General features: G+C 46.4%; 1 protein-coding gene across 10 annotated transcripts; it reads right to left on the bottom strand.

Moving 5' to 3' along the window:
- Positions 1-17,240: 17,240 nt before the first annotated feature.
- On the bottom strand, positions 17,241-67,689 carry SRRT (serrate, RNA effector molecule). 10 transcript variants are annotated; one of them, XM_029580170.1, is made up of 21 exons: positions 67,281-67,689; positions 59,403-59,547; positions 56,580-56,708; positions 55,862-56,008; positions 55,363-55,551; positions 53,072-53,241; positions 52,518-52,687; positions 51,999-52,106; positions 51,748-51,868; positions 42,304-42,443; positions 40,605-40,666; positions 39,709-39,787; positions 38,999-39,193; positions 37,843-37,998; positions 36,694-36,847; positions 32,660-32,853; positions 31,231-31,387; positions 30,497-30,598; positions 29,245-29,341; positions 26,356-26,458; positions 17,241-17,527 (listed from the first exon to the last, which is right to left on the bottom strand). In XM_029580170.1, the coding sequence occupies exons 2-21, from the start codon at positions 59,519-59,521 to the stop codon at positions 17,513-17,515; spliced, it is 2,607 nt and encodes an 868-aa protein (XP_029436030.1). In that variant the 5' UTR covers positions 59,522-59,547; positions 67,281-67,689; the 3' UTR covers positions 17,241-17,512. The 10 variants fall into 10 exon arrangements, with proteins under 10 accessions (XP_029436030.1, XP_029436026.1, XP_029436028.1 ...); XM_029580166.1 differs by having other exon boundaries at positions 37,843-38,013; positions 67,281-67,687; XM_029580168.1 differs by having other exon boundaries at positions 30,497-30,595; positions 37,843-38,013; positions 67,281-67,687.
- Between the last annotated feature and the right edge of the window lie 3,078 nt (positions 67,690-70,767).

Raw genomic sequence — 70,767 nt, 5'->3', positions numbered from 1 at the left:
ACAGACTTTGGGAGGATTATCATTTACTGGATAACGGCCAATCTGGTTTTCGAAAATGCGGTCAGTACAGGGACTTACTCCCTTGGTGTCATTCTTGGATAATTTCCTTAGAGAGCTGGGAGGAGGAGATGTGTTTGGCCTGCCTGCAGCATTTCATCTGGTCGAGCACAAAATGGTGAGGACCAGATTTATATTCCCGGGGATTCAGTGTGTTTTTGTTTGTTTGGGGTTTTTTTACACACAGATTTGTTCAGGTCAGGATGAGTGAAAGCTCCGCCTATTTATTTGTTTTACAAACATTTGATATTCTGCTTATTCCATGTTAGCATCAATCAAAATTATAGAAAAATTACAATAATAGCATCAATGTACAGTTGAAACAAAGCACATTAAGACACAAAGTCGTTAACTTTCAATTGGGCATGTGACCAGATACATAGCATTTTTATATCCTACGTGCACAGACACGCACGTGTTATAAAATAGCCCTGGCGCGTGCATGTCTGCTAATTGTAAACTTGTGCCCGCACAGCAGCTTAAGCCTGCTTTAGGAATTTTATAACAGACGAGCATCCAACAGTAACATTGCAACAAACAAATAATGTACCAGACAACTGTGTTATTATTCCCCATTATGTCCCCAACTCTCCAAACTGACATACACAGAATATCCAATGTGTGAAACCGATATAACTAGCTATCCTGCTGCACTGATAAAGCATCAACTCATGGCAACTACAGTATATAAAATTTAGAATTGTGTATGGCATTAGGTCTGACACTAGGGTTGCCAACTTTCCACTGTGAAAATTCCGAACACTTGGATGCACTAAATAAAATTTTCACCGATGGTGTCGACCACTTCCACGTGACTATTACTGTGTAAGGCGCCACTGGGATCCCTACTAAGGAATGTAGTCTAGTATCTAGGTCATGCAGTATAGAAGGGGTGGCCAACTTTTCACACATTGAGAGCCAAAAAAGCAGAATTCACAGGGATAGGGGACTGCCATTACTTTTACCGGAGGAGGTGGGAGGGAAACGTCTCCATACCTGAAAGAAAAGGCCAAGCTTCTCTCTTCCCCCACAGACCAAAACACTCACAGATACACACACAAATTCACCCTTCTCAAGCACAAAGACTCATCTGTCAGAAAAAATAACCAGACAAAAAAATCAATTTTTTGTATACCCATCGACCAGAAAACTCGAAGAACAAGAAGAAAATCACGAAACAGATAATGGACCACCTTCGACAGAATTTCTAAATTACAAATCACGCAAATAATTTCTAAGTTGAAACCTGCAAATCACCTGCTCAACTCCATCCCAGCTAGCTCCTTAAAATTAATACAGAGTACAATCACTCCAACAATCCCATCTTTCATCAATCAATCTCTCAAAGAATGCCTAGTCCCAGACAAAGCAAAACAAGCAGTGATAAAACCTGTCCTAAAAAATAAAGCCAGTAGTATGGACGACTGGAAAAACTATCAACCTGTATCTAACCTACCCTTTCTATCCAAAATTCTTGAAAAAGCTGTATTATTACAACTTGAAGACTATCTAGATGACCACCACATTTTACATCCAAACCAATGATTCAGAAAAAAATCACTCTACCAAGACTTTACTCATATCCTTAACGGACCCCATATTACGGGGATTCAACAATGACAAATCTTATATCTTGGTGCTAATTGACCTTTTGGCTGCCTTCGACATTGTTGACCATACCCTTCTACGCCACCAGCTAAGAAAAATTGAAATTGACGGTGATGTAATGAAGTGGTTTACCTCTTTCTTATCTAAAGGACAATCCAAGTCAAACTGGGCAATCATATTTCCAACACCTTCCCGATCGACGCTGGTGACATCAGCACTATCTGCAACTCTCTTCAACACTACATGCTCCCACTATGTAAATTACTATCTGATCTTGGAAATCACCTTCTACCTATATGCTGATGACATTCACTTCTACATACCATACACCACTTCCGCTGAAAACTCAGTAAAGACGCTGGCATCATACATGAAGGCTATTCAACATGAACTCTCCAATCTCAAACTCTCTCTAAACAACAACAACAACAACAAAAAAAAAAAGAAATCATTCTGCTAAGAAGAAATCCCCCAATAATGCCTCCACAGTCACTGGACCTGGGTGACTTCAATATTACACCCTCAGACCAAGTGTGGGACGTAGGAGAACAGATGGACGAGAACATAACTATGGAAAAACACGTAAAAAAATCAATCAAATCAGGCTATGCTAAACTACGATTATTCCATAGACTCAAACCATTGCTGATTCAAGTAGACTTCCGTATGGTACTACAAACCCTCATTTTTTCAAACTTAGACTACTACAACTCCCTTCTACGCAGAACACCTAAAGATCTCGTTAAAAAAAACTACAACTACTACAAAATGCTGCAACAAGACTCCTATCAGGATCCAGGAAATTCAATCACATCTCACAATCACTGACAGCTCTGCCCTGGCTACAGTCCACAGCCCTGCAGGGCTTCTTTTCTTCAGGCCAACAGCCTTGTTAGTGCCAGCTCTCTTTTTTTTTTTTTTTGCTTTGTTCCTGTTACGACTGTGACTGCCCGACGTCTCCACTCCACCCTCCTTACCTCTTTGGTGACTCCTCCCGCGGTTGATGGACGTCTGGCTGCTGCAACATCTCCTGCCATCCTCTCCGGCATCCCCGGTCCGGCTTGGGCGCTGCATCCCGCCATGTTGTTCAGCTGCCATAGGGCGCGCGCGCCGTGCGGCCCTGCTTTCTTATTCCTTCTTTGGCGCGAACCTCAGGGGCGTCCCCCTGTGATGACATCACGCATCACGGATACAAAAGCCTACTCTGTTTGCTAGCTATTCGAGTTAGCAAGGGACTCCTTACGGATGGGATTCGCTCTTCTTACCTAGCTACTCTGCCTCTCCTTAATTGGACTTACTCTATCGGGGTACCCGTTCCTCGGGGGCCTCTCTCTTTTCTTTCAGGTCGCTGTCTAGAACCGGTACTCGCTCCTCGAGGGCCCATGTTCCTGGACTCGCTGCCTACACCATCAGTGAGTTACCATCTATATTCTCTCAGAGCTGTTCCCTGGAACCAGGTACTCGTTCCTCGAGGGCCTGCCTCTAGTCCAGCTTCTGTGTTACCTTCCGGGAGAAACCGCTGTGTGAGTGACTTTACCAACGAGGCTCCATACCAGAACCCTGTGTATGCTCCACTGTACTCACTATCTCAGTTTCTCTCCACTACAGCACAGCCATTGTGGGATCACTGTTCCAGTGTCCTGAGGGACTACAAGCCCAGCCGGGCTTCATCTCTACTCACTACTGCCAACTCTGGTGGCTTCTCAACTCTGTTTAATAAAAGACAATTCTGTGTTGTGTGTCCTAAAGCTGAGCCTGACCTGTTTCCCCTCACGGGACTTCCCCCCCCCCCCCCCCCCCCCCGTGGGTGAGGTCATCTGCCACAGTGTCCAAGGGTCCACCCAAAATCTTACAAACAATAACAGCTCCTACAGCACTAAAAGGGCCCTCACCTTTTCCTTTGGCTGATGGTGAGCAGCCAAATGCACCACCAGCCAGAGCAGACCTGCAGCAGAAAAAAGAAACCCTGGGCACCAAAAGCAAAGAGAGCGTGGGAATGAACTACCCTGCCACTCAGTCCCCGTCCCCCCACCAGTCCAGACCTGAAGCTCCCTCTATAGCCGGGGAAGAGCAGACAGCGCCTTCACCACCTCTCCCCATCAACAGGGGGAGGGGAAACCCCCACAGCAGATAAGATTAATAAATCACGGAGGACTAAAATCTGGACCATTTCCAGACATTTTAGCCCTCTTTTAGGCTTCCGGACATGAAAGCAAAAATCCGTACAGTCTGGAAGAAATCCGGACAGTTGGCAACACAATCTTACACCTCTGAGTAACACATTCTGTGTATAGCAGATAATTAATTGTAAATAAGAAGCCATGTCAACTGCATTGTCAAATCCGTGCCCCATTCATCTTCCAGCACATTAATAAGCAGAGTACACAAGGCATGCGCATGTAAATATTTGCAAAGATTAGACTGAGCCCTTATTCTCCTTGTAAAGTCTTATTAAAGCTTTGAAAGCGTGAGTGAATGTGCCTGTGTTCCAGCGGCAGACAGTAATTGGACATGGTGCCTGATTTGGAGGTAAAGAAAAAAAAACCCAAATTATCTGTGCAATAATCAAAAACAGTGCATTTGCAAAGCATTACCAGGCAAAAGAAAAAGTCTGTAACAAATAACACCGTCTAGTACCTAATGTTCGCTATGCAGAAGGCACATCTCCCAACAGGAAATTAATATTCCCAATAAGCAGTAAATAAGAGACTCCAAGAGAGGCAGTCTTTGCCTCAAAGATTTCCATACCACCCTCATGGATCGTATCAACAAGGGTGTGCAGAGTCACACTGGAAGAACCATCTTTTTAGCACGCAGCATCCGGAACCGTTGACAACTGCAAGACATTTGAAGTGCCCTCTCCCGGCTTAAATACTAATGAGGAAAGCTCTGCGCCTCGTCAGTTTTGCCTAATTCAGAAGACCAAGGAGTTAAATCAGTTTCCATACATGTACCAGTTCTTCCTAAAATCCTGCATCTAAAGACCATGCTGAAGGCTCTTCTGAATCACTGAATATTTCCTCATGGTAATGCAACTGAAATCAGCTTTGTCTCAACCAGTTGCTCATTTATGTTCCTCTACATCTGAGGTGGCCTCCATTAAATTTTCACATTTAGAAACAGAGAGTTAGGCATGCGGAGTCTTCCCTTTCGTCTCATTTAGCTCTTTACAATCAAATGCTACTGCTGCGGTGAAGGATAGTCTGAGCTTACATCTTCATCAGGAATGGATTGAAAATAGGATGAGATTTAAAAATCTTCATTTTTTTAAATTCTCCTCAGTTTCTGCTCAGGAGAGGTCCTTAGACATACCTGTGTCATTTGATAGCTCCGATGTGTCCCAGTTTCTTCCGACATCTCAGGATATTACCACATCTTGTGTCACACATTGGTTGTGCTCTTTGTTTTTGATTCTGCCCGTTATTTAGTATTTCCTCGAGTACAAAACTACCTTCATTTGTGGCCTGAAGGGAATGATTTTCCCCAGATACCTGCAGAGAAGGGTGAAATTTCTTTCCTTATAACCACCTGCTCTTTCTGTAGGAGCTTCCTTCTTCCTCAGACATCCCTGCAGATGTGAAGTAATATTTCAGAAGAACAGATGTGCTTTCCTTGGCCCTTTGCACTTAGAGACTCCTGTGTTAGATAAATCTTAGTCAACTTGATGACTGCAGGTGGTTCGCTTATTTTCCTTTTTCCCCCTCATTTATATTTTCTCATTTTATTTGTGTTTCATTTTTATCTGTTCTTTATCGTATCTTCACGTATTGAGAAATTTATAAATAAAATGAATGGAAACATGGACAACGTGCCATCTGCTGTTCAGAGTTCAGGTCGAGCTAAGAACCAATCCCCCAATGGCCTAAGCAATATACTAACTTACAGAACCTAATGCTGGGAAGCTGTAAGCTGATTTCGTTTCTAGCTAACAAATGTTTTCAGAGAAATCTAGGCTCTTTTCCCCTTCCAAAGAAAAATATTGCATAATCTATTTATCTGTTGAATATCTTTCTGAAGCAAAATAATTGGGAATAGCACCACAAAAACCTGCACTAATTAACCCTTTTGGGTATTAATAAATCATAGATGTTTATCCGTTTTGTTATATATTCAAAACCAAAATGGTTCAAAACTTCAAAACTTGCTTGAAACAACGCTTTTCACATTAAGACATAACTCACCAATTAGTTATCAAGGAAAAATTTTTCTTATCAAGGAAACATTTTTAAAGAGTGTAAGTGATGCTTCATAACATTTTTAGGACACCATCCCGGTGTACCTTGTTTAGCTTTTTAATCATGAGCACCACCATCCATCCTAAAATCCTTTTTATTTCTCAAAAATAATTTGTTGTTCATTTTTTGTATTGTTTTTCTAAAATATTATTTCAAAATGCTTCATGAAAAAATGTGAAAAGCAGCACAGAGGATCACAGTTCGCTAAAATGATTCCAAAATCCAAACAGGTAAATCTGAAATCACTTAACTTGAACACGAGTCCCAAAACTTCGTTGTGACCATTGGCACGAATAATTGGGAGCATCTGTAAAATATATACTAGATAAAGACCAGTATCATCTTTATTAAGGCAATTCCCCTCCTAGAGACAAGCGGACAGTTTTCCAACTCTCCAACTTTGCTCAAAAAATTGAAGTTAGCAAACCATAAAGTCGGATTTCTGTGTATACATAAATCCAGCTACTTTATGGTGACCCCCTACCCAATGCAAAGGAAAGTCTCTCCAATGCTATTGTAGGGTACCCAATACATCCATGGCTTCTGATTTATCAAGATGTAATTTAAAGCTATAAAAGCTCCCATTATAGATATCCAGGGCAATGGGAAGGGACTTCTACACATTAGAAAAATATCAGTATATCAAACAGAAAGGTCTTTAAGGTGAGCCAACTCCACTCCTACACCTGTCACCGCGCAATTCATTTCTAATTTGCGTATTAGTGGCTCCAAAGATAAAGTAAAGGCAATAGGGGACATCTTTGTCTAGTCCCCCTAGTTAGTGGAAAAAGCTCAGTTGGACATCCATTGCAGAAATTTGAGCCCTCGGGTTGGAGTAAAGAATGATGACGTACTCAAATTTTGCCACGAAAACCATATCTGGAAAGCACAAATTTCACAAATGACCAAGACATCCTTGTCTAACGTGTTTTCAGCATCAAATCCTACTAATAAGGGATCAGGAACCATACCAAGACGACATTGCTCCAAAGCTATTAGAAACCTGCACACGTTAGCACTGGAGTGCCTACACTATATAAACCCTGCCTGCCCTGGTAACACAAGCTTCGGCAGTATATACCGCAGTATACTGGCCAATAGTTTTTCGGATTGTAGAAAGACTAGGGGGCACTCCATGAAGTTAGCATGGGGCACATTTAAAACTAATCGGAGAAAGTTCATTTTTACTCAACGCACAATTAAACTCTGGAATTTGTTGCCAGAGAATGTGGTTAGTGCAGTTAGTATAGCTGTGTTTAAAAAAGGATTGGATAAGTTCTTGGAGGAGAAGTCCATTACCTGCTATTAAGTTCACTTAGAGAACAGCCACTGCCATTAGCAATGGTAGCATGGAATAGACTTAGTTTTTGGGTACTTGCCAGGTTCTTATGGCCTGGATTGGCCACTGTTGGAAACAGGATGCTGGGCTTGATGGACCCTTGGTCTGACCCAGTATGGCATGTTCTTATGTTCTTATGCTCTCATACATTGTAATGTCCTGATTTAACAGAGATATAGGCCGATGAGTGATTCAAGGGATCCCTGACTGGCATAGTAAGGACGACAATGATAGCCTCTCTCAGAATGTCTGGTATACGATCCTGTTTCAACATGGAAGCATTTCAAAGCTCCAGCGAGATGGTCATTCTCTACTTTATAGAAATTAGCATCTAGTCCATTTAGGGCCAAGCGATTTGAACTTCTGAAGGCTCTTGATTACCAAGCTCATCTCAGCTTCTGTGACTGGAGCACTGAGTATATCCAAGTCAGCCTGAGAAACTGTGGGAAGTACTATTAAGTCTTCCATAACTATCTCTCTCAGAGAAGTATTTTCTGACTCTGCTGTATACAAATGCCCATGAGATTTCCTAAAACCCTCACAGATTTCTGAGGCCGAAGTGAGTGGAATCCCAAAATCATTAAAAATAGCAGAAACAACCTAGGACTTTAATTGCATTTTAACTAAAATCGGCCAGCATTTTATTAGACTTATTTCCACATAGGGAAAAACCGATGTTTTAAGGAGAATACACCTCATTATTAAGACGCTGTCTTTTGCACAGCTTTAATTGTGCAGTCGCATCTAACCTTTTCTTTTTAGCAAATTGTGTAACTACTAATCATACCTCTTAACGCTGCTTCCACAGCTTCTCAGAATGGGATAGGGTCTGTTTTATGTATGCCTCAGTATGCAAACAAATAGATACCAGCCAAGTCAAACATGAAAAGAAAAACCTCCATCACTTTGTCCCTTCAGCAGGCAGGAAGCTGCACTCAATATTCCTTGGCCGCTGAAACAGAGTCCTGCAGTGGCATTTTCCCATCCTTCCAAAGCTTGAGCTTGGCCAGATATTAAATGTGAATTGGATACCACCAGGGGCGGATTGCAGAAAACTATCAGCCTGGGGGATTTTTTCAAAACCAGCCCCCCCCCCGGGGTATCTTTCCCTGCCAACAACTCTCAAAAGCATGCAACCCTTCTTTGGTCCACGCAACAAAGTTTAGGCTGCAAGTTTGCACCTCTACCACCTGCTGGAGACAGAGAAATACTGAGAGACTGCAGGTGGCATTCTGTTATGTAGCAGGGCCTTAAAATTTTGTTCTCTGCCTCCATCTGCTGGCAGGGATGCAAAACCCACTGGTCTGATCTAAGGTACGAACAGGAACGTTAGATTCCAGTCACCCTGAAATTGTCATGGATTAAATCAGGGATAGGAGGTATGCATAAGCTTTCTCCTCTCTCTTATATATACACACTTTCTAACATATGTTCGTTCTCACACAAACTCCCTTATATTCTCTCTCTCACACACACTCATTGGCGTGTTCATTCTCTCACTCATACACATGCTCACTCACTCTCACTCACACACATGCTCTGGAAAACACAGCAAGCCTGGCTATTATGCAGCACAACAGAAAAACAAACATTCCTCATAAAACAAGCAATAAAGTCAAGAAATATAAAACATTCATAATATTAAAACCATACTAATAAAAAATAATAGATATGTCAAGCAAGCAACAGCCAACAAGCATCCAGTAATTAAACTAAATGTTTTCTAATATTTCCCAAATACTTCAAACACCAGACACATGAAATAACACTCCAAAATTTAAAATAAGATTAAAAATCTCCAGCTCCCATACCTGTGATCTTTTGATTTCCAGTCACCCATAGATTGTTGAGGATTGGGGGAGGGGCCTTACAATCTCCTCTCTCTCCCCCTCAACACACATGCTGTCACATACAAAGTCTCTCTCGCTCTCAGATACGCATAGGCTCAGGCTCTCACAGACTCATGCAGGCACTCTCGCTCTGTCATGCATATGCAGTCTCTCACACATACACATGCAGGCTGTCTCATACAGACACACAGTCTCTCTCTCTCTCACACATATACATGCAGTCTCTCTCATACACACAAGCATACATACATACAGCTTTCAGGCCTCCCCCTTTCACCTGGCCATCTCTTTGTCTGCTGAGGGATGGCAGCGTTGCTCCTCAATTCCGGAAGGGAGGTGGAAGGCAACCACTGCTACCTGCAAGGTGTGGAGGAGGGAGGCCTCGCCTTCAGGCCACGACAGGATGGGCCCTGCAGGTTTCTCTTCAAGCAAGGAAGCTGGAAAAAATTTAAAAAAGCAACACATGAACAGGATGCCGCCTGATCCTCTGATAGGCAAATCCGTTCCTGTCAGGAATTCATTGTCTGAGGATGTGGTAAAGGCAGTTAGCTGGGCTTAAAGGTTTGGACAAGTTCCTGGAGGAGAAGTCCATAAACTTATTAACCAGATAGACTTTGGTAAAGCCACTAATTATACATGGGCATTAATGGCATGGGCTCTATCTATTGTGTGCGATCTTGCTAGGTACTTGTGATCTGGATTGGGCACTGTTGGGAGCAGGGTGCTTGGTTTGATGGTCCCTCTTTCTGATCCAGTATGGCAACTTCATAACACAAAGGATTGCTATGTGGCTAAATATACACATTTAACTACCTATTGCAAAAAGACAGCATGTACACACACATTTGAAAATTCATGTTATCCATATATCTCTCAAAAACTTTTATGCAGCCAAACTTATGAACTTAAAAAATGTACTTTTTTTTTTAGGTAGCTGAAAATCCATCTAAGCAGACAACTTGCAACTGTAAGGCCTTTGGAAATGTACGCTCCTTTCATATCTCTGACACTGACCGTGTGCGACTTTGGGGTCACTTTACTCCATCCGCCTTGGTTCTAACCCCCGGCTCCATTACAGATTGCGATTTCAGGGCAAACCACTCTCTCCCCGTGCTTCAGTTTCCCAAACACTCACCTTTCACACTCAAAACGGTCGCCCTGCCTTCTTTTTAGACTTGGCAGTTTCCTCTCCCTGCTTTCTACTTCCAGCTCAGTTGGAACCAGAGCAGGGATCGGATGCCGTGAGCCTTCATTCACAACCACCTGGGAATTTTTCCGAAAATTGTCTGCGCCCTTTCCCTAATCTGCTCATTGCAGCGATGGCCCTGGGTTTCTCCTTTGGAACCCTGCACCCATGGGACCCCAAATCTGACCACTAGGTGTCACCCTTAAGCAACGACCGTTACTCCCACCCACCAGGGGGCAGTGAAGGCTGCAGCATCCCCAGGCAACCTACGAAGCACAAGACCAACTCAGGGAGCAAACCAGGGACCTTCTGCATGACAGTGCAGAGCACAACCATGGAGCCCCTCGGGCTAGCCCCAGCCACCCTCTCGTATTACCTGCTTCTAGAGTTCTCAAGACGCGTCTGAACCCTCCCCGCACCCACTAGTGAAATTCACAGGCTGGAAGCACTGCAGTTAATTAGCAAATGATGGCAAAATCCATTTTACTTCTTCTAGGGAAGTTACCGCACCGTTTGAATGCAATAAACACCAAGCCTGAAGTACCAGCCGAGAAGCATGCACGGAGGAGGTTTGGTTCTATCCTAACTCAAAGGGCCTGGGCTGGGAATGCAAATCACAGGTTGTACGTTTCTCCTGCTTGCATCACAGAACCCTGACTCACCCCAGGGTAAACAGGGAATATAACCAAGGAGACTGAGCTGGCCTGAATGCACTTGGCACTTTAAAAATAAAAAACCTGCACAGTGTGCACTTCCCAGCATTACCTCTGCTTTTTGCTTGGTGTCCCTGGGGCCTGCCAACCCCACCCGTACACTGGGCCGGCATCACAGTGACGAGACGATTGCGCTGTGAAAAAGGTCACGCTGCAGGCAAAGGACTGCCTTTTAACTTGCTCCTTTGTTTGATGGGACCTTCGCCCTCTGTTTTGTTTTTTATCCTTTATTGGTATTGCACTTTGTTTTTGTATTTGTGCTATCATGACTAGTGGGGGAGATTTTATAGGAAAATTGGTTCTTACCTGTTAATTTTCGTTCCTGTAGGACCACGGATCAGTCCAGGATGGCTGGGTTTTGCCTCCCCTCCAGCAGATGGAGACAGAAAAAGATTTCGCGGACTCTGTCCTATACCCCTGAGGTGCCACCTAGTGTCTGCCAGTATTTTTCTGTCTCCAGCAGATGGCGGAGGTGCAAAACCTAGTGTGATAGAGGTGCTGAGTTTAGGGTCGGATTTGGTCTGACTTTAGTCTCTTAGTGCTTGATTTTACAAGGGAAGCTTAGTTTAAGGATCCCTTTCAATAAAAAGAAAAAAAAAGTTTGGTTAGAGCAGTGATTGGACAGTTGCAAGTAGCCTCCCGGGGGGGGGGGGGGGTTGGCAGGTCCTGGTGGGACCATCCCCCCTGGTATTCGAGGCTGGAGAGCAGAGGGTTGGAAACCCCGAAACTGCCGCGGCGAGGGCTGATACCAGGGGTCCCGGCTCACTCACCCTCAGCCAGCCTAAAAATATAAAATTGTGTGTTTGGGGCTCTGCGGCTGTGCATCCACTCCGTTTTCGTTGATTTTCGCTGCTCTCCCGGCCCGGTTTTTGACCGGGAAATCCGTCCGTATTTGTGCTATCATGCCTAGTAGGGGAGATTTTATCCCAATTTCAATAGCTGAGGGTATGGGAACATATGGCTGACATCCACGTAAGGGTTTTTCCAAGATTCTCAGGTGGAAGGTCTAACCCATCTACATTTAATTCCTGTGAAGCTGAGTTATAAGAATATTTTTTTTCTACCTTGCTCTTGGTCTTATAAATTAAGATCTACTCTGTAGGTAGTGGTCGAGCTTTTACTTGCGCTGTGATTATACTTTTAAGTAGATTTGTTATTACTGAGGGAGACATGGCATTCAGAATCTGATATTACGATTCTAAATCAATTGTGCCCAGATGGCTTTTCTTAGTAGCAGCATGCTAGAGTGGGTAGGAAAGATGGGAAGGGTTATAAAACTATATTGTGACAGCTTACCCATTAAGTGCACGCCCTACCATATAGGCCGAGGTGGTGAGAGCCAGGTAGTGTCCTTCGGTACCTGGAATGGCTTATCGTCCGTCCTCCAGGTAGTGAAGGAACTGCCCTAGTTGAGGTTTTAGACTTTCTAATCTTTTTAATGGTAGGCGATTTTAATATTCATGTACATTGCGTCTCTTCTAGGGAATTTCTGCAGCTGGATTGGTGCAATTAGTTATTGCCCCAAGCAACCATGCAGGACACGGACGGGATTTACTGTTATTCCCAGCTGATGTTTTAGATTGTGCTTTTATAGCATTCTAATTTGCATGTTGAAAAGGTTGTATTTAAACATTTTATATAGTCATTTCATGTATAGATCACAATGGTTTAACAAATTGACATTCATAATTCTAAGTCAGACAAACAATGATTGGTTACAAAAAACAAAAGGTACTGAAAATTAAGAGGAAGTGGTAGTTTTTGCATCTTAACCTTTGGGTTGTTTTTATGATTTATGGCGCAATCATTCATTAATTTGTTTTGGTTTTATGGCAGGGAAAGTAAGTCATGTATTGCTAAAACTGAGAAACAGGTTAAGGGAGAGATTGATTTAGCTAGATTTGAGAAAATCTGGAATGTAAGAAAAAATGAGTTCGATTTTGGGTCTTTGTTAACCATCTTATCTAAAATTGATAAGATTCACCCCTTAAGAAGTTGGCTCCAAGAGTAATTAGACCGTGAGTGCCAGGGTTTAATGCTATCAATAGAGAAAGTGTGATGCGCCAGGCAGAGGGAAATGGCGAGATCTCCTAATTTGTTGAATGAGCAGGGCTCCCATGCAGCCAGAATGCTATATAAAGCTGGATTTGAGAAATGTAGGTGGTTTTATTATAGCAATTATTTAAAAAAAAAAGTCCTTTAACAACCTGTGGGCTTTGTTTCAGACTGTTTTTAAAAATAGTTAACTATCCCTCCAAATATTGTTGGAAATCGGGATACCCTAAGCTGTGAAAAGTTGCCCCATACTGTTTTGATAAGATTAGTGAGATCTGTAAAAAAGCATGAATGCCATCGGTCTCCATCTGCTGGAAGGGAGACACAACCCAGCGGTCTGGACTGATCCTGGTGCATACAGGGAAGAGGGTTTTGTTTTTTAAATATTTAACATTTACTGCTAACTAGCAAAATCATAAAACATCAGCAAACAAAGGGAAGTACACACAAGAGGATTAAAGCAAGTATAACGGAAAGCAAGACAGTCTCCCCGTACATAGCTTTTATATCCCCTCTCAGCTGCCACCCCCCCCCCCCCCCCTTTTCAATTCACTTTCTCCAGTAAGGCGACCGCTCCATTGCACACATGCAATGCGCTCCATATTTGCAAAGTCTACAACATGGCTTTTCCAGAACACCAACAAACGGGACATCTTCCAGAAGGATGTAACTGTACATCCAGCAACCACCCCCCCCACCCCCCAAATACCCATCATGCATAGCTGAGAGATCCAGTTAAAGTTCTGCCTCACAATCACCTTTATTTCCTGTTGTACTGAAACCCAAAAAGAATGTACCAGGTAGCAAAGGCTTTGATGAGCATTAAATCCTCATTTAGTCCTCTGGAGAGTTGTCCTTTACGGATTTTATAGAGTCCAAGAGACTCTTTTTTGAAGATATTTACATCCTTGGTTAATTTATCCCTAAGAGGGCAAGGTGTCATAGATGTGCGTCCTTGGAGAGTGGCATGGTTGACGAAGACTGGTAAGCGAACCTACTAGACCAATGCTGACAGCTAGTGGACTCGTCCTTACTGGGACTGGAGCTGGGGCTTCACCTGTACCAGCCCCGTTCCCTTTAACATCTTCTGAAAATCCACCTATTGATTCACCTTTGTCCGCGTTTATTCACCCCATCATAAAAATGAAGATTTGTGAAGCAAGACTTTCCTGTGGTAAATCCATGCTGACTGTGTGCCATCAAACCATGTCTATCTAAATGTTTTGTGATTTTATTCTTTATAACAGTTTCCACAATTTTACTCGGTCTATAGCACCCCTGGAGCACTTCCAATCTTCAGGTACAAAGGATGATTTTAATGATAGGTTACAACTTAATTGAAATAGATCTGAAATTTCATTTTTTAGTTTTTACAACCCTGGGGCACATGCCATCTGGTCCTGGTGATTTACTACTCTTCAGTTTGTCAATCTGGCCTACCACATCTTCCAGGTTCACAGTGATTTGGTTCACAGTCCATCTGAATCTTTACCCATGAAAACCATCTCTTGAACAGGTATCTCCCAACATCATCTTCAGTAAACACCGAAGAAAAGAAATTGTTTAATCTTTCCGCAATGGCCTTATTTTCCCTAAGTGCCCCTTTAACTGCTTGATCATCTAACGGTCCAACAGAATCCCTCACAGGCTTTCTGCTTCTGATGTATTTTAAAAAGTTTTTGTTGTGAACATTTGCCTCTACAGCCAATTTCTTTTCAAATTCTCTTAGCCTCTCTTATCAATGTCTTACATTTAACTTGCCAATGCTTTATCCTATTTTCTTCTGGATCCTTTTTCCAATTTTTGAATAAAGATCTTTTGACTAAAATAGCCTCTTTCACCTCACCTTTTAGCCATACTGGCCATCGTCATACACCGGGACTGTGCTTTTAGGTTTTTTTTTTGTTTTTTGTTTTTTTTTTTAAAAACAAAGTCCACGTCTGTTGTATACATTTTACCTTTGTAGTTGCACCTTTCAATTTTTTTTTAAACTATTTTTCTCATTTTATCAATTTTACTTTTGAAAGTTTAGTGCTAGTGTCGTGGATTTACTAATGGTCCCCCTTCCAGTCATTAATTCAAATTTGATCATATTATGATCACTATTGCCAAGCAGCCTCACCAGTTACCTCTCTCCCCAAATGCTGTACTCCACTGAGAATTAGATCTAAAATTGCTCCCTCTCTCATTGAACATAAGAAATTGCCATGCTGGGTCAGACCAAAGGTCCATGTTGTGAACCAACTGCTTCATAAAACTGTCACTGTTGTTTATTTAATATTTATTCTCATGTTCTGAAACTCCGTTTATTGTAACGCCTCACCGCGATTGTTTTGTTTTATGTAAACCGACCTGATTTGATATTTGTATCGAGAACGTCGGTATATAAAAATGCTAAATAAATAAATAAATTTATTCTATTCAGGAATTTTATCTTTCTAGCATGTCCTAATGTTCCACTTACCCAGTCTATATTGGGGTAATTGAAGTCTCCCATTATTACCGCACTACCAATTTGGTTAGCTTCCATAATTTCTCTTAGCATTTCACTGTCCATCACACCATCTTGGCCAGGTGGACAGTAGTATACCCCTATCACTATAGTCTTCCCCGACACACAAGGGATTTCTACCCATAAAGATTTGATTGTGCATTTAGTCTCATGCAGGATCTTTATCCTGTTGGACTCTATGTAATCCCGGACATAAAGCACCACCCCGCCACCAAGATGCTCCTCTCTGTCATGTCACTGCAATATAATTTGTACCCCGGTATAGCACTGACCCATTGGTTATCCTCTTTCCACCATGTCTCTGAAATGCCAATTAAGTCTATGCCATTATTCACTGCTATACATTCTAATTCTCCCATCTTACTTTTTAGACTTCTGGCATTAACATACAAACATTTCAAAGTGTGTTTTTTGTTTGAATTAACATTCTGCTTTTCGGTTGACAGTGATAAATTGGAATCTTTTAGATCAGGTGAGTTTTTAATTATAGGCACTTGGACTAATTTTCTTAATATTGAAAGCTCTCTGTTGGGATGTCCTAACTCTAATGATTCATTAGTATCCTTTGAAGACACTTCCCTCCGAACCATGCGCTGCTGAGTGACTGTCTGCTTTCCTCTTTGATTTAGTTTAAAAAGCTGCTTGCTCTCTTTTCTACCGTTTCCTATTTCTACAACTGCAGATGTTTTTGCCAATCTCTGATTTAATGTTAATACTTCGATGAAAGACATTTTGGTGAATGTTTCAAAAATGGAGGCAATGTGGCTTGCTCGGCCTTCTCTACCTATCCTTTTTTCTAGGATTTTGTTTGAAAGTACCACAATTCTGAAAAGCGGAATATAAAAAGTCTAAAATAAAATAATTCTTTTTTTCTGAAACAAAGTAATCTGGGGGTTATTTCTCCTTTACTTTATTTCCTCAGATAAAAATGATAAATTGAAAAAGCTACGGAAGTGAGTATATTTTGGATTTTAGGACGATCCAATCTTTAGTATTGTCTGCAGTAGACTATTGTAATGCCCTATAAATTGGATTGTCTGTCAGATGAGAGTTTTGCAATTACTATTGAATGCTGCAGCAAAACTGGTTATAGTTTGCCCTTTGAGAGAGTCACTCCAGTTTTACATTACTTACACTGGCTCCCCATACAACAGATTCATTTTAAAATTTTGACGTTGGTACATCGAACATTTTATGATGGTTTGCTTTATTTGAAAAAACTCATTAAATTGGTACTTACCTTCTCATTTGTTGTGATCAGCAAATTCCCAATTATTGTCTGTACTAAGTATTAAGGGAGAGCACTTAAAGGAAACTTCAGGCTTTCTCCAGAACAGCTCCGGTGTTATGAAACCGTTTTCCTCAGGGTTTGCGTCAATTGCATAAGTATAAAATTTTCCGAAACTATTAAAGGTGCATTTACTCCGGGAAGCTTTTTCACCTTTTTTTGCTGGTAGCATAACATAGCATACAACACCACTTTAATCATGGTTTTATTTATGTGTTGTCCGTTTATGTGATTGTATGTATATTGAAACATGATTGATTTTATAATTTTTTTATGCTTGATTTTTATGTTCTATTTGTATGTTTTTCTCTGTAAGTCACTTAGAACAGAAGTCTGGTAATTAAGCAGAATATAAATTGTCAAAAAAATATTAAACTGTGCACAGCTCAGAGACATCAACCTTTGTAAAGTCGGAAGAACTGTTTATTGGAAATATGGCCAACATGTCTGAACAAGTACAGGCACAAAAAAAAAAAAATTCTGAAGTGTACAAAATCAGGAAAAGAACTCCAATGTTTGACATGTTTTCTGAACAGCAGGGAGGGAAAAAGTCTTGGAGGAGCTCGACATAAAAGTTTAAAAAATCCACCATGTTCCTCAAGCAGTTTCTAAAAGAAGTCAACATCTTCAGGTGCATCTAGGTCTCTGTACTCTATAATCGCTCGGGGGTCACCTCTGATCATCCTACAGAGGGGGAGAGAGAGACTGGTGTTAATAGGAGATCACGCTCAGATAAACAATACAATCTGGGAGGTCACTGGGAGGTCCAAGTAAGGTAGCCACTATCTGCCTATCAGTACCCTCCTATTGTGCTACATAGTAACATAGTAAATTACAGTAGATAAAGACCAAAATGGTCCATCCAATCTGCCCAACAAGTAGTTCAGGGTTATAATGCCATTTTGTGCAGGTTACTCCCCGTGCAGAAATATTACACCAAGAGCTACCATAGGTTATCTCATTTCTAGTTCTTACACGTACTCTTCCTTCAGTCTATTTACAGTTTCCCAAAAGAAAACATCAGTAAGTGGAGTCCCAACGAAGAGCATGAAACGAAAATCTGAAGTGGATGTGAATTTTGTCAGTCACGGATGGAAACTCTGCAAACGTATCTCACTCTCTGTGAAAGACCCACATAGCCACTCTTCACATGTCCACTAAGGTTTAAAAATATTTTGTTGTAATTTAAATTTATTTTGTTACAAGGTAGATAGAGTTCACCTTTAAGTTTCAGAAGTAAAGCAAAGTTGCTTACCACTAACCGGTGTTCTCCTTGGACAGCAGAACAAATAGCCCCACAAGTGGGTGATGTCATCCAACGGTACAAGGTTTGGGATCTTTTTTTCTCATAGCTCAATTTTCCAGAAGCTTTTGGGCATGCGCCTGTCTTCTCGCATTAGCATCACCGTGCACCTCTCCTCAATTAATACCTAACTGATCACAGCTTTCTGGGGAGGAGGAAAGGATCGTGTGGCTGTTTGTTCTGTTGTTCATGGAGAACACCTGTTCTGGGTAAGCAACTTAGCTTTCTCCATGGGCAAGTAGCACAATACAACCATGAAAGTGGGGACTCCCAAGTTGAAGGCTACTGTCAAATTTTAACTGTGTCCAAGTAGCAACCTGTGTTTTCTTATGTGGCAAGCTCAAATCATATTTAATTACATTCTATAATACTGCTTGTCCAAAAATTGTCCTGTAGTGACTCTTGATCCAGACAGTAATACTTGGCAAAACTATGCACTGATGACCATGTTACAGCTCTACAAATGTTCTGAGAGAATGCGCAGTTGCCATGTGCTAAGGTAGCCACTGCCTGTACTTGATGGGCAGAAAGCCATCTTGATAATGTTTGCCTTTTCACTTCAACACCAGATCTATAGATATGACATGACAGAAGCAGCTGTGTTAACTTCTGTGTTGCTTGATTCTGTACAAATAGTAAAAGGGAAGCTCTTCTACAATCCAGCGTAGGCAATGTTTTTTTCCATAACGTTCTAAGTGGCTTCGAACAGAACGACGGCAACATTATTGTCTGGTTAAAGTGAAAGTCCAAAAATACCTTTGGCAGAACTGGTGGATAAGTTCTAAGTATTGCATTACCTTTAAATATTTGAGTGTATGGTGAATAAATTACCAAAGCTTATAGTTTATTTATTCTTCTCGCTGAGGTGATCGCAATGAGAAACAGCACTTTCCATGTGACAAACTGAGCTGTAGCCTTTGGGCTTTGTTAACGGATATAAAACTACATTTAAGTTCCATTGTGACGGTGGTAGGCTTAATAGTACCTTTAAATTATTTAGGTCTTTGATAAATGTTACTACTAACGGATCTCGGCACTGAAAAATGTGTTGCATGCTTGCGGAATGCTGCACTGGTACCTAAGTGCTCTCTGACCAAACTTCCAGAGGGAGTTAGTCTGGTGTAGCAAAAAGGAGATGACTATCCAATTTATTCAGGCATGAGCTTTTGACGGCAAAGTCCACTTTGTCAGATGCAACGTTTTTTTTAAACCTCACCAAACTGGTTTTAAACCTGTATTTGAGAGATGAAGATAGCTCAGCAGGTTTGTGACAGATGAACGGATCTGCATTTTGAGTTTTCACCAGGTTGCAAATCTTTTCCATTCAGCATCATAAGATTTTCTTGTTAGTTTCCTTGATGCTAGTAGAATTTCTTTAAAATTTCTTAGATCGTAGAATCCAGAAGGTCAGAGACCCCGCCTGGTGGTGCTGCTCTGCTCGGCTCCGAAGATGGGTCAGATGGTAAAACTTGGGTTTGTTATTTTGATCACATTTAGTTTCATGTTTCCTTTGATTCCAACTTCATATTAGAAGTTGAAGCAGATGTGTCTGGGTTCTTCTGATTTCTTCTCTTCCTTTTGGAAGTATGATGCTGGTAGCTTAGCTTTAAGCTTCTCTCAGTTGTTCAAATATTGGAATCTGTCTTGGTATTTCTTTGCTTAGCAAACCTTTCATCTAGGATTTAAAGAAATCCACCCAGCGCTTCTGTAGGAATTGGAGAAATTACTTACCTGATAATTTCGTTTTCCTTAGTGTAGACAGATGGACTCAGGACCAATGGGTATAGTGTACTCCTGATAGCAGTTGGAGACGGATCAGATTTCAATCTGACGTCAGCCCGAGTACATATACCCCTGCAGGAAGTGCAGCTCTTCAGTATTCGCCTCGAAAAGCATTGAGGATAGATGTATGACTGACTAATTTGAATAACTTGATTAACTTTATAACTTTATTTTTATTTATTTATTTAACTTTTTTATATACCAACATTCAAGACGGTGGTCCCATCATGCTGGTTCACAAGAAACAGGGGTGTAATTATAATAAATTTTACCATTTAAACAATAGTGCAGAAAAGCAGTTACATATAACAAGGAAAACAATAACTTGGAATGAGAAGGGAAATGAAGATCAGATAGTTATATATATGTGTAACTTGAATATATATATATGTGTCAACTTGAATAACTTGACTAATTTGAACTGGTTGAATTGGCTATAGCTGGAGACCGCCAGTGCCCTCAACCGAGAAACGTCGACACCTGGTAGATTGAGTGTCCTAGATGAAGGAAAGCTTGGCTTACCCTTGAATCACTCGCTCCCGGGGATGTCCCCTGAGAATTCTATGAGTAACAGCAGCCGTGGGTGGGATGCTGAGTCCATCTGTCTACACTAAGGAAAAGGAAATTATCAGGTAAGTAATTTCTCCATTTCCTAGCGTGTAGCAGATGGACTCAGGACCAATGGGATGTATAAAAGCTACTCCCAAACCGGGTGGGAGGCTGCCCGAGACCCACTTAGTACTGCCATTGCAAATGCTGTGTCCTCCCTAGCCTGAATATCCAGGTGGTAAAACCTGGAGACTGTATGGATGGAGGACCATGTCGCCGCCCTGCAGATTTCGGCTGGTGACAGCATCTTGGTTTCCGCCCAGGACACTGCCTGGGATCTTGTAGAATGAGCCTTGACTTGTAAAGGCGGTGTCTTGCCTGCTTCCACATAGGCTGCCTTGACTTCTTTGATCCAGCGGGCTATGGTTGCTCGCGAGGCCGCTTCCCCCTGCTTCTTCCCGCTGTGAAGGACGAATAGATGGTCCGTCTTTCGTACAGTTTCCGTCCTTTCCAGGTATCGGACTAGGAGTCTGCAGATGTTGAGATGGCGTAGACTTCGAGCCTCTTCCAAATTCTTCTGCTCATCTGGCAATGGTAGCGAGATGGTTTGGTTGAGATGGAAGTGGGACACCACTTTGGGGAGGAAAGACTGAACTGTGTGTAACTTGATGGTTCCTGGGGTGAGTGAGGAACGGCTCTCGGCAGGACAGTGCTTGTAGCTCGTATATACGACTGGCTGAACAGACTGCCAGTAGGAAGGCGGTCTTCAATGTTAATAGTTGGAGAGACAGGCCGCAGAGAGGTCTGAAGGAGGTTCCTGCTAGGAAATCTAGGACCAGGTTAAGGTTCCAAAGAGGCACTGGCCACTTTAGGGGTGGTCGGATGTGCTTGACTCCTTTCAGGAAGCGGGAGACATCCGGATGAGAGGCTATACTGCCGCTCTCGGTTCCGTAGCATGACAAGGCCGCCACCTGTACCTTGATGGAGTTGAGGGACAATCCCTTCTGTAGGAATTCCAAAATTGCAGGAATTTTGACTGAGTATGGTATGATGTCGTGGTCCTCGCACCAGGATTCGAATACTCTCCAAATCCTTATGTATGTTAGGGATGTGGAGAACTTGCATGCTCGGAGTAGGGTGTCAATTACTGCCCCCGAGTATCCTCTCCTCCTTAGGCGAGTCCTCTCAATGGCCAGACCGTAAGAGGGAATCGAGCTGGATCCTCGTGGAGGATCGGTCCCTGTTGGAGCAGGACTCTGTGGGGAGGTAGCGGCAGGGAGTTCCCTGCCAGCAGTCTTCGCATGTCTGCGTATCACGGTCTTCTCGGCCAGTCCGAGGCCACTGGAAGTACTGGCCCCCTGTGGTGATCGCGCCCAATGGGGGCCACGGCGGGAAGGCGTATAACAGAGTTTCCGGTGGCCAGGTCTGTACCAGAGCATCTATTCCATGGGTCTCGGGTTCCCGTCTGCGGCTGAAGAAACTGGGTTCCTGGGCATTGGACCGGTTTGCCAGGAGGTCCATGGTTGGTTTTCCCCAACAGTTTACTATCAGTTGGAATGCTGTGGTTGACAGTTTCCATTCTCCTGGATCTAGACTTTCTCTGCTGAGGTAGTCCGCTGCGACATTGTCTTTCCCAGCAATGTGGACGGCCGAGATCTCTTGAAGATTCACTTCCGCCCATGACATTAGGGGTCTATTTCCCGAGACACCTGTTGGTTTCTGGTTCCTCCCTGACAGTTGATGTAGGCCACTGTTGTGGCGTTGTCCGAAATTACTCTGACCGCTTTGCCTCGGAGTCTGTGACCGAACCTTAGGCAGACTAGTCTGACTGCCTGGGCTTCTAGGCGATTGATATTCCATCCAGACTCTCCTTTGTTCCATTGCCCTTGGGCGGTTAACTCCTGGCAGTGTGCTCCCCATCCTCGTAGGCTGGCATCTGTGGTGAGTAGGATCCAGGTTGGGGAGGATAGTCTCGTTCCCTGGCTCAGATGGGCTTCTTGTAGCCACCATCGTAGTTGGGCCCGAACACTGCCCGGGAGTGGAAGCCGTATGGTGTAGTTCTGGGACAGTGGATTACATCGTGATAGTAGTGAGCGTTGTAGGGGTCTCATGTGAGCCCGTGCCCATGGGACTACTTCCAGAGTGGATGCCATGAGGCCGAGGACTTGCAGGTAATCCCATGCTGTGGGGCGAAGTTTGCTCAACAGGGTTTGTAACTGGGTCAACAATTTTGATCTTCTTGTCGGTGTCAGGATGACCTTGTCTTGTTTGGTGTTGAACTGGACTCCCAAGTATTCTAGAGATTAGGAAGGCTGCAGGCAGTTCTTGTTTGTGTTGACCACCCACCCGAGGCTCTCCAGTAGAGTTTTGACTCTGTTGGTAGCCTGGTGGCTTTCCTCTGGGGATTTCGCTCTGATCAGCCAATCGTCTAGATAAGGGTGCACGCGGATTCCTTCCTTCCTCAGTGTTGTTGCCACCACTATGATCTTGGTGAACGTCTGGGGTGCAGTGGCTAACCCGAAAAGTAGTGCCTGGAACTGGTAGTGTCGGTAGAGGATTGAGAAGCGTAGAAAATGCTGATGCTCTTGATGGATCGGAATGGGTAGGTAGGCTTCTGACAGATCCAGGGAAGTAAGGAACTCTCCCGGTAATATCGCCCTAATTACCAAGCGTAGGGTTTCCATGCGGAAGCGAGGAATCTTCAGGTGACGGTTGACCGCCTTGAGGTCCAGGATAAGTCTGAATGTTCTTTCCTTCTTGGGAATGATAATAGATGGAATAATGGCCAGTATTTATTTGTTGTGGAGGCACCAGTGTTATAGCCTCTAAGGCTAGTAATCTGGTCAGTGTAGCTTCCACTGCCATTCTCTTGGAAGGGTTGTGGCAGGGCGATTCCACAAACTTGTCCAGAGGGAGGTGGTGGAAATCCAGGTAATATCCCTCTTGAATGATGGATAGGACCCACTTGTCCAAAGTTATCGCGACCCATCTTTGGTAGAATAGGGCCAGTCTGCCCCCAATGGCTTCTTCCTTTGGATGGATCGGCTGATCTTCATTGTGGGGTGCGGCTGGGGGCTGGGCCCGAGCTGGCTCCCCTTTTATTGTGCTTGTTCCAAAAGGACTGGCTCCAGCCTGCGGGGGCGGGCCGCTTGATATAAGTTTCTATATGGGTTGAAGCGCTGTGATCCTCTGCCCCGGAGGTCCAGGGGAAGGATCACTGGTTTCTCTTATTCCTATCCTCCAGTAGCCGCGGCAGTTGGGACTCGCCCCACTTGTTGGCTAGGTTCTCTAGTTCACTTCTGAACAGGAGTGTTCCCTTGAAAGGCATCCTTGTGAGTCTCGTTTGGGAGGATGCGTCGGCTGACCAGTTTCAGAGCCAGATTTGTCTTCTGGCTGCCACGGTGGATGAGACTCCTCTAGCTGCTGTGCGTACCAGATCCAAAGCGGCGTCCGCGAGGAATGATACGGCTGGTTCCAGGGCTTCCCCAGGAGTGTTGTTCCTGGTCTGTACTAAGCAGGCATGTGTCACCCCGGCACAGCAGGCCGCGATCTGTAAAGACATAGCGGAGAAGTCAAAGGACTGTTTGAGGAAGATTCCAGACGTCTGTCTTGAGCATCCTTGAGTGCTGCTCCTCCCTCCACCGGGATAGTAGTGCGCTTCGAGACCACGCAGATCATGGCATCCACTTTCGGACATGCCAGGAGATCTTTGGCGGCAGGGTCCAGAGGGTACATGGCTGGCAGAGCCCAGCCCCCTTTGAATGTGGTTTCTGGGGCCTCCCATTCCAGGGTCAATTAGTTGCTGGACGGCTTGTAATAGTGGGAAATGGCAGGAGGTCTGACGAAGTACCTCTAAAAGTGGGTTCAGCTTAGGTTCCCCCGAGACACTAGTGCCCGGGATGGCAAGCTCTTTGAAGCTGTGTGTGACCAGGTCTGGAAATTCGTCCTTTGTGAAGAAGCGTCTCATGGTTCGATGGGGTTCTGTCCCCGGAGGGAGTTCCCCTTCCTCCAGGGGTTCTGACTCCTCATCTGAGATGTCTGTGTCCCCGAAGGTGGGGCTTCTGGGTGGTGGGATCACTTCCCTGGTCATAGAGGGTCCTGGCATGTTGAGGTCCTCTGGTGGGGCCTGTGACCGCATTGTAGGAGGCCCCGGTTGCATGTGGACGGAGGTATGCAGACCTTTGAAGAATTCCACCCAGGAGATAGAGACTGGGTCTAGACTAGGGGGCGCTGTGTCCCTGGGGAGCCCGTTTGAGTGGGGTGTCCCGCTGTGTGATGCTAGGTCCGGCATACCGCTCGAGAGGCTGGGGTCCGGTACCGGCTGGGGAGGGCCATGAGTTGGGTCCCCTAGGGCCTCTTCGCACTGTATACACAGGGTCGTGGCCTCCTCATGCTATGCAGCTCTAATGTGGCATGCTGGGCAAAGGCCCTGAGCTTTGAGCTTATTTTCAGGCCGTGCCATGATTTGTGCGCGTACAATACAGTTGCGCGTTCCGGTGTGCGAAGATGTGCGCGTAGGTTTGGTGTGCGCATGCAGAGCGATGTGCGCGTAGTTGTGCGCACGGGTAGAAATTATGCGTCCAGCACAGTGAGCGCGTGGGCTAAGTGCTTCACTTGTGCGCACAAGGGATTTGTGCGCACGGCTCGCCTCTGTGGGCAAGGATCGAGACGGCAGACAGGGCAGTGAACAGGGCCAAAATGGTGACGGCGACCACGCAGACAATATGGCAACCACCTCGGAGGGTCTCCACATGGGAGGACCCTTGGATCTAACCGGGGCCTAGCCCTGCAAAGGCAGATCAACCCAGTGGCACTGGTCCCAGCTGGCGACCTGTGCGTCTCCTCGAGCTTCGGAGACTAGAGACTTTTAAATAGATTTCTACCTTACTTTGTCTCGGCACTTCCCGGTTTCGGTCCGGGTGGTCTCCGGCTGCGGGGGGAGAGGGAAAATACCTTCACCGCCGCGATCGAGGTTGGCCGCCGGACCGAGGCTTACCTCTGAGGGATCACAGAAATCACCTCGGAAATCTCAACTGGGGGAGGGACCCGACAGGTGTCACCGCAGGAGAGCGGGGTTCGTCTGTAGAGGTAAGATTTCTTCTTAATTTGGTTTTCTTTGGTAAAATTTACTCTAACGCTGTGCTAGCGTGCATACAGTCCCTAACTGCTATGGAGACGTAAAATACTGAAGAGCTGCACTTCCTGCAGGGGTATATGTACTAGGGCTGACGTCAGATTGAAATCTGATCCGTCTCCAACTGCTATCAGGAGTACACTATACCCATTGGTCCTGAGTCCATCTGCTACACGCTAGGAAAGAATGTAATTCTGGAAATGGTGGCATTGCTAGTGCAGATCCTTCTCCAATAGGCAGGGCTTCTGCCACCAAGACTGGTGCTGATGCTGTTAGATTTGCTGGACAGAGTGGACCATGGGGTATTGTTAGCCCGTTGTAGGGAAGTGGTAATAGATGGGATGGATTAAATTGTACTCTGGACTATGGAAAGGCAGGCGCAGCAGGTAGCATGTAATGTTTACTTAAGGTTGAAATGGGTGAGGCAATTAAAATCTTAAGGTCAGTGGGGTCTGCATTAGTCTTATCATAGTCTATAATGCCCTTTACTTGGGCTTAACTGGGAGATGTTAAGGAAGCTTGCAGGTGATACAAAATACGGCCGCCAGAATTTGGCGTGGGAGACCTATGAGGGAGGCTGCAGCTCCCCTTTTGAGGAGGCTACACTGGATACCAATTAAATCCCCCTGTAAGTTTAAAGGTTTAGTTCTTGGCCTTGAAGATTCTGACAGGAGGTTGGGTCCCTAGCAGTTATCTAACCGGTTGAGCTGGAAATGCTCTCATCGCCTTTTAAGATCTAGTCACCAATTTATGCTGCAACTTGCTCCAGTGAGGGCTTTCCACAATATTAGCGTTCAGAATCAGCCTTTTTCTTCTGTAGTCCCAGTATGGTAGAATGAGATGCTGACTGAAATCAAAGAGAAGAGAAAGAATTGATGAAGCTGTGTAGGAGATTAAAAACCTGCTTGATGCTGGGAAGTAGGAAGATGAACGACATTATACGGTTTGGACTGGACTGCTTTAGATGACTGTAGATTTTATTGATAGCTGGATGGACCAGTTGTGCTGATGTTTTATGCTGTAGAATGTTTTAATTGTGTTTAGTTTTTATAAAGTGATTAATACATATTTTTAAATAAAAATTAATAACCTGTCTAGGTCAGAACCTGCTTCCTGCCTTGCAGTTAAAATCCTTATTTTAGCGTACATTTTTCTCGTGTCTCAGCCCTAGGCCTTCTGTGCCGTGGCGTCTCGGCATCGAACGATGGTGCTCTGACTTCAGAGGTTGATGACTCAGCGCTATGCTGCTTTGGCATTGATTTTTCTGCTGTTGAAACCATACCTTTTTCTTTGCAGAAAACCTCTCTGAAGGAGAAGAACTTAGTCTCTTTCTGAGCTTGAAACCTCGTATTTCAGCCTGAGGCCCCAAAAACCCAACTCTGGCAGAGACGTCCCGCCGCAGGGGCCACAGCTTGTGCAGCCATGCTTTCGGCCAAGGCATTTTAAGGCATAATTCACGGACATCCGGCTACTGCCAATTTCCTGTGACTTTTTTTTTTTTTTTTTAGAAGATTTAAAAGAGGCTTTTTCCCTTTCTTGGCTAAAGTTGATTAGATGATTGAGGACTTTTTTTTTTTCTTTTTTTTAAAGAAAAATGTGATGACCCAGGGGAGAGCTTTTCCAACCGTTCGCATGAGCGGACAAAAAAAAAAAAAAAAGAGGGAGGCTCACATGGAGACGGCAGCACAGGAACTGCCGTGCATGCTGAGAGCAGATTTAAAAATTAAAAACTGGCTCATTGAATGGCGTCACACACGTGTGGCTGTGCGCGCAGCTTGGCCACAGAGAAAATCCTAACAGCACAGTGGAATGAAATGAGTCCAAAACTACTGCTCTTTGCCCAGAGGAATTAAAAGTGTGATTTCTCTTTTTTATTTTTTTCAGTGCAGCCTCTGCCACCGCAGATTTAGACGAGAGCCGAACGTTATCAAACCTGGCACAGGTTGAACCGTTTATTTGGTATCTAATTGCTTTGGGACAGGTTACACCAGAACAGGTGCTTCCCAGTTCTTAAGAGTGTAGGTCTCTTAAAATTTGATGGACTGGGATTACGACCCTTTGGGCATTACAATGTTACAAAAAAATACCCTGCGCTGACCTTGGCTTCCTCACAGGACACGGTCAGAGTAATTTGACATACAAGTCCTTCTAGTGTTGAAGCATTTTTAGTGGGAAGTAAGCTGGAGAGGTGGACCAGGTGGCCCTAACCTGAGACCTCTCATGATCCGACACAGTATTTCCCAGCCCTCTCTCATGCAGGCAACACCTAGCCACAATGGTTATGCAGGAGATGAGATTGCCATCCATTATGGATATCCTGAAAACCTGACTGGTTAGGTGTGCCTCCAGGAGAAAGTGGGGGAGAGTGATTTGATACACTAGAGATGCAGGGTTAAACCCTGCCTTCCCACGGGGCACTGAAACTGACCGTCGACCGCCCGCTTCCTCGAGCTCAGGAAGGTTTAAGTGCTCACACATCCTGTAAGAGGTGATTCTGGGACAAGAATCAGAGGCTGAATAGGCGGTCTCTGAACCTTCACAACTTCCTGGGCACAGTGCCTGTAATTGACCTGCCACAATATCTTATTGTTTTAATCAGATTAGCTATACCCAGGAAAGCAGAAGGAAGCTGCTCTTCCTGCACTGGAGGAGGGGAGAAGAGGTTACAGCAACAAGTGCTAAAGCTTGCATGTTCCCTCTAGTGGGGATGCTGAGGCCTCAATCCAGCTGCAGCAGAGCTGGACTGAGGCCTGTGGAGGTCAGACTGAGAAATCATCTGCTGCCCCAGGGATTAACTGCTCAGAGGCGAGCCCCTGCCACAGACCCCTCACAGGTGGAACGTGCTGCAGAGCTCCGATTTGAGCTGCAGCGTGAAGGAGAAGCTTTGCAGCTTCACTAGGCTCTAGTTAGACACAGGGAGAGGATGGCTATGCCCGTTTTAGCCCGAATCTCTCAGGGGAAACAAACTTTGGGCCTCATCCCAGACACCTGAAGCCCGGGCTAAAGGAATTTTAGGATGATGCAGCCGAGGACGCGATGCCCTTTGGGGCAGTGTCCCCAAACTGTCACACCGCCCTTAGTGGCACTCCTCCTTCAGGATCAGAGAAAACCATCTTCTTTGTGTTTCCTTTTCCCTTTATCCGGACAGTCGGTCTCTGGAGACAAAGAAACAGGATTTGTAATGGTCCGAAATAAATCCTGTAATCTCAGCCTACACAATGTTAACATCTTGAGAGACGTAAGCAAGCAAAAACAAGTATGGTTTAATCCCAGGCATTTTATGCAACCCACATGTATATCTGTAAGGGATATCTTAGCCCTACGGGTTAAGCACCTCTTAAAACTAGGGGCTTTTTTTTTTTTTTTTTAAAGAGAACAGATGAAACCTGAGGAGTTGCACTAATCATTGGTTCTCTGCAGTGTGGATGAAAAAAAACCTATGAAATTTAACACAGGGCTGTTACACGTGTGCAAAACATTCCAGAGAATTCTAGCCAACAACTGAACACCTTCCTTACTGGTTGCTGTATGGTGACGGCATCCACATGTGCCACTGTTTATCTGCTGGTCTGTGGGGAAAGGAACTTTTTTTTTTTTTTTAATTGCAGATAAGAACATGGGATTCCGACTGACCTGTTCCGGGGCTTGCCTGGGTAGCCACCCTGGCCTCGGAATGAATCGTAGTTGCCACGGCCGGCTGCATATGGGGCAGGAGCATAGGCAGGTCCAGCTGATACCAGGTACCAGAGGGAGGAGGGGGGGAAAAAAAGCAATTTGAAAAGAACAAATATTCAGTTGTGGACTTTCTTCAGCAACACACACAGAACACTATTCCACTGCAGCTAACAGCCACCACCTCAGATCCTGGCCATTTCTTTCTACTAGAATTTAAGATGCAGGCAAGTATGTTTTTGCTAATAAACTGTTTCTTCCGCGGTTTCTACATTTCATCTAGCTTTCTCTCTGAAATTAATTTTACTGGGTTTTTCGTTTGTTTTTTTTAATTTATATTCTGCCTTTTGTGACCCTTCAAATCAGATTACATTCAGGTACTTTTATTGCAGATGTATTAATCATCTTCTGCAGTAGCACAAGATGATTTACAATAGAACGTACATAAAATCAAAAAAATAAGTAATCAACTTAAAACAAAATACAACAAAATCATACAACAGAATAGCCAAGAAAAAAATAATTAATGAACTGTAGTGTAGAAATTTCCCTGTCTCCAGAGAGCTTATTAAGGGCCTCATTTACTAAGCCTTTTTCCCCAGAGACACAGAATGGGAGAAAAGCCTTAGTTAAACAGGGCTTAAGTTTGTTCTTGAAGCAAGGGAGGGGCAAAGTAACTTGGCCAAGGTCACAAGGAGCAGCAACTGTATTTGAACCCTGGCTTCCCTGGTTCTCAGCCCACTGCTCTAACACTAGGCTACTCCTCCACTCTTATTTCTGTTCAGGCTGCCATAGGCTTTTCTGCGACATTCTTCGCTTGACACACTGCTGAAAAATGTATCCATCTCATGAGCAGTCCCGCATACTACCATTTCCAGAATCCAGCCCAAGGAGATGCAACGTGTCCTTTACACATCACAGGCCTACCTCCCACCAAATCCAGCCTGAGGCGACACAGCAGCTCTCTTTTACACACACCCCTTCCCCAAATCTAGCCCAAAAAGATGCAGATCTGCTCTAACCACCCCACCCCCCAAACTCCAATCTAGCTTGATGAGATATGGCAGGCCTTTCTTTTTTTTTTTTTTTATACACACAGACACCCCCAAATCAAATGGGGGATGAATGTGTAAGAGACGTGCCAGAAGTGGTTCGTCTCTTACACATACACCCCTTCACCCAAATCCAGCTGCAACATGAAAAGTGTGCTCACCTCCGTAAGGAAGCATGGGCGGGCGGGGCTGGCCATAGGACAGGAGCGTCTGTGGGTTCTGGTTAGGGTACAGCATTCCAGGCGTCAAACCTGCAAGGGATACAATAAGAACACGGGAAGTGAATTACTGCTAGCATGGTACAAATCACAAACCCCTGCCATGTATTCGCCAGGGAGGGACGACGCTCCAGAGCTCTCCCAACAGGGGGAGGGGCCTGTTTCAAAGCCAACCTGACTTCAGAGGTCCTGGGCACGTGTGCCAGTGCCATAGACCTGTCATGTCCATATGGTAACCCCTGCGATGCACCCCCCCCCCCCCACTCCTGCCCTTGACGGTAAGTGTCAGGCCTCCCTTAATATGCCCCCAACCTCTTGGTTTGGACAGTTCACAGCTACCCTAAAAGTTCCAGCTCAGATCTTCCTTGCTTGGCTTGATAAAAAGAAACTAGCAGGCGATTCCTGCAGGGAGGAACTAGAGCAGAAACGCCCACTCTCTCTCTGCCTTGGGTTCTGATCACCAGCTCTGCCCTGTGTGATCTGCATGCTAACCAATGGCAGTAGTTTTGATCTTGGGATGCCATTTTTTTCCTCTCTGTAGGAGTTTACAAAACACGAGCCAAGAAAGAAGAAAGAAAGAAAGAAAGAAAGAAAGAAAGAAAGAAAGAAGAAAGAAAGAGGAAAGCAAGGCTTATTACACAGGGGATTCATCGCTGGGTCCCCTGCCTTCCTCTTACTTTGTCCTGGCACGGGGGGCTGGTTGGGTTTTATGTCTGGCAGCATGGGGCGCTTGGCGTCCATCAGGAAGTTGTTGAAGAAAGAGACCTCTTTCTTCACCTCCTCTATCTTCTCACTGTGCTTGTTGAAGATGTGCTTCCGAACGAACTCTGGGCCCTGCAAGCAGCGATGGAAAACGAGCCACAGAAAGTTAGGACAGCGAGCACAGGATCCCAGCCTGAGACGGCTGGCTCTTCTTTAGGCACTTACTCGCAGCCCCTCCAAGCAAGACAGCAGCAGCTTGTTCTCTGCCCCACTATCCAACCTCATTCACGCACTACCCGGCCTGAGGAGATGGCCCAAAGCTGCCAGGGCCGCTCGTGCACTACCCCCTGCACCCTCGAGGAGACAGGTCTCTTCAAAAAAAGCCTAAAAACATGGCTTTTCAAAAAAGCATTTCATAATGAGAATGGGGAATAGGTAGTACTAAGAAACTAGAAAAGGACTTATACACACAGGCAAAAGTCACCAGATAACATATATGCATTCCTTACCTTTATTTTTATCACACTTAAGTTTTAAGATAAAGAATTACAGTATATCGCATATATGGATAGCCTATTAGGGGAACTTCAATACACACTACATATAGCTTATAATATTTTGGATCATGTATCGGAACAACTTTGGCACCCACTGTTTAAAGTAAAATCTATTTCAAATTTATTGATGTGCCTATTTGTAAACCGTTGTGATGGTATATCACTTAACGACGGTATAGAAAAGTTTTTAAATAAAATAAATAAACAAACAACACACTACCCATTCCTCCTCTGTGCAATTATTCACCCCAACACACCCCAAGGAGATGGCTGGGACCCTTCATGCACAGCCCACCCCGCTGCCAGCCTGAGATGTCGTCAGTGTATCAAAGAAGAAAAAAAATAAAAGTGTATCTTGCATGGATTCTTCTAGGAGACAGACTGAAAACATTTAATATTTTTTTTTAAACAGTTGGTGATGACAAGAACGGGAATAAAATTCAGGAAGGGAGAGGGACGCTACTTGTCCAGGGAGGGCGAAATATAAATGAATTTAAATAAATAAAAAACCAAACACACTAAAGATCCCTAGTAGCAGGAGGATGGAAATGAAGAACCAGGGTAATCTGTGGTAACATTTCTGTATGGAGGTGACCCGCACAGAGCAGCGGTCAGCACCCTAAACAGCTGGCTGGGCCACCTTGGTCCTAACCTGCTATCACTGTTACACACACACACACACACACACGGCTCCAGCGCAGGATTCAATTTCCTTCTCTCGTCTGGCACGCACGCTGCCCCAGCAGGGAGAGCAGCAGTGCAAGCTTCCCTCACCGCAGAAAAGGTACAGCCTGGAGGAGGCTTTTCCGGGCATTTGCTGCCTTCCCTGCTAGGCCTCTCCCCTCACCTTAAACTTCTTGCCGCTGAGTGGACACAGCCACTTTTCCTTGCCCAGCTCCTGGGTGTTGGCGGTGACGAACTTCTCCACCTCCTGTTCGGGATCCTTCCGGCCCATTTTCTGAGCCTCCTCATCAGACAGGGACTCCCGCACGCTGAAGAGTGGGTTTAGCTTCTCCTCGAACGTCTTCTGCCACTCCGTCACTGTGGAACAAGAGATCGTAAAAGCGAAGCTGCTTACCTGTAACAGGTGTTCTCCGGGGAAAGCAGAACAAAAAGCCACACGAGACAGTGATGTCATATCACGGTGCCCTCAGCTCAGAATGCTTTTTTTTTTTTAAAGTATTGTTCTGAGCATGCGTGGCAGTTCCCGTGCGACCCTCCCTCAGTCTACTTCTTAGCTATTGTCAACTTCTCATGGAGGGAAGGAGGGACTATTTTGCCACTGTGCTTAGATGGGCTAGGGCAGCGATATGCAATGTTGATGCCATGTGACATAATAACCTCATGAAGTTTTAAGCCATTATCCATCTTTTTGGCTGCTCTCTGGTTTGGTAGATAGGCTTTTCCTTCAATCATTTCCAGATGGGCTTCCATGAATTCCAAGATTTGTCTTGGGATGAGATTTGATTTTTTTTAAAAACCTCAACCTGGTACTAAATTCATCCAAAACGGAACTACTACTCATCACACCAGAGAACAGCTCCTTCACCCCCACTCATCCAGCCATACCAAAAACTACACAAGTGAGAGACCTAGGAGTTCTAATTGACAATCACCTGAACCTGAAAACTACCATCAACAAAACCACCAAAGACTGCTTTTATAAACTCCAAGTACTGAAAAGAATAAGACCTCTGTTCCACACTCATGACTTTAGAACGATTCTACAATCAATCATCTTCGCAAAGCTGGACTATTGTAACACCATCTTGCTTGGTCTCCCCTCATCACACACCAAACCACTGCAAATGGTTCAAAATGCCTCTGCCCGTATACTCACTAACACCAGGAGAAGAGACCACATAACCCCTATCCTAATGGGCCTCCACTGGCTACCCATCCACTTCAGAATAATCTACAAGGCCATTCTCACCATATACAAAAACATCCATCAACTAGCCCCAATTGACCTTCATTTCCCCCTCTGATTACACACCTCAACAAGACCGACAAGAGATGCTTACAAAGGATCACTTCAAGTACCCCCATCCAAAACTACCAGACACATTACGCTAAGAAATCGGGCCTTCTCCACAGCCGGTCCTACCTTATGGAACTCCATCCCCCCAGATCTTAGAATGGAACCCAGCCTCTCAACCTTCAAGAAAAGACTCAAGACCTGGCTGTTCTTGCAGGCTTTTCCTAACTCCAATACTATTTAACTCCCAACAATCAACACACATCACCATCAATATCACTATTAGCTACCTCTTACAATGTAATTATATGTAATTATCTGGTTTTCCTTTTCCTTCTTACTCCAAGTTCTATTTTCCTTGTTACATGTAACTGCTTTTTCCGCACTATTGTTCAAGTTTAAGTTTATTTTGCACTCCTGTTTCATGTGAACCAGCATGATAGGACTATTGTCTTGAATGTTGGTATATAAAAAACTTAAATAAATAAATAAAAATAAATAAATTTCCCTACAAACCCTGGATACTGCATCTGAATCGCAGTCTACATCTCTGATAGAGCTCGCGTAAGATGTGCTCCATGTATGTATCCAGATTTGCAAAGACTAGCATGTGAAGGATGATTGGATGTGGCTTGTTACAGTGATATGAATTATATCTTCTTCTCTGAGAATATTAAGACATCCTGTCAAGTTCTTGTCTGAACTTTCTTTGGGATGACATAGCCATTTGTGAGAAGGAAAGAGAACTTGATTTTTTATTTTTTTTAATGGACTATGGTTTTCTCTAATTTGCTCCCAAAGAGGCTGTCTCATAAACATGATGTACAAGCATATTGTGAGCCCTCTGGGGTTAGGATAAATACCTACAATACCTGAATGTAATCCACTTTGAAGTGCTTGAAATAAAGAATCATTTTTTCATAGACATCCTCTCTCAAGCCTGATGAAGTTAACCAGACCATTCTTCTTGCCACTATGGAAGAGGTTTTCAATTGAGTCACAGTTTGAGTGTGTAAGGTGTTTTGTGCAGTCTCCAGGGTTCATCATATCACAGTTGAATAATCTAACGTCTTCCTCTGAAATTTTCCTGGAATGTTCTTTTACTCTTTGCAGTTTGCTGTAAAGGTATTGGGTCATCTTATGAGCTTCTGTTCTGGATTGGAGGGTTGTTCCCTGATAAACCCTCTTGCCTACTGTATCTAGTAGCCTAGGGTCTTTATCTGGAGGCAATGCTGATCATAGTTTATTATTTTTTGCTTTCTTCTTAGCCGACTCAGTAATGAGGGATCTTTGTAAAAACTGGACTTTAGTGTGTCCAGGACAATTTTGTACTCTGTATTCAACGTCTATATTCTCAATATCACCAGGGTCGAAGAATAGAGTTTTCCAAATCTCAGATTGTACTTGTAATAATGCATCATACGTTGGGACAGCCTTGGGAAGCTGAATACATTTCCTAATTTCCTGCCATTCCACAGAAGCTGCATTCTCTTTTTCTAGTTTATAGGGACCAGCATCCACCATTTTTTTGTAGAAAGCCAGGTATAGCAGTGTCTTCCAGTGGTGGTGCTGCTGTATCTGGCTCCGGGGACAGGTCAGAGGCAAGTTGGGAGAAGTAACGGCGTCTCAAACTGGATTGAAACCACAGAGTTTCATGTCTCCTCTAATTCCATATCTATGTATTATGCAGAGTCCAAAAAGGGTTTGGCTTCTTCCGATTTCATCTTTTTTGAAGCATGATGGTGGAAACTTAGCCTTAAGGTATTCTCGAAGATTTTGATAATTGGAGTCTGGGTTGATATTTCCTTGCTTGGTAAATCCTTCATATATATGTTGTAAGAAAACCCATCCATAGTTTATGTCTAAATGAATGCATTTCCAGTAATGGGGGGGACGGGGACTATGTTAATGCAGGGCCTCCTTCAGGGAACAGTACTCGTGCCTCCAAGACTGGGGGAGATGCCAAACTGCTCTTTGAATCATTGGACAGAAATATACTAGAGACATCAGACTCTGCTTATCTTTGTTATTTTTTAGGTAGCACTGAGGACTTTACAGCAAGGTGTTTATGCACCTGTGATTTCTTGTTGTTTGTTGAGGTTTTCTCCCCATGTTGCTTCGACACTGGCTCCCCCCTTATCATGATGTTTTGGCGCCAAGCCTTCTGCGCCATGGTGTCCCGATGCTGACATTTCTGAGCTATGATGCTTTGATGGCTTTGCGCTCCAATGCCTTGGCATTGACACCGATGTGGGTCCCTTCGCTGCCATATTTTCTTCATGTGATTTTTTTTTTTTTTTAAAGAAGTTTCCGACGGTGAAGAATTCCAACATCTTTTTTGATTGACTCCACTCTGAGAAGTTTGAAAGCCCATATTTGAGCCCGAGATCACGAAAAGCCAATGCCCATGGTGACATTCTGCCACAGGAGCCAAAGTTTGAACTGTTGTGGTCCGGTCCAAGGCATTTTAGGCATAAATCTTGTAAACCTGTCCACTGCCATTTTCCTGTGACATTTACCACAGGATTTAAATGAGGCTTTGCCTTTTCTTTCCAAAGATAACTTCGATAATTTGTTTTTGTTTAAAGAAAAATCGTGACGAGTTGAGAGAATTTTTCCCAAACGTTCACACGAGTGGACACAAAAAAAAAAAGACTGAGGGAGAGTTGCGCGCACACAGTAGCGTGGGACCTGCCACGCATACTCGGAGTACAAAAAAAACCCAAAAAACAAAAAACAACTGAAGGAGAATGGACTGATTTGGCACCACTGGATGAAGTCACCATTTTGTGTGGCTGTGAGAAGCTTGTCAGGGAAGAAAGTATGAACTTCCACAGTACTTGAAAACCACAGAGAGATGATGTGACAATTTATGAAACCCCAGCCTGCTCTGCACGCCATACCTTCTCCGTGACTAATCCTGTTGGGAGGCATGGGCCCTCGTACATGCATGATTCCACAGCGGTTGGGCATGGCATCCTCGTTTGGGTATTCACAGTTCATGTAGTAGTCAATGGAGTGCACAACGCGCAAGTAAAGCAGCAGCTTGTCTAGGACCTGGGGGAGAGACATGAATCATCACCTGCTGAGCTTTACAGTCACTGCCTACCAAAAACAGGGGGGGGGGGGGGCAGTGAAAGTAAGAGAGTAAGACAGCCTTGGGAGGAGGAGGAGGAGAAAGAGCAATATGAAGGCTCACCAATGGTCCTCTGGAAGCCCCCTGCTCCATCTATGTGCAACCAGGAGGCATATCAGACCAAAGGCACGTCACCCCAATAGCCAGGCACTTTCCCCTATAATTCTTCTCTCTCAGGCCCAAGCCTAACTCCAGAGCAGCAGGATATGCTATCCCACCATCTGCTGCTGGAGGTACAGCCTAACACCTCAGGGAGCCTCCAACTCCAAAAAAAAAAAAAAAGAGAAGGTTTGAAATCAAGACTGCAGGGTTGCACATCTACCACCTGCTGGAGACAGAGAAATACTGAGGGACTGCAGGTGGCAGTGTCAGCGAAACTTTGTCTCCATCTGCTGGAAGGGAGGCAAAACCCAGGAATCTGGACTGATCCGGGTACGTACAGGGAACAGAAGCTTATCCCCTTTACTGATGGCTGTAAAGCTGCCCAATTACAGGATTCTGGAAGCCGCTCCTGGAGAGGAAACTGCTAGCGAGAGCATGGGAGACAAGCTATAGAAAAGCTTCCATACCAAAGACAGGATTCGTTTGTATAACTATGCCTCTACCTGTTCTTAAAGGGCTGAGGAGGAATGGCTCAGTCCATTAGCATTAAGAAATTTCCATCAAAATTAGAGAAGGTGGCTTCAGAAGGTACTCTCTCATGGTTATGAAGCAGGAACAGAACAAGTAGTTGGCTTTTGGAGCAATTTTGATTAATTCTCCAATTCTGCTCATTTCTTGTGAAAAGTGGTAGTGGGTATTGTGTTCAAGATATGAAAATGATAAATCAAATGTAAAAAAAAAAAAAAAGTGATCGATCCCTAGGTGAATCCTACTGGTAGCTCCACTCCCTACTTCTCCTTCCCTCATCCAATACCTTGATGAGCTTCTCATCCCTCTCCACGTTCATCTCGGAGGGATTCCCTTCTTTGGGTGGCTCGTCAGGGGCCTCTCCACTGCTGCCCAGCAGCTCCTCTTCCTCAGCGCTCACCTCCTCAATCAGGTAGTCTGTGATGTTCTTCAATATCGGGTTCTGCGATGGGAAAGCCTACCAGGTGAGGAGTCAGGGAGTCAAGATGAAGCACTCAGGACAAATACAAGTGCCCAGTCACCAACAAGAACAGCATAGAAAGAAATAATGTAGGCATTTTCTGCAGCCTGCTGATAGTCACTGTACAGGCAAAACTGCTATTTTGATTGTGCCTAGTAACCTACAATCAATATTAACTTGTCTTCTCACAGATCAGTTTTACCCATCTTGTACTGTAATGGAATTATTTCTGACTACTCTGGCTGAGGATGGACTTGGAGGTTGGGCCGTATGGATTCAGAGTTCTTACCCAGACACAGACTAGTTTGAAGGCCACAGGCCAATCTCTGAGTGAACTCGGCTTTACTGCTTTGCACTCTGAAATGCTTATGAACAGGTAAGAATCTGATTGTTGTAGTTATGCCAGTAGTTCTATGGTGAGAAAGAAAGCAATTAATGATGTTAAAGCCTGAGAGAGAGTGAAGGCCACACAGCTGTGCCTGAATTTGATAAGAACTCAGAGGGAGGAACACTGCAGCTCCTCCAAGCATTTAGTGCACAAGGAGAAACAGCTAGAGAGAGAGGGAGCGTGCGCTTCTGGAAGTGATAGCTCAGACTGATCCTTTGGAAACATGTAAGCTTTGTGTATATGTAGCAATTACCTGCAACTAGTTCTTCTGTGTGATCTGATTTTAATTGCTCTGTCCTCCTGCTGATCAAATAAACTTACTTTCCTAAATACTGAATCAAAGTTTGTGTGTGTGGCTATTTGTGTAGGGATTAAGCTCCGGGATCAAGCTCCCAGGTACAATCCCAGTAATTGTGGGTGTGTGTACACTGGGTAAGCCCCCTAGGTAACTCCCAGTGTAGACCCCAGTGAGATTAGCCCCCCAGGTCAGAGTCCCTGGGAAGAATGCCAGTGTTGCATGGTCTGAACCCGGAACAGATGCCCAGGGACACCCCTTCCCCCCCACTGCAGCACACTCTCTCCTGTGACACTGACCGCTCCATCTTTGGTGGCCTCACCCTCCCTGTTAGGGCTCCAGAGCTGGGTGCGATCATCCAGCATGTGGATGAGCTTGGCAGCTAGTTTGATGTCGTTCCGCACGATATGTTTGTGCTGCGTGATGCCATTCACATGCCGCACGCGGCGCGTCAGGTCCCTGTTCACCCCAGGACACAGCTCGCACTCTCGCAGCTGTACGGGGAAGGAGAGAATAAACGTTGAAAAAAAAAGAGAACATAGCAAAATAAAGAGATGGAGAACACACACACACACACACACAAAAGTGGAAAAAAAAAAAAAGAACCATGACTTAATGTTTGTCTTCTCTTGTTTATCCTAGCCCCCACCCTCCCCTCTCCTAGGTGCCTCAGATGCTCTCTGCGACCTCATCCACCATCCTCCATGAACTTTACTACAAGGGGCAGACAGAATTGCTGAGGTTAAACTCCGGAGTCTCGAATAATAATCCCAGTTCTACTACTGACTGCGTGTGACCTGAAGACAAGTCACTTATCTCCCTGTGCCTCCGTTCTAATTCCTGGCTCTGTCACCAGACTCTGTGTGTGACCTAGTGCCAAGAGCTATCTCCCTTCCAACTGGAGGTGCGCTGAAGGTTCATCCTGCCAAAGCCCCTGGCTCTGACTGAGCTGGGGGTACCAGGGGACAATATTTTGTCCTGTTCCCTCTACCGATCCCAAAACACTCACCCGGATGTTTTGCAGGTTCCAGCAAATTTCCTTGATATTCACACTCCGGTCATAGGTGACCCAGGCTCTCCTAAAGAACCTGCAAGAGATTCAAAACACGAAACTGCTGTTGGAAATTCAGCCAGCAGCAATGGTTCCTACTGCCAATATCCATGTTTATTTTATTTATTTATGGTTTTTTATATACCGGAGCTCCTGTATACAATACATATCGCTCCGGTTCACAGAGAACAGTAATAATTACTGCCGGGTGGCAGTTTACATGGAACAGTTTACAAGGAACAGTTTACAAGGAACAGTTAACATGGCCATTTACATGGAACAAATCAGAATACTCGATCTAAGTAATAAGAAGACAGGAACTAATTAGTCTCAACTTTAAACATATAAATAAGGCAATTTATAATCTTGGATAAATAAGGCAGTACATTAGAACCAAAGGGCAGGGGTTGCTATATCTTCTAGTTCTTAGCTCTCTGGGAAAGCTTGCAGGAAGAGCCAAGTCTTTAGTTTCGCCTTAAAAGTAGTGTGGCACGCCTCATGTATACAAAAGGTGTACCTGGGTATCTCTCCACAACATATATAGAGCAGGATGTACTAAAACTAAGTTCTACATAAATACATATGTGTCAAAGTCCTCATCCTTCCACAGTTAACGGGAAGAATTAGTGATCATCTTCTGGCCAGAGACCTTCACATGCACTGCTGCCTTCCCCCCAGGGACCCGTCAGGCTCAGCAGGTATTTCAGTCTCTGGAGGCTGCAGTGTACAAGATCGCTCAGAGAAATAGGACACACTAGGATTGTTTTTTTTCAGAAACGCCCACTGAATGCGATTCGCACAATTGCGGACAACGGCACAATCAGGCCGTGAAAGTAAAAGCACGAGTCCAGTACCTTAATTCTGGTTGGGGGTCCGACAAAGCAACTCTCATGAAGCCAGGGTAACGTTTACAGAGCTAGATGGGAGGGGAAAACAGGAAGGAATGGTGAGAAGGTGGAAAAGTGCCCTGTGCCAGCCCCTCGTAATTCTGTGCACTAGAAACAACAGTAACGTATAAGCAATTGCAAGGCTCCCTGTTTACGCCTCATGTATACAAAAGGTGTACCTGGGTATCTCTCCACAACATATATAGAGCAGGATGTACTAAAACTAAGTTCTACATAAATACATATGAACTGCACCCAGGGCTAGGCAGGTGAATCTCAGGTGGCCAGTACCGGCACACATCATGGTATCCAGAGTCCCAGGTTCCTGCAGTAGATTTTTCAAGATTCTGCGGCAAGACTTGGCAAACTGTGGGCAGATTTTTCAACAATCTGAGGCAACTGTATGACCAACTTGTACTTTGAATGTCTTTTTTTTTTTTACTTTATATTAAAAAAAAAGTTGTTTTCTGACATTTCTGTGCCAGTTAATTTTTTTTGGTTCTTTAATGGAGGAAAAGCAATCCTAGTGATTGGAGCTGCGGAGGAAGGAGAGGAAGGGATCTGGGAATGGGAAAAGGAAGAGGAGATAAGGAATCTTAGGCAGGAGGGGGATAGAGGATTCAGGGAGAATAAGGAAAGGGAATAAGAAGCGAGGAGGGAAGAGGGAAGATTGGGATGAAGAGAAGAAAAATCCACAGCACCCTCCACCCAGCCTATCCCCTCTTCCAAAGCCCCTTTGATCCTCCCCATGCCCCAATACCCCCTCCAATCTCCTCGCTCCATGGCAATCCCCTCACTCTCTCTTCCCCCCTCACTTTCACAATGGCTCTCTCCCCTATCCTCTCACTCATTCTTCCACCCTTCGCACTTTGATCCCTCACTATCACTTTTCCATCCAATCCCAAGATGCCCTCATTCACTGTTCCTCTTACCTTCTTCTCCTGGCACACTCTCATTCTTTCCCCTTCCCCTGCGATCTCACTTTTCTTCTTTCGCTTCTCTTCCCTCCCACCCAATCCCCTCCACTTACTCTGGTTCCCTCCTCCCAAACCCCAGTCACTCCCTCCCCCACCCCGGAAGAGCTTCTTACAAACCAGTTCACTGCCTCCCTGCATCCTCCCCCATCCCTCACTCACAGGAGGATGGCAGCCTTGCAGCACCTCGAGTGTATCCTCCTCTTCCCCTGAGATGGCCCGCGCATCCTGCTTGGCAATATGGTTCAGAGCGCAACATTAAGCTCCTAGCAGGGAAGAAAGAGGATGTGCCCGAGGTGCTGCAGAGCTGCCATCCTTCACCTCCAAACAGGAGGGAAAGTGCACTATCCTACCACTGCTTTTCTTCCAAGAAGGGAGGGAGGGAGATCAGTCAGAAGAGGAGCGATGCACTATCCCACTGCCACCAATGCTTCTCTCTTCAGGGTGAGAGTGAGGCCCCGGTCTCTCGTAGCAATTTGGCCAGGGGCCAGCCAATTCCACAACAAGGGCCAAATTTTGCAGCAGAATTGCAGAAAACTAGGGTCCCTGATAGTATCTGACTGGCTTAAAAACGTTCATGCACCCCCACCACCTGAACCAATGGGACAGAGCACTAAGAGATGGACATGGTTGCTGCCAGGCTTGTGGTGTGGTGGTTTTGTTTTTTTGAGAGACCTCTGGTCTGCACTCACCGATATGATCTCAGCCCGGGAGATGTTTGGGGCAATATTGCGCATGAAGAGAGAACAGGTCCTGTGCAACGGGCGGGGTTTAATGTCACCATTCTTCTCTCGCACCGGCTTCTCCTCGTCCTTCTTCTCCTTTGATTCTCCTGTAACGGCAGAAGGGCACGTAAAGCTACTGAACTGCTCCTGTACACAGACTGTAACGCTCCTGGGGTCATCCGGAGGAATGGTTCCCGACGTGACAATCCCTGTAGTTCAGAGATACGATGAGCCAAGCATATCGCAACTAGGAACGCCATATTCAGGGTTAACAGACCTAAGGACAGACTGTGTAGTGGCTGAAAGGAGGGCCTTCAAGCTGTTTATGTTCCAGAGCGCTTCTTCCTTGGTCCAACACCCCTGGGCAGTCAGTTCCTAACAGTAAGCTCCCCACCCCGGAGGTTCACGTCTGTCATGAGGACCAGTCAGTTCGGCGGGGACAGGTTTACACTCTTACCCAGGTGAGCTTCCTGAAGCCACCCCTGGAGCAGAAAACATACTTCCACATCAGTAGGTGGAGGCAAACTGAATAGTCATGAGCCAGCAGGTTCCAATGTGACAGCAGGGAGCGTTGAAGTGGCCACATGTGCGCCCTTCACCCATGGCACTATCTCCAGGGTTGACACCAAACAGAGGACCTGAAGGTAGCTCCACACCTTGGGGAGTATTGTTTGTCAACCAACAACACTTGGGATATCAACTTCCTTATTCACGAAATAGGAGGAAGACCTCGCCCTGCTTGGTTTCGGACTCCCAGATATTCCAAGGACTGGGAGGGCTTGAGGCTGCTTTTGTCCATATTTACGACCCACCCAAGCTCCTGAAGCAGGGATGTCACCCTGAGACTCTCTTCCCACAACTTCGCCCAGATCAACCAGTCGTCCAAGTACGGGTGCACCAGGATTCCCTCTTTCCTCAGTGCTGCCACTACGACCACCATAATCTTGGAAAGTGTTCTAGGGGTGGTGGCCAGGCCGAAGGGCAGTGCCCGGAACTGATAATGGTGGCCTAGTACAACAAAGCGTAGGAAACGCTGATGTTCTGCCGGACTGGAATATGAAGATAGGCTTCGGAGAAGTCCAGGGAGGTTAAGAACTCTCCTGGTTGTACGGCCATTTTCACGGAGCACAGAGTTTCCATGCGGAAATTACCCATAGGTGACGGTTGACACTCTTGAGGTCCAGGATGGGGTGAAAGGAACCTCCCTCCTTGGGTACGATGAAATAGATGGAATAACGCTCCATATTTTCCTGTGAAGCAAGTACTGGAATTATAGCCCTCTATTTGAGGAGCCTTATCAAGGTGGACTCCACTGCCTGCTTCTTGTGCTGGGAGTGGCAAGGAGACATCATGAACATGTCCTGAGGAGTGTGTATCCTTCTCATATGACATCCAGTACCCATTTGTCCGACATGATCTCGACCCACTGCTGGTAGGATAGTCGACCCCCTATTTCCTCGTTCCGTTGATGGGTCGGCAAAACTTCATTGGGGATTTTGGGCCGAACCTGAACCAGAACCTGCCCCTCTCTTGGGCTGTCGGCTCCAAAAGGACTGATACCTCCCTGAGGACCAAGGACTCAAATGCAGAGTTTCTGTAGGGCCAAAAAAGTGTTGGGTGCCCCTGGATCAACCCCTCATAGGTGAGGGGCGCTGTGACTGCTCTCTCTTGTCTTCCGGTATCCGGGGCACTGGAGATTCACACCTCTTACTGGCCAGCTTTTACAATTCACTTCCAAAAAGGAGTGATCCCTTAAAGGGCACCTTTGTGAGGTCTGCCTTAGGAGGTCGCATCTGCTGACCAATTTTGCAGCCATAGCTTTCTTCTGGAAGCTATCATTGAAGCCTCTCCTCTGGCCGAGGTAAGGACTAGGTCAGAGCTCGCATCAGCTAAAAAGGCAGCAGCAGGTTTCATAGCTTCTCTGGAATACTCATCCACCTCTCTAGAGAGGAGCAGGCAAGAGCAAGCCACCAGGGCACAGCAGGAAGCTGTATTTCTCTATCTCCACCTGCTGGAAGGGAGGCAGAACCCATGGTTTGGACTGATCCGGGTACGTGCAGGGAACATGTGCATCCTTTAAGGCCGCTCCTCCCTCCACTGGGATAGTTGTTGGAAACATTTTGGGAGTCCAACCCTTCCTGGGCCTCCTCACATTGCTGACACAGGAAGGACTCCAGGTCAAACTGTGCAGCCCTAACATGGCAGGTAGCACAAAAAGAGTGTCGCTTGTGCTTCTTTGCTGCCGGAGTCATAATCAACAGTAACTTGTGCGCTCAGCCAGCTAACACCTGGATTCGAATACGCACAGATCTGATCTGATGCGCGCAAGCATTAAGCGTGAGCGTAGGCGTGCGTTTGTGCATAAGCGTATGGGCGCAGTTATGCGCACAGCACATGCTCAGAGCCGGCCCACATCACTTGTACCAACAGTCTATGGAGGGCAATGGCTAGCACAAAACCGCACACAAGATGGTGATGCCGCGGCCTGCCACGTGGAATACCCACTGAGCCTGAAGCAGGGCCTAGCCCATCGGAGAGCCGCTCAACCCACTCGGAAGCCCCCTTCCCTTGCCCCAATGGGATCAGGAACATCATTAGTACAGCTTGCCAAGCAAGGAGACCAAAGGAAAGACTTACCGCTGCCCTACCACGTCTCTGAATTCTCTCTTTACTTACCTGGGCTCAGCACTTACCAGCTGAGTACAGAGACTGTTTCCGGCTGCAGAGGGAGGGGAGGGCTTTGGTTGTCACCGCCGCGCTCGGCTTCCTGCACCCGCTGCCTTTCAGCTGCTTGAGCATCAAAGTCCACGCCGGGAACCGGCTACTGGACCGAGGCATACGTACAGGGAAGGTCAATCCCACTATAGCACCAATGCTGGTGTAGGGAAAGCACATCCACATCTGCTAGGAGATGGAGGGTTACTGGAGGGCTGATGTCAGCTTTGAAACCTGACTCAGTCTCCATCTGCTAGCAGGGGAGCATATAACCCATTGGTCTTGAGTCCATCAGGCTACACACTAGGAAAACTAACTGGGAAATTACAGTAATAGAAATAAGTACATCCAATTATACATACTGACACCACCACTGGAAATCAGAGCAAAACGCCTTCCAAGGCACATATGCCCAGGGAGAAGAGTTGAAGAAAAACAAAACACTACACACTCCCAAATTTCTTTGTCGTTTCAAGTATGAAAATCCCAAGCTGGAACATCACTGTCAGCACTCCTCCTCAGTCATTTGTTGTCTCTGCTGACCCACTGACATCGAGATGTTTCTCTTCTAGGAAAAGGCTTGGGGTTCTACAGGCGGTAGCTTCACATTTTGGAACTTTGCTTCTTCCAGCGTACAAATGTTTGATATAGAACTGCTGATGGTAAAAGCCAGCCCAAATGGGTAAAGCCATTTATAGTGGATGATCTCCACCCTAAGGGCATCTGACACTGGCTTCTTTACATCGCTTCACAGGTATGGAGAAGTTATCATTGATCAGCTTCCAATTTAAAAAGCCCATGGACCTTGCCTTCTGCATCACAACCTCCTTAGTATGAAAATAATGCAGACATGAGATAAAGGAAAATTAGTTTCTTACCTGATAATTTTCGTTCCTGTAGTACCAAGGATCAGTCCAGGACACCTGGGTTGTGACTCCGCACCAGTAGATGGAGACAGACTAAAACTTGTGGGCGGAGCCATATATGCTCCTGTGCCAGTCACAGCCCCTCAGTCATACGTAATGTCAAAGTAGAAAAATTCCATAAGGTAACCATAGCTAACCAAACAAACTTGCTATTTAAACGGAAAAAAATTCCAACACCCCTACAGGAACCAGGCGCCCCAACCGGGAGAGTGACTAAATAAGGGGTCAGCGTACTGAAACACAACAATGAGCGGACTCTTCGTTACTGCAGCGTAGCACTGCGGGCGGGATCCTGGACTGATCCTTGGTACTACAGGAACGAAAATTATCAGGTAAGAAACTAATTTTCCTTTCCCTGTACGTACCAGGATCAGTCCAGGACACCTGGGATGTACCAGAGCTAAATTACCGAGGGTGGGAAGCAGAGAGTCCCGCTCAGAGCACCTACTTTCCAAAACTCCCGGAATCAGTAGCCTGAACCTCCAACCGGTAATGACTAATGAAGGTATGTAACGACCTCCAGGTAGCCGCCCTGCAAATCACTGGAGGCGACACCTGCGAAGACGCCACCCAAGAAGTCGCTGGAGACCGTGGCGAGTGAGCCCTGAGGCTCCCAGGAATCGGTTTTCCCCACACGAGGTATGCCGAACCAATGGTTTCTTCTAGCCAACGGGCAATCGTCGTGTGGGATGCTGCGGTCCCGTTCTTTGGACCCGAAAAGGAAAACAAATGATCCGCTATCGGAAAGAAATTCGTGACCTCCAGGTAGCGTAGAAGGGATCTTCGCACAGCAAGCCTCTTTAAGTCCCTCGCTTAAGGAACAGAGGAGCTCCCGGCCGCAAAGCGGACAGCTCAACTAACTGATGCCGATGAAAAACGAAACGACCTTAGGTAGAGAGGAAGGGATCATCCGCAAGGATACCCCGAGGCGTATCTCTACAGGAAAGAGCCTGCAACTCTGAGAAGGGCCGCGCCGAGGCAATCGCCACCAGGGATACAGTCTTTAATGCGAAGACCCTAAGAGTTGTATGCTTCAAGGGTCAAACGGTGCCGTGCACAGGGTGGGAAGAACCCAATAAGGTTCCAGGACGGGCAGAGGAAACGCAACGGAGAACGGAAAAGCTTAGCCCCCCCGGAGAAAACGGGAGACATCAGGACTCGCCAGCAACCAAGCGCCACCACTTGGACCCGCAGGAACTGCATGCCAAGCCTTTGGCCAGACCAGCCTGGAGAAAACCAGAAGACCAGATACCGAAACGGCAGTGGGAGCCACACTCCGCTGCACGCACTATTCCCCAAAGACTACCCAGACCCGGCCATACGCCAAGGACATAGACTGCTTCCTGGACCGCCGCAGCATAGCCACCACCGCGTCAGAGTAACCTTTCCTCTGGAGCCGAGGCCACTCAAAACGCCATGCCGCGAGACAGTAGGGATCCGCATCCTGCAACCAGACGGGGCCCTGATGGAAGGGCCCCCGCGACCCCCTGGAGACGCATGGGACGCATGGTAGCCGCCCCCGACAAACTGAAAGAGGTCCGCGAACCACGGACGGTGAGGCCATTCCGGAGCCACCATGATCATGTTGAACGGGTGCAATACTATGCGGCGCAGAATCTCGCCGAACATCGGCCACGGAGGAAAGACGTACAGCAGGATATCCGTCGGCCAGGGAAGCACCAATGCGTCGACTGCTTCTGCTCCCCTTTCCCAAAACCGATTGAAAAATCACGGAGCCTTCGCAGTGCAGCCTGTGGCCATCCAGTCCATGTGGGAATACCCCACGTCTTGCCGATGAGGCGAAACGCTTCGTCCGCCAGCTCCCATTCCCCGGGGTCCCGACGATGCCGGCTGAGAAAATCCGCCTGGACGTCGCCGATCCTGGCGGCGTGAGAGACTGCGACGTTGTCGAGATTTATTTCCGACCAAGCCATCAAGAGCCTCGCCTCCTCTGCTACCTGTGGGCTTCTCGTCCCTCCTTGGCGATGGATGTGGGCTTCTCGTCCCTCCTTGGCGAGTGATATAGGCCACTGTGGTTGCGTTGTCCGACAAAACACGGACTGCCCGTCCCCTCAGCAGAGGTAGGACCGATTGCAGCGCCGGACCGCTCTGGTCTCCTGTCGGTTGATAGCCCCTCGGGCTGGAGACGCTGACCATAAGCCTTGAACTGACTGTCCTAGACAGACTGCTCCCCATCCGGAGAGACTGGCATCCGTGGTCACCACTGTCCAGGTGGGCACGAAGAGTGACACTCCAGAGATCAGAAGACTGGAATCGAGCCACTAGGCCAGGCTGGATCTCGCCCGGCCTACGAGTGGAAGTGGACGGTAGAATTCCCCCGAAATCGGCTTCCAGCGGGATAGTAAGGATGACTGTAATGGCCGTAGATCAGTGAACGCCCCGGGGACCAACGCGAGAGTGGAGGCCATAGGACCCAGGACCATCAGGTAATTGCCGACTCGTGGTAGGCGTAGCGACAGCAAGCGCCTCACTCGAGACTGCAGTCCGCACCTTCGGTCCTGCGAGAGGAACACGCAGCACCGTGTCGTCGAAGGTATTCCAAGGTCTGCGTGGGTACCACTTGACTCTTGTTGAAAATGACTATCCAGCCTAGAGACTGCAAGAGTTGTAGGCCCCTGGCCACCGCCAGCCGACACTGATTCTCGGACCTCGCCCGAATCAACCAATCGTCCAGGTAAGGATGAACCAGCACCCTCCTGGCGTCGCTGCGCCGCAACCACGACCATTACCATCGTGAACGTACGAGGCGCCGTTGCCAGCCCCAAGCGGGAGAGCCCTGAATTGATAAAACCGTCATAGGACGCAGAACCTTAGGGATCGCTGAAACGACAGTTGAATGCCTACGTGAAGGTACGCCTCCATGAGATCTAGTGAGGCCAGGAACTCTCCTGTACGCCCCGAGGCGATCCCCGACCAAATAAACTCCATTTTGAAGTGAGGTACACGCCGGCTTCCGTTCACCCCTTTTAGATCCAGGATTGGTCTAGAAGAGCAGTCTTTCTTTGGAACAATAAAATAAATGGAGTAACGCCCCTTGCCGTGCTGACTGATCGGAACGGGGAAAAATGGCTCCCAAACTTTCCAAGCGCCGGATGGTGTCTAGCACTGCTGCCTTCTGTTCGGGAGCCTTGCACGGCGAGACCAGGAATTTGAGTGCTGGGGAACGAACAACTCTAATGTGTAGCCGTGCGTTATCACATTGAGGACCCCTTGGCCCGAAGTTATACTGGCCCATTCCTCGACAAACAAGGGTAACCGCGCCCCTACCTTGGAAACGACGTGCTGGGGCTGAGGTGAGGGATGGGCCGGCCGCGTATCACAGTGAAGACTTGGGCTCCTCCCTGTCTACCGAAGCGTGTACTCCGAAAAGACTGCTGCCATTGAGGGATTCGGGAGGAAGGTGACCTATAGGAAGGACCTGTAGACCTTTGAGCACGCGAATTCCTGGGCCCTTGGAAACGGGATCTGGCCGAAAAGGAGGAGCGCGCCCTGAAATTTGTCCTCGGGCAGCCGCTTTGGACGAACCATCTGCAGCTCAGTTACGTAGCCATAGCAGGCGACGCACCGATACAGCCTCCACCCTGGACTTAGTGGATGTACGCCGCAACCCGTGGAGAGCATCTACCCCATACGCAATTGCTGCCTCCACCTATCTGCCTGTGATGCCTCTGCCGCCGACAGACCTGGGTTCGACTGAAAAACTTGGGCCCAGCGCAGGCTCGCGCGTATAGCGAAGTTGGTACAGATGGCAGCCCGCAACCCAGGACAGACACCTCCAAACTCTTCTTGAGTTGCACTTCCCGCTTCCTATCCTGTATATCCCGGAGAGCCGTGGCTCCTGTAACCGGAATGGTCGACCTCTTCGTCACCACAGAGACTGCGGAATCCACCTTCGGCAGTCGAAGGAGTTCCAGCGCACCCTCGGGTAGTGGGTAAATCTTGTCCATGGCCTTACTGACCTGCAAGCGTAACTCCGGCGTATCCCATTCACCGAACAGGATATCTGTCGATGAAAAGTGAAAAGGAAATGCTACTGCCGGCCCCAAGAGACCTAAGAGCACCGGATCCATGTTTGCCTCTGGACGGGCCACCACAGGCGGAGCCTCTAATGCCAGTTCCTGAAGAATTGCTGGAATTAGCGGGGACATTGCCTCCCTGCGAAAAAGCCGCACCACTTTGGGGACCTCCCCTTCCACGGCTAGTGTCCCTTTGCCCGCGCTGGGCTGGACGGGACCGTCCGCAGCCGCCTCCTCGGCCCCCATCAGGGGCTCCTCTGGAGACTCTGAGTGAACTGGAGATGAAGATTCCTTCTCCGACTTCTGAGGTACGCCATGCGGCGGATGTGTCCACCGCGAGGGCTCCCGAGAGCCCTCCGCAACAGCCATAGTGTTCTTCTTCCTTGGAGCAGACCTACGGGTGGCCCTCCCCCGCGACGCCCCTCCGGCTGCGCGTACTATGCTTACAATTGAAAAGAAAAGAATCCTGCGCCACAAAATCAAGAACCCGAATCTGAAGAAGCCTCCGCGGTAGCCACCGGGGAACGAGGCCCCCCCGTGGGGACCCCCCCCGCCGGACCCCGCTACGGAAAAAGCGCGGGGGGCAGAGCTGCTTCTCCTGCTGTGAACCGAGCAACTTCGCGGCTGGGAATTAAAATGGCCGCCGCACTCGTACAGAGCGGGAAATAAAACAAAAACCTTGGGGCCTATCAGCCGAGCCCCCCCCCCCCCCCCCCCCCCCCCCCCCCGCGCGCGCGGCGGCGATCGCGCGGTTCAGGACCGGACCCCCGGAGGCGATCCGGGCACTCCTCCTCCGCCCGTGAGACAGGAGCTGCAGAGACCTTGCCGCGATAAGCATGCGCGAGCCGAGCCGCAGGCCGACCCTCACGGCAGGCCGGCGATCGCGGCGAAAAACGGGCGGGAAACGCAGCAAAACAAAAAAATTTCAAAGTCGGCGACCTCCCTCCTGCTACCGGCGCCCCCCCGAAACGGAGTGGAGACGCGAGGAAACGGAGAGCCGGCACAACAAAAACAAAAACCCTTTTTTTTTTTTTTTTTTTTACACAGCTTGCAGCTGTCCTTGGTTCTGGAGCCCTTTTCCTGCAGGGGTGAGTGAACCGGGCTCCCCGGTGTCACCCCTGACGCTGCCACTAGCTCAGCCGGGTCCTCGACCCTGGCAGCGGCCTCAACCGGGGGAGGGTAGTCCCTTCAGGACCTCTCAACCCCCCTGGGAGGTAGGGCACCCAACTAAGAATTAAAAACAAAACCCAATTTAGTATACAAACCATTAGGCCTAACAAAACTAACCCAAAAAACCAAACCTGACTAACCACCAGAATCAGGGCAGGCAGGGCTGTGACTGGACCTGCACCATCTACTGGAGACAGAGTAAGACTGAGGGGCTGTGACTGGCACAGGAGCATATATGGCTCCGCCCACAAGTTTTAGTCTGTCTCCATCTACTGGTGCGGAGTCACAACCCAGGTGTCCTGGACTGATCCTGGTACGTACAGGGAATGTCCCTCGGCTTATTTCTGATTGCTGGCTTCAGGGAGCGATGTGCCTGATCTATCACTATTTCCTGTGTCTCACTCGGACTCTAGAGGTACTGATACGCAGACATAAGGGAAAAAGTGCAGGACTGCTTCCACGCATCAAGCAGCACTGTTTGAATTTTCAACAAAGGTGCAAGAGGAAAGTGCAAGGCCGAAAAGCAATAAAGCAAACCTTCTCTTCTTTACCAAGCCCATTACCTGCAGTTTCCTTCTCGCCTGCTGGCTGCCCGCCCTCCGACTCAGACTCGGACTCTGAGGCGCTGCCTTCGTCTTCACTATCGTCCCCGCTCCGCTTCCTCTTCTTCTTCTTATTTGCCTGCTTGGGAAGAATTAGTGGTGAGAGGAAACCTCTGCGGCTGTCGCGGAAAGTCCTGCCTCCCTCATCCCTTCTCTCCCGGCAGCATGGACAGCGTCGTCGGGCATCATTTTAAGCCGCCACGCGCACCTACCTTCTTGGGTTCCTTATCCAGCTCTTCTTTTGGGGCCGCCTTCTCCTCCTCCTCCTCCTTCTCCTCTGCCTTTTTCGGTTTCTCTTCTGCAGGCTCATCACCCTCCGCCTGCCATCAACAGGATGGGTGGGAGAGGGAAAGCAGAGACCATATTCAAGTCATTACGTATAATTTTGCCAGCAATCGTGCATTAGAAGTGGTCGGCCCTCTCCCCTCCCTCTTATTTGACCTTTTTCACGTACCCAAATGTGTCAGAGGGGGAAAAAAAAAACCCACCACCCAGCAAGTGCACTCTGAACAGCACTGACACTACCCATTAACAGACGTCCAGGAAGGATTACTTTAAAACTCCCCGTCTGAGGCAGCTTGAGCCAATCCAGCTTTCACTACAGACTTATTTAGCATTAAAGTGCCCTGCACTAAGGAAACATAACACTGCCTGCCCATACTGAACAAGCCATGCTGACATCATCAGCTTGAAAAAAACGGAGTCCAAGGGCCTTTCTAGGCCCCCCTCACCTTCTTGCCCTCCTCCTCCTTCTCGTCCTTCTCTGCTGCTTTCTTGTCACCATCTGGCGGGCGGGCCTCGTCTTTCTTCTCTGCTTCGGCCTTCTGCTGCTTCTCCTCTTCCTCCTCCAGGTCCAGGATCTTAAGGTCGTGCTCAGTGCCCCCTTCCATCTTTATCACAGCTGCAGGGGGAGGAAGGCATGAATTACTTACAGCGGGGGGAGGGGAGGGGGGGGACGGACGGACACACTTAACCTGCTCCGACTCTGGGCCCCCCCTTAGGACATGCTAACATGCACGTGCGGAACGAATGTTCCCGGCTAACCACAGCTGCCGAAACGCTATTCTCTCCGCCTGAGCAAGGAATTTAGGAGGCAAGCCGCCTGCCAAAAAAAACGGACAAGGAGCTTTCACGGTTTCTAACATTCCTTCAGAGCCGAAGGCTTCTTTTTCACACACAGCCAGAGGGATTGCCAATGAGAATTAGATGGAAAGGAGTAAGGGAGAAGGAACTCGAGAAGCCTTCAGGGCTGCGGGGGAAGGGGAACGCGTCGGCGCTTGCGTACCTGCGTCAAACAGTTTGACAATAGCGTTGGCCTTGTCGATGTCCAGCTGCAGCGTATCAAACCAGCTGTTATCCATCAGGTACACGTAGACTCCCAGTCTGTTGCGCAGGGCACTGTGGGCCTCCTGCTTCCGCTTGCCCACCTCGTCTGGGTGATACTTGGAGCGGAACCTTTGGGCCGAGAAAACCAAGAGAGAAGCAGCGACATCAAACCACAGGAGAGGAAGAGAGAAAAAAAAACAAAACAGCAGCAACCAAAACAAAAAGAACTGCCCAGTTCCCCTAAATACTATCCCCATCTTTCCACTCACTACCCTGACTGAAACATTCAGATATACGAGGCATCTAAAGCTCTGAGGCAAGCCAGATTAAAGTCAACAAAAACTTTCAAAGCAGTAAGCGCTACCACTTTCATTTAAGAACATCACAAGATCAGATTTCAGCTAAGCTCTTACTGAAGTAGACCAGAAGCAGCTACGGGCTGTATATCAGCTTCTGAGACCGCACCTGAGGGAGGGACCTATGCAGTTCTCCAAATACCACCTAGTGTTGTATTTTCCACTAATGCAATACTATGAGCCCACTCACCCCCAACCTTAAATCTTCCAACTCCACCATGGCCGAGAGACCAAGAAAGCGCCCTTTTAATCTAAAGGAACTTTCACCCTCACTGCGCACGCAGGGGTTACGAGGCGGCCTGCCAGTCAGTGGCTGGGATACCCCCAGCCCCACGCCCAGAATTTCAAGGCTGCAACCCTCGCTACACCACCCTTCTTCTTCTAGGAAACCCCCCCCCCCCCCCCATACTCGCCCCCCAAAATACATACAAATCACAGCATGTAAGCAGCATCTTACACAGATCAATTGTTACAACGAAGCAGACAGAGAGGAAAGAAAGATGCGCCAGGAATTCCACATTTACCTTCGATATTCTGCGAATTTTAGATGAGTTCAGATATATAACAAGTACAGTGCCTCTTACTTTAACACCTCCAGCCTCCAACTGGCGTTTCAGGATTTCTTCAGAAATTTTTTTTATGGGTTTTTAAAACAAAAATCTGGACATTTGGTGCGCTTTTCCTTGTTTTGGTGTGTGTATTTTCCAACCCTGCCTGACTATGCCCTACAGACTTTTGTTCAACTAAACACCGCATTGTGCGCGGCGTGTGGTCTGACTGAGCTAAAAAATAAAAATACAAAAAACAAAAAAACAAAAAACAAACAAAAAAAAACAACACACTAGCACCAAAGTCAGAGAGAAAGGCAAGCGCTCCATGGCTTTCGTGGACGGCCAGAAAAGGTGCTTCAAAGGGCACGGAGTCCTGAGTCTGGTTCTTGAGGGGAAAAGAGGGTTTTGGTTAAGAATCAGATATCCACAGAGCACATCACACAACGGCGGCAGCGTACAGCGAGCTGAAAGGAAGACGGGGGGTAGATGGGAGCTAAAGACACGGCACACAGTTGCACGGGCTGGGGTGCAGGATAGAGAAGGGGGGGGGGGAGAAAAGATTCCCAACAGAGGGTGTAGGAGTTGGGAGGAAGGCCTGAGGATTTAATGCAGAGGATGGGCTGGGTTTTCGTCACAGAGGGTGCAGGGCCTGAGGATACAGCACAGACCGTGCTGGGGGGGTTGGGAGGGGACCTGAAGATACAGCATAGAGTAGGGGCTGGAGGGTGCTTGAGAAGACAGCACAGGGAGCCGGGGGGGGGGGGGGGGGGGTGGAGCTTAGGGAATTTCCACCCCTGACCGGGCAGGATTATAGCCTTGCCAATTCCTTCCAGCAAGAACTGGTCGGATGAAACAGGGACTTCTGTGGGTTACCCATGTGGCTGCAGCCGCTCTGGGACCACCAGTTTACAAGTTACAGACTAGGATTTCCTGCACTAAAATACGGGAAAGGTTAAGATTTAGTACAGGTTGCACATCTGGTGAGAGAGAACAGGAAAAATTGGATCTGGCAAGAAACTTGACCCATCTTCCCTTCGATAGCTAGGGCATCCTAGGGTCCCAAAGCCACCGGGACATCTGCAGTATCTCAGAGAGAAGGGCTGGTGCGCTGGAGTTTAACTCCGACTCTACCCCTTTTTGAAAACCTCCATATACAGAATGCAAACCAGGTTATTACCGGCTGTAGACAGGAAGTCCCCAACCTCCGTGACCCTGCTCCCCCCTTTGTATATAGGAGGACCCTGGTCTCCTCACAGGTACAGACCAACAGGGAGATAAAGGGCAGGGGGGGGGGGGGGTGGGAGTAAGAAAGAGCAGGTGAGCATGGCGAGGGGCACACGTACCACTCCTCGTCCTTGTGGGCCAGGAAGAAGTCCTGCATCTGCTGGCGGCGGAACTCCAGCTTATAGTCGTTGTACCGCTTCACCGCCTCCGTCTCATCTACCGAGTCATCCAAGGACAGCAGAAACTCCTTAAAGCTCTTCATCACAGGCGGCGGCGTGCCCATTTCCATCTCGTGCAGGTTCCCAAGCCTGGCCGGAGATAGAAAAAGCAGAACGTCTGCGCGCGCTGCACCTGTTCTGTACGGGGGGGGGGGCCGCGTGCGCGCTGCTGCACCTGCTCTGTGCTGGGCCGCGTGTGCGGGTGCTGCAGAAGCTCATTAATATCGCTGTCCATGTTCCGCGGTGGCTGCAGTGCGCGTGTATGGGGTGGAAACTTGCACTTCTGCTACCTCACTGTATGGATCAACGGAAGACTAGTGTCCAGTTCTGGGAACTGAGCGCCTTTCAACTACGCACTGAAGAATGGACAATTTCTCAAGCAGAAAGAAAAGTAGTTTACCTGGCTTGGATTGGTATGCCGTGAGGTTGCATCACATGCATTTCCGGGTGTCTCCATGGCTGCGGAGGCCCATAGGTTGGCCCCCCACCTGCACCCGCATAAGGCATCTCGTATGCGGCATGATAAGGGTCCGTTCCATGCTCATCCCTGAACGCGGGACAGAAAAGACAGCAGCAGACCCGTCTACGTTATTCAGGGTCACAGACAGCGAAAGCTATAGAAAATCCATCTCTTCTCTGCATTTCAAATTTTCACTACACAGTTCTCCAAGTATAGCAGAGCCATGCACGTGTTCTTCATCCTACCTCCTGCTAGAAGCCTCCAACCTTCTCTGCAAGGTTCAGTATGAGGGAGGGAGAGTCAAGCAGGAAGTAATGCATCAACCACATAGGAAGCTCAAGAGGGGGAACGCATCAAGGTCGCATTTCAGTAGCTCATTATTAGGAAGAACACAAAGCACATGTCCATTTCAGCAATCTGCATTATGCTACTCTGAAGAAATCTCTTCCAGGCCAATGGTCAAGCCTAATAAGCATCTCATTCCCTTGCTTGTCACACCCACTTATTTGACCTCTACACTACCCGAGATCCGCCAACAGAAATAAGACACATGCACAGTGAACCAAAAGGCATCTGTTTAACAGATATTCCTTCCACTGTCATGACCTAGGGTTCACCTAATGGGCAGCTAAAAGGAGGTTGGAATGCGTCTGCTTACCAATCTCGCCTCAAGCGCTTCTGTGGGGGGCTGAGCTCATGGCGAGGGGGCGAGAAGCGCTCTCGTCTGCTCCTGTCATAGTCCCGGTACTCTGCACGGCTGCGTCTCTCACGGCCCCTGTCCCATTCCCTGCAGAAGCAAACGAATAAAAGAAGTAAAAAAACACTGCACAACAGAAAACAAAATCAGCCTGTTGGTTCGGTGGCGGTACCGTGCACTGCCATGCGGAAAGCCCCTGGTTTGAACCCCAGGTTGGCTCTCCTGCTCCTCAAATCAGCCGGGGCTGGAGATGCTGAGGAGGTGCTGCTTAAGAGTGAGGCCAACCAGGACAACTCCCCTGTGTAGCTTAACATACAGCTGCTCGTTTTGCTGCCCCACAGTGGGTACCAGAACTCCGCCAAGCCACAAGCAAAACTGAAACGCATTGCACGATGAGGGAGATTTACTAATTGTTTGGCAAGAAGCAGGGGGGGGGGGGGCAGAGGGGACAGGATGTCTGAGGGAGCTCAGACAGGAACAGCCAGGTGAAGGATGACTTCTCTGGCCAGGTGTGAGAGATAATTATAAAATTTCTTTGCCACAATTTTTTTTTTGAGGGGGTGGGGGTGGGTGTCTCTAAAGCTGGCGTTGGCGTTGCATTGAGCCCAAAGATTCCTTAAACCACTGCTGCCTAGGTTAAAAATCGGGACAAGAAGGCACCCAGGAGTCCCAAGCATGCAGTTAAAAGTTGCAGGCACAAGTTGAAGGAATTCTACGTGGAGACGCAAACGGTAACGCAATTCATGGGGTAAACACAGACAATTCCTAGTGGTGAACAAGGGGGAAAGCTAGAAATAAGCTGGGATCTGTGGCACTGCACCAGGAGAAAGACTGTGCAGATTAGACAGGTCCAATGGTGCTTCTGTAGCAGGGTTGGGAGACTGCAGGTCTGCAAACGATTGGCTAGCCATGACTGTTTACTATCCAAGACTGGACATTCGGGCAATAGCCTCACTGATTTTAGTGGTAATTTGGCTTGTTTCAGGGCCTAGTGGTAGGAAATGAGGTAAGGATCCCATACTTAGTCCAACAGCCAGTTCTTGGATGGTCATCTGCCCGGGATGGCACAGAATCACAGAGGAAGCAAACAAAAAGTGACTTCAGAAATGATATTCTAGAAGCAGTCATGCTTCTATGGCAAGCATGGGCAGAAATAACCAGGCAGACTGGATTGGCCAATAAGACAATTATTCCTTACCTGCTAATTTTCGTGCCTGTAGTACCACGGATAAGTCCAGACAGTGGGTTGTGTCCCCCTTCCAGCAGATGGAGTCAGAGCAAAATTGTAAGGATGGCCCCTAATAGGTTGGAGCGCCCCCCTGTGTCCCTTCAGTATTAAGAATATCAGAGCCATAAAGGAACATTTGGATGGATCATGAATCAGGTAACACTGAACTTTAAACTTTAATCGCGTAAACCTGTTAAAGAAACTTGCAAAACGAACTAGCAGGCATATAACAGCACATATTGAATCGAGCAGTCGAGCTGAGAATAATCCCTATCCCATAGATTCTTAGGGAGGGCGTCTGGACTGATCCGTGGTACTACAGGAACGAAAATTAGCAGGTAAGGAGTAATTTTATTTTCCCTGTACGTACCCGGATCAGTCCAGACAGTGGAATACCCAACCTATTAAGGGCAGTCCTTCCAATTTTGCTCTGACTCCATCTGCTGGAAGGGGGACATAACCCACTGTCTGGACTGATCCGGGTACATACAGGGAATGGTCTTTTTCTGCCGTCATTTGCTACATGGTCTCCTCCACAGGACCACAGCATAATAAGAGCAGGCGCTGCTGCGATCAGCTCAGACAACCCTGTACGATGAACAATCCTCTGACTTCAGAAAGCAAATCAACATTAGTGGAGCAATGTGGAACAGCCCGCATTATTTGTGATGTACATGGCATTTTTAACCTTCTTATCCGCAGTCAGTTTGTTAAGGAAACAACGCACAACGTTCCACTTTGAGAACCAGCTGCCGCCAAACATGCACATTAAAAGCATCCTTGTTCCTTGTGCCTGGTATCTGTGTGAGCAGTGGAGGGGGCACAAAGTAGCACATGCACTTTTGAAAAGGCCTTGAACACACCCAAAGGACTACCGCTTTACAGAGCTCTGTGTGTATCTTTTAGCCTCTCCATGGCAATCTGCTTTCAGACAGCATATTTATCTGCAGAAATGGCTACGAAGATTGCCCTAAAAAAAAAATGACAGCATGGCTTTCTGTGACTGATCTGTTATACTCCAAGAGGCAGCACCCATTGGGTCTGGCTGAACACGTGATGGAAGAGATGCAACTTAAATCATGACCGGACAACCTGGGGCAGAGAGATAAGGCAATGTGCCCAGGGTCGCAGAGATAATGGCAACGCCATGGACTAGAATTCAGAAGTCCCTGGTTCTGGTCAATCGGCTGCAACACCCCTCCTTCCTGTAAATGCAGGATCTTCACTGAGCTCATGGAAGGAGTTTGCTTTTCTTGGCAATAACCAAGTTGGCGGCTGAAAGCAGTTCAATGGCCTTGTATACCGACCAAACTTTTTTTTTCAACCTTGCATCAATTTCCCACAGATTTTATTTTTTAAGCATCCACGTAGTTGGAAAAAGGTCCCTGTTTTACAAGGAAAACAAAAATAAAACTAGCAAACTGAGTCAAGAACATCACAATGATAAATTTTGTTTTATTTCAAGCCGCTGGATGCACCCTGTGACTGATTTCATCTGCAGAGTGACACGGGCGACAATCTTGGCCCCAGGCAGTACCTGGTTCCGTGGCCCATACCTGTCATTCCAGTCATCTCTCCGCCGGTCCTCCCGCTCCCGGGACCTGTCGTAGTCGCTGCGCTCCCGTCGGAATTTGTCTCTGCGCCGACGATCGTACTCATCGTCGCTGTCCCCCATCTTGCTTTCCGCTCCAGGGAGCAAACCTGAGGGGGAGGGGGCACATGGTAGATTCAGTTATTTGGAATACAGGGGAAAAAAACTGCTAAGATTTCCTATCCATTTCTAGCCCCAGTACATCTGCTTGGATCTTTCGGCACTGCCAAAACCTTCTCCCCATGCCTCTTTTTCAGCCACCTTAAAAGCCCAGTCTAGGTGTAATTCCATGCATTAAAAAACAAATGGAAGAAAAGCCAAATGACTGCTGGTATAGTTAAAAGGTGAGATGAAAGAGGCAATTATAGCCAAAAAAAAAACCTTATAAAAAATTGGAAAAAGGATCTAACTGAAGAAAATAGGAAAAAGCATAAGCATTAGCAAATTAGATCCCTGTTTTACATCAACTTATAGCATGCCTACTAATGGAGAGTCAATGGATATAAGTGAATTTGGATTTTTAGAAGGCGTTCGATAAAGTCCCCCTTGAGAGATGACTCATAAAATTAAAAAGTCATGTGATGGGAAGCAAACTGGTTAAAAAATAGGAAACAGAGTAGGACTAAGTGGTCAGTTTTCTCAGTGGGAAAAGGTAAACATTGGCATGCCTCAGGATCTGTACTGGGACTGCTGCTTTTTTGATGTATTTATAAATGATTGGAAAAGGGTAGTTCCATATTAGGAGTTACACCCAGGAAACGAATCTAGGAGTCAATGTGGATAAGTCTTTGAAATCCTTGGCTCAATGTGTGGTGGTGTTCAAAAAAAGCAAAAAATGTTTAGAATTAGTAGGAAAGAAATGGGGAATAAAAACGGACAACGTCATAATACCGCTACATCGCTTCATGATGATTAAGACTGCATCTAGAGTACTGTGTGCAATTCTAGGTGTCACATATCAAAAAAGATATGTTGAACTGGAAAAGGCGAACAAAGTGATAAAAGGATGGAATAGCTCTCCTAGGAGGAAAGGCTGAGGAGGTTAGGGCTGTTCAGCTTGGAGAAGAGACAAATGAGGGGGATATGATAAAGATTTATAAAATGCTAAGTGGAAGAGAAAAGGTAAGTGTAAATTAGTCAGTCATTTAAAAAAAAAAATACAAAAACTAAGGGACACTCGAACAAATCAGAGAAAGTTTTTCACTCAAGGCACATTTGAGCTCTGGAATTCATTGCCAGAGGAAGTGGTAAAGGCAGTTAGCATAGGAGGATTTAAAAAAGGTTTGGAAAAGTTCTTGGATAAGACTTGGAAAAAGCCACTACTTATCCCTGAGTGGTAGCAGCATGGGATCTATCTAATCTTTGGAATCCTGCCAGGTACTTGTGACCTGAATTGGCCACTGCTGGAAACAATACTGGACCTGCAGTATGAACCTGTATGGCAATTCTTACGTCCATATAAAATTCCTCAAAACAACTCAACCCTGGGGTCTTCTAACAGAACTCTCAACCCTCCTCTCATATTTGTCCCACACATGGCCAAAATCAATCACAGTTTTGGCCCAATTAGCACTGTTATCAAGGGTAGAAAAATATTTTGAAAACTGGGGCACCGGTCAAATATTTAGGAGCCAGGGTGCAAAAAAAAAAAAAAAAAAAATCCCAACAGATAAAAACGTGACCAAAAAAAATAGGTTACAAGGAAAAAAAGGTTTTTTTTCTTTTTTTGTCTTTCTGCTCAGATATTTTAGCCTCCAGTCCAAAGAGTTAGAAGGCTTATGAGTTCTCGGTTTATCTGTGCGGGCGGGCGTCAGGGAGGTTGCATAAGAATTCTGATAGGTGCAGCGTTGTTTTGAAACCACACAGATATGCATATGTCCATATCCCAAGAGGCAGCTCCATTAGTTCTGGAAGAAACGTTTCATATTTTGCTCATTTTTCAGATTTCTTTTGGGATCAGGTTGGATTTTTTAGATTTTTTTTTTTTTTTTACTTGTTGTATTCAAATAAATTCAAACAGGGGGAAAAAAAGAAACATGACACACTGTACAAAGAAAGATTTAGTATGCTTAATGTGTGCTCACTAGAGGAGGGGACATGGTACGATCTTTCAAATGTTTGATAGGCTTTGGTGGGATGAAGTCTTCCATGGGAGGGGTGGTGGGGGGGTAAATCGAGAGACTGGAGGGCAGGGTCATGTGAAGCTGCAGTGTGGGGAGCATGCTGAAGGCTTGAGAAGATACTTCTTTGCTGAGAGGATGGCTGATGCCTGGAGTTGCCTACCAGCAGAGGTGAAGTGGCTGTAGCCGAGGCCATAACAATTTGGAGATGCTTGGGACAAACAGAGCACGGTGGTTCAAGGCTGGTAAGGGGTAACAGAAGAAATGAAAGAGGAACATGCTTGGGGCAATTATAGGGGTAGCGATGGGAGCAGGGTTGAAGGCTGGGGAGGAGAGCCGCAAAAAGTTAGTATTGGTTTGGGCAATTAGAATTTGTGCACTCATCTACCCAAGATGGAAAATAACCAGAGAGAGATGGAGATCTTCAAATTCCCAGGCAGATCTGATGGGACCACTTGATTTTTATCTGCAGTCATTACTATGTTCCCTCTATCATTCTAATTAATCTCTTCTCTACCCTCCACCTTTTAAATGCCATCCGCTATACACTATTCTAAGAGCCGGTTGAGAGAATAACCTTCTATTGTTGATCCAGAGGAAGGACCAGTTCCAAAATTTGGCCATGTCGGGAGTATCAAGATGAGTACTTTTTAAAGACATTTTAAGAACAAGTGTGTTGAATATTTTGGATCATTTATAACAATATACAGTGTGACATTTGGTCCAGATATTCTCGGAGAACATTTACGATTAAATAATCAGTGCATCACTGACTTTTATAAAGATTTCCATTGTCAATTTTAAGTGCATTAAACATTTTTTCAAATATGTTTTTGTAATGGTTGTTTCATACTTTCACAATCTATGGTACCAGCTAGGCTACCTAGTGACTCAAAATTGTAATCATTAACAAACCACCAACCATCTTGGATAGATGAGTGCACAAATTCTAATTGCCCACCAACCACCTTTTTTTATTCTATATCCTCCTTCCAATTTCTCCTTAAACACTCTTCACTTGTTATTATCTCAGTCATGCAATTGCCCTACAGAGTGTATATATTGTGAATACTTGTTCATATATCATAAACAATTATTAACGTCCTATCCTGTTCCATTCTCTGGTATCTCACTCTGCTACTCTAGCCCTTTACCCCCAGTTCTAGCTCCCTTTCGTTACATGTAATTTCTAATTTCCTAAAGTTAATGGTTAACCCCTGTTCAATGTAAACAGATATGATATTCCCATGAATGTCGGTATAGAAAAGTTGTAAATAAAATAGAGTACCACAAAAAACATGATTACAAAAACGTTTTTGAAAAAATGTTTAATGCACTTAAAATTGACAATGGAAATCTTTATAAAAGTCAGTGATGCACTGATTATTTAATCACCGCGCCGTAAATGTTCTCCGAGAATGTCAGGACCAAAAGTCACACTGTATATTGTTAAATATGATCCAAAATATTCAACACACTATAAAGTAGTAGATAATGCGAAAATGGCGGTGCAGCTCGGCAGGAAAAACACAAACAAAGGTACAGGAGAGTTGGCGCGATAATGAAAAAAAAAAACAACCCAAACAAAAACATTTTCTAAGTTCAAATTTGCCCGATTGCTGTCCCTGGTTCTGGAACAGCTCCTGCTCCGGTGAGTGAGCTGGGCTCCCCGGTATCACCCCAGAGCTGCTTTCAAACTGGTACAGGGCCCTCGACCCTTAGCAGCAGCTGCCTCGACCAGGGAGGATGGTCCCCTCAGGACCTGGCAACCCCCTGGGAGACTGACAGACCTTCTGTCTACGAGCTACTGTTCTTCTCCTTTCCTTTTTTTTTTTACCTACAGAAAATTAAAGGAACACAATCCCCTAATTTGCTAAACCTAAAATCCTTACTCCAAAGTTTGTTTCCCTTTTTTTTTGTAATCAGAAGAGACTGTGGGTTTTGCACCTCCGCCATCTGCTGGAGACAGAGAAAGACTGAGGGACTGTGAGTGGCACCTTGGTATATATGCCAGGGTTGTTTTAAACAAACTTCTCTGTCTCCATCTGCTGGAGGGGAGGCAAAACCCAGGTGCCTGGACTGATACAGGTACGTACAGGGAATGGTTGTTTCATACTTTCATAATCTATGGTACCAGCCAGGCTACCTAGTGACTCAAAATTGTAATCATTAACAAACCACCAATCACCTTTTTTATAATTAAGAGTACCACAAAACATGATTATCTACTACTTTATATATATTGACTGAGGAATAATCAAATAGTTTTTTCCACAAGAACATTGATGCCTTCAGTTTTGTGGTGGGTTATTTTTTCTTTTTTTATTATTGTGATAAAATCTCCACTCAGTGGGTAACTTTCTTTGAAAAAATATTCCCTGACATGACTTCTGAGACTGCTCCCTTGGAGCTTCCTTTCCAATGAAAAAGGTTTGACTTGTGCATGATTAAATATTTAAGTTATTTTTCAAAGGTCTATATCTCATCTCCCCTACCTCTCCACTTGGGTATATATATTTAGGCCCTTCTCATATGGCTTTTGGTTGCCTCTCTCTGGACCACACCTATGCTTTTTTAGATATAGTTTTCAGAACCTAACAGTACTCCAGATGAGATCTCACCAATGACCTTTACAAGGGCATCATCACCTTTTTTCCCTGCTGGTTTTGACTATGCGTCCCAGAATCCCTCTAGACCTTGTCACCTTGCTTTGCTATCTTCAGCAGGTAATCACCTAGTGGATTGTATGATCATGGCCATATATGTATCATCCACTAACTTTTTTTTTTGGGGGGGGGGAGGTCAAATTAGCAGATCATAAGCCACATTCACATATGATACTAAGAATCTAGAAGTGAATTTATATCTAAAGCATATATCCCAATAATTAAATAGATTGTCATCTTATACTGAGATAATAAACAGCCCTCGAAAGCTGATGAAATGGTCAGGTGACCTGTTTTATACAGGGTTGGTAGCTTTTGTTTGGTAATTGTTTTTATTCTTCTGTGCCCTGCTTAAGATCAGAATACCCAATTGTCCTGTTTGCGAATCTGAAAAAAAATGTAATTGTCACACATGACACACATGTGCAGATACAGAATTGTAAAAGGGGGGTTGCAGACGGTGTGGTGTATTATCATCCTTCTGCGCCTCCCCCCTCTCATTCATCTTCACCGATGTGCCTTCTCTATCGCATACCCACAAGTTCCCATGGTTCCCATGCTAACTTCATGGAGTCCCCGCCCAAAAAAAAAAAAAGTCTCTTCATCTCCTTCTCCTACCCTCTCCCTCCCCTTTTGGAGGGAAAAAAAAACCTCTCCTGCACAGTACCAACAAGGCACAGACTATTTTTTTTATGGCACTTAAATTCTGCCTATTCCAAAAATACATTTTTTCATAAGAACAAAAGAACATGCCATGCTGGGTCAGACCAAGGGTCCATCAAGCCCAGCATCCTGTTTCCAACAGTGGCCAATCCAGGCCACAAGAACTTGGCAAGTACCCAAAAACTAAGTCTATTCCATGTTACCGTTGCTAGTAATAGCGGTGGTTATTATCTAAGTCAACTTCATTAATAGCAGGTAATGAACTTCTCCTCCAAGAACTTATCCAATCCTTTAAACACAGCTATACTAACTGCACTAACCACATCTTCTGGCAACAAATTCCAGAGTTTAATTGTGCGTTGAGTGAAAAAGAACTTTCTTCGATTAGTTTTAAATGAGCCACATGCTAACTTTATGGAGTGCCCCCTAGTCTTTCTATTATCCGAAAGAGTAAAAAACCGATTCACATCTACCCCTTCTAGACCTCTCATGATTTTAAACACCTCTATCATATCCCCCCTCAGCCATCTCTTCTCCAAGCTGAACAGCCCTAACCTCTTTAGTCTTTCCTCACAGGGGAGCTGTTCCATCCCCTTTATCATTTTGGTCACCCTTCTCTGTACCTTCTCCATCGCAATTATATCTTTTTTGAGATGCGGCGACCAGAATTGTACACAGTATTCAAGGTGTGGTCTCACCATGGAGCGATACAGAGGCATTATGACATGTCCCGTTTTATTCACCATTCCCTTTCTAATAATTCCCAACATTCTGTTTGCTTTTTTGACTGCCGCAGCACATTGAACTGATTCCAATGTGTTATCCACTATGACGCCTAGATCTCTTTCTTGGGTAGTAGCACATAATATGGAACCTAACATTGTGTAACTATTACATGGGTTATTTTTCCCTATATGCATCACCTTGCACTTGTCCACATTAAATTTCATCTGCCATTTTGATGCCCAATTTTCCAGCCTCACAAGGTCTTCCTGCAATTTATCACAATCTGCTTGTGATTTAACTACTCTGAACAATTTTGTATCATCTGCAAATTTGATTACCTCACTCGTCGTATTTCTTTCCAGATCATTTATAAATATACAATAAATAAAATATTGAAAAGTAAGGGTCCCAATACAGATCCCTGAGGCACTCCACTGCCAACTCCCTTCCACTGAGAAAATTGTCCATTTAATCCTACTCTGTTTCCTGTCTTTTAACCAGTTTGTAATCCGCGAAAGGACATCGCCACCTATCCCGACTTTTTATTTTTCCTAGAAGCCTCTCATGAGGAACTTTGTTAAATGCTTTCTGAAAATCCAAGTACACTACATCTACAGGTTCACCTTTATCCACATGTTTATTAACTCCTTCAAAAAAGTGAAGCAGATTTGTGAGGCAAGACTTGCCCTGGGTAAAGCCATGCTGACTTTGTTCCATTAAACCATGTCTTTCTATATGTTCTGTGATTTTGGTGTTTAGAACACTTTCCACTATTTTTCCTGGCACTGAAGTCAGGCTAACCGGTCTGTAGTTTCCCGGATCGCCCCTGGAGCCCTTTTTAAATATGGGGGTTACGTTAGCTATCTTCCAGTCTTCAGGTACAATGGATGATTTTAATGACAGGTTACAAATTTTTACTAATAGGTCTGAAATTTCATTTTTTAGTTCCTTCAGAACTCTGGGGTGTATACCATCCGGTCCAGGTGATTTACTACTTTTCAGTTTGTCCACAATAATGCATATTCCTTTACAATCAAGACATAGAAGAGAAGGGTAAGGAAAAGCATCCTCGGAGACAGGGAACTGGGAGTGTGTGCTTATTTCCCAATACGAGCCTGCCCTCACTACCGCTAAAATGACTGCTAGGGAGGGGAGGAGAGGAGACGAGGAAGTTCAACTGTCTAAACGTGGTAATATTTACTACAAGCCGGAGGCCATGTCCTCTTTACTGGGGATGCCTCAGTGGCCATCCTGAAGCTGAGCGTTACCAGACGACAGATCTGGATTTAGGCATAGGCAACATAGTCGTATGCCTTGGGCGCACAATTCTAAAACCGGGGTGCAGATTCCCTCAGCTCGCGGATGCCCTTTTCCTATAGATGTCGTAATCTTAAATCCGGCCCTGCCAGCCAGGCATCGTGTATTACAATAAAGAGGAAGTCTGGAGGACAGCAAAACGCCCCAGAATCCCGCCAGAATGAGGGCGGCGGAGAATAGAGAAGAGGTAGGCAGGCGAGCACTCCAGTCGCAAGCCCGAGAGAGGGATGAAGCATGGGCAAGGACAAAGGCCGAAGAGGGACATCAGAAAGAAGCCAGGCCGAGAGGATAAAACGAGGGCAAGAAACCGCAGACCCCCAACTCGACGCCCCTCCTCCCGTTGTTCCTTACCTCAGGCCACCGCCTCCTTCTCCTACTCTGTAGCCGCCTCGTCTTCCTTGCAGCCTAACACGAACCGGAGGCGCAAGCCGGGCCCTAACAGCCCGGACGCATGCGCCTCGATGCGCAAGCCGGGCCCTAACAGCCCGGACGCATGCGCCTCGATGCGCAAGCCGGGCCCAAACAGCCTGTACGCATGCGCCCCAACGCGCGAGCCGCCGGCCAACGAGCAAGTACGCTTGCGCTTTCCCCGCGTGAACCAGGCGGGAAACAGACTCAGTCGCAATGTTGATAGATTGGGCTATTTCTCGCGAATTGGGCTACTTCCCCCCGTTGTACGGGGAAAATATTTTTTTGTGCCAGTCGGGCTACATTTAGCCTTGGCGACTGGACAGCTTGAGTGCCAACAGCTATATTGATGGCGCCTTTTGTTCTTTGCCTCGGGCAGCCCGGCCAGCAGTCGCAGAGTGATTGATGCCTTAGCAGCAGCCAATCTGCGGTGACGGGAACCGCAGGGCAGATGCAGAGGGCGTACACAGTTGCACAGGGGGAAAGCTCTTTCGAGACCTCTCCACCGTGCTGCTCTCAGCTTTAGAGAAAATAAGACTTTTCTGCTTATACATCTGAACCTGCTGAATTCGCCCACCTAGGCCCTGAAGCCGAAGCTGCTGACTATCCCGCTGAAGCCTCCTAACCAAGTTCCTGCCTGGGAAGGGAAAACAGAGGACTAGAAATCCCTGCAAGTCCCAGATCTGCAGAGGGAGGGAGGACGGATTTTTCTCTGAGACCCAGGAATCAGCTCAGCCTCCTCCTGGCCTAGTCATCTTTCTCAGCAACTGACCAGAAACGGAGAATTCTCCAACCTGAATCCACCCCAGCAACAGTCAGATTTGCCTGCAGCTCCAGGTCTGCAGTGAAAGAACAGAAAGAAGTGGCAGAGTTCAGCACCCCTCCAGGGACAGAGAGAGAAAAACCAGCTCTTTTCCCTACCTGGGAAGCAATCTCTTTTTGCACCAGCTAGGATAATCCCCAAAAGCACTCCTGCAGCAGCTAGGGTTTTGTTTTTTTTGTGAATACTGGCCCTCTCCCAACACACTCTTTCAGGTCGATATAGTACAGCGCACTATTAACCCACATTTGGACGCACATTTTCGATGCGCTAGCTTAATCCCTTATTCAGTAAGGGGTAATAGTGCGTCAAAAACACACATCCAAACCCCCCCCCCCCCCCCCCCGAAACTAATAGCGCCCGCAACATGCAAATGCATGTTGATGGCCCTATCAGTTATTCCCATGCGATACAGAAAGTAAAATGTGCAGTAAAAACTGCTTTTCTGTGCACTTCCAACTTAATATGGCGATATTAAGTCAGAGGCCCCAAAAGTAAAAAAAAAAAGTAAAAATTAAAAATCGGCCCGCGGGTCAGAAGACAGACGCTCAATTATGCCAGCGTCCATTTTCCGAACCCTTGGCTGTCAGCGGGTTTGAGAACAGACGCCGGCAAAATTGAGCGTCGGCTGTCAAACCCGCTGACAGCCGCCGCTCCTGTCAAAAAGGAGGCGCTAGGGACGCGCTAGTGTCCCTAGCGCCTCCTTTTACCACGGACCCTAATTTGCATAGGCCACCCTCCTGAATCACATGCCCAGGAGAGTGGCCTGTGCGCACGCCGGGAGAGCAAGCACTCGCCAGCTCTCCCGCGTGTTTTTCTGAATCGGCCTATTTGTGTTTATACCACTTTGATTTTTGCAGCACAAGTCCTCCCGAGGATCAACTGATGAAGCAGGAGGCACCGCAACTGTATGTCCTGCTGCCATGAACAAGCTGGACATACTGCCAAATACCTGAGATTCCCAAACTGAAGGTTATAGACAAGTATTTGTGTGGTTTCCATCAGCCTACAACCAGACCTGTTCTTGTGGGTTGGTTTTTGTTTTTTTTGCACAAAATGTTGCTTTGTCCATCTTGCATTACTTAAATTGCTAAGTTAAGTATGGTGGGCTGTACATCATCCAATGTCACAGCATAAGTGAGTGACAGACTATTGTTTTTATTCATTTCAGTTTTATTCTGTTTTTACATTTTATTATGTATGTTCCTTTGTACATTGCCTAGTCCTCTTTTGTGTTAGACAATTCATAAATTAATAAAATCTAAATAAAGCAAAAGTTTAACAAAGAAAGCAACAGTATCGAGGCTGCCGACCACCAAACTGGATGGAGTAGAGAGACCAAGTGCACCTCTGCATCAGGCAAGTATAACAAACAGGCAAGTATAACAAACAGGATGGCTCAGAATCTGGAGTTCTAATCACTGGATAAGTGTCACGGATGTGAGCCCTTGGTCTGAGGCATGGTTTATGCAGCCTAGCAGACAAACTTACTAGGCCCATGCCAACAGTAGGTGGATTCATTCTTACTAGAACTGGATCAGGGGTTTCACCTATACCAGCTCCGTTCCCCGCAAGTTGAGTCCAGGGGCCAGCAGAATTTAGTCAGAAGTCTGGAAAGAAGTGGTTAGACGTAGTTGAGTCTTGACAGTGGTCAGGGCAGGCAGTGAGCAAATGGTATCCAGGTCCAGACCAAGATTGCGGCAGGCAGGTCAAGGGCCAAGCTGAGGTAAGGTCAGGTGGTGAGCAAATAGTATCCAACTCCAGGCCAAGTTTGGGTCAGGCCAATTGAGATCCAAGCTGGGCTCAAAGCAAGTGGCAGTCCAGAAGAGTAGTCCGTGTCCATAGCAAGGGTCAGAACCAGGAGTGGGGCAGAGGCAGACAGACAAAGCACTGGGCACCAAGACACAAGCAGGACAAGACAAGTAAATAAGGCACACAGGAAACAACACGCGCTGCAAGGCTCCAGGAGGACCTATTGCTGAGGCAAAACTGTGGAGTGTAGCTATAGTTTAAATAGCAGAGCTGCTGACATCAACAGAGAGCACTGGCAGATGTGTCTCCCACTGTGGGGCCTTTACGAGGCATTGTATTGCGTGCACGTAGGAGGCCCCAGGAACATGGCAGGATGGTGTCTCGGCCACATCAGCAGCATAGGGAGTTGGAAGCGAGTGCAGCCAGTCACAGGCTCTCTCACAGCTGGCCAAAACATTACAATAAGTGGAGAGAAAATGGCAACAAGGTCCCAAGTGCTCCAGCGCCTCACAGGCAAAGGAAGCCTGCTGTCAGAGCAAAATGCAGAGAAGCAGTGACTGACCCATGCCGAGGCAGCAAGGTGAACCCTGGACATGAAATGGATGTGAAATATTAGAAAACCAGATCTGAAATAGAAATATGTTGGAAAGGGACAGCAGCTAAAAGGCCTAAGGACATCATGCTCCCCGCTGACAGCAGGAGGCTTCAGAGATGTGATGCACCCTTCCAAAGGACATGTAATTCTAAAAGATGGATTGAATGGAAAAAACTCACCTACAGTCAAAGGACTGAAGAACCAGGTTCATGGCAGATGATATGACACAAATTTAGTAAGCTGATTAAAAAGAAAAAACACAC

Source organism: Rhinatrema bivittatum, chromosome 16 (genome assembly GCF_901001135.1).
Source record: "Rhinatrema bivittatum chromosome 16, aRhiBiv1.1, whole genome shotgun sequence".
Taxonomy (NCBI): domain Eukaryota; kingdom Metazoa; phylum Chordata; class Amphibia; order Gymnophiona; family Rhinatrematidae; genus Rhinatrema; species Rhinatrema bivittatum.
This window is presented reverse-complemented; position numbering and strand designations above follow the sequence as displayed.

Excerpts from the sequence above, each read along its gene's own strand:
- SRRT (XM_029580166.1), bottom strand. The coding sequence starts at position 59,521 with ATGGGGGACAGCGACGATGAGTACGATCGTCGGCGCAGAGACAAATTC. Across the intron at positions 40,667-42,303 it reads CCCGGGCTGAGATCATATCG|CTCTGTAAACGTTACCCTGG; the intron begins GTGAGTGCAGAC and ends CCTCCCATCTAG. Across the intron at positions 38,014-38,998 it reads AGGCCACCAAAGATGGAGCG|GCTTTCCCATCGCAGAACCC; the intron begins GTCAGTGTCACA and ends CTCACCTGGTAG.